The sequence below is a fragment of the Bos grunniens genome, chromosome 22, assembly GCF_055505025.1.
Source record: "Bos grunniens cultivar Pamir isolate PY7600 chromosome 22, Bosgru_T2T1.0, whole genome shotgun sequence".
Taxonomy (NCBI): Eukaryota; Metazoa; Chordata; class Mammalia; order Artiodactyla; family Bovidae; genus Bos; species Bos grunniens.
Window position 1 is genome coordinate 51,950,054 of NC_141186.1, and position 68,050 is coordinate 52,018,103.

At 52.4% G+C, this 68,050-nt stretch overlaps 6 protein-coding genes and 2 pseudogenes across 6 annotated transcripts; all 8 read right to left on the reverse strand.

Annotated features, from left to right (window-relative positions):
• Positions 1–7,264: 7,264 nt before the first annotated feature.
• Positions 7,265–11,386, reverse strand: LOC147348559 (cathelicidin-7). The gene is made up of 4 exons (XM_086368189.1): positions 9,003–11,386; positions 8,275–8,382; positions 8,051–8,122; positions 7,265–7,449 (listed from the first exon to the last, which is right to left on the reverse strand). The coding sequence occupies exons 1-4, from the start codon at positions 9,201–9,203 to the stop codon at positions 7,324–7,326; spliced, it is 507 nt and encodes a 168-aa protein (XP_086224315.1). The 5' UTR covers positions 9,204–11,386; the 3' UTR covers positions 7,265–7,323.
• Positions 11,387–12,104: 718 nt separating this feature from the next.
• LOC147348560 (cathelicidin-1) lies at positions 12,105–16,373 on the reverse strand. Its single transcript, XM_086368190.1, has 4 exons — positions 13,323–16,373; positions 13,102–13,209; positions 12,881–12,952; positions 12,105–12,296 (listed from the first exon to the last, which is right to left on the reverse strand). Exons 1-4 carry the CDS (start codon positions 13,518–13,520, stop codon positions 12,207–12,209), a joined length of 468 nt encoding a protein of 155 aa, XP_086224316.1. The 5' UTR covers positions 13,521–16,373; the 3' UTR covers positions 12,105–12,206.
• Positions 16,374–18,652: 2,279 nt separating this feature from the next.
• On the reverse strand, positions 18,653–20,849 carry LOC147348561 (cathelicidin-4-like). Its single transcript, XM_086368191.1, has 5 exons — positions 20,769–20,849; positions 19,847–20,338; positions 19,636–19,743; positions 19,427–19,498; positions 18,653–18,811 (listed from the first exon to the last, which is right to left on the reverse strand). The coding sequence occupies exons 1-5, from the start codon at positions 20,778–20,780 to the stop codon at positions 18,755–18,757; spliced, it is 741 nt and encodes a 246-aa protein (XP_086224317.1). The 5' UTR covers positions 20,781–20,849; the 3' UTR covers positions 18,653–18,754.
• Positions 20,850–25,384: 4,535 nt separating this feature from the next.
• Positions 25,385–27,582, reverse strand: LOC147348562 (cathelicidin-4-like). Its single transcript, XM_086368192.1, has 5 exons — positions 27,502–27,582; positions 26,580–27,071; positions 26,369–26,476; positions 26,160–26,231; positions 25,385–25,543 (listed from the first exon to the last, which is right to left on the reverse strand). The coding sequence occupies exons 1-5, from the start codon at positions 27,511–27,513 to the stop codon at positions 25,487–25,489; spliced, it is 741 nt and encodes a 246-aa protein (XP_086224318.1). The 5' UTR covers positions 27,514–27,582; the 3' UTR covers positions 25,385–25,486.
• Positions 27,583–32,113: 4,531 nt separating this feature from the next.
• Positions 32,114–34,315, reverse strand: LOC147348563 (cathelicidin-4). Its single transcript, XM_086368193.1, has 5 exons — positions 34,235–34,315; positions 33,312–33,803; positions 33,101–33,208; positions 32,892–32,963; positions 32,114–32,276 (listed from the first exon to the last, which is right to left on the reverse strand). The coding sequence occupies exons 1-5, from the start codon at positions 34,244–34,246 to the stop codon at positions 32,220–32,222; spliced, it is 741 nt and encodes a 246-aa protein (XP_086224319.1). The 5' UTR covers positions 34,247–34,315; the 3' UTR covers positions 32,114–32,219.
• Positions 34,316–38,895: 4,580 nt separating this feature from the next.
• LOC147348564 (cathelicidin-4-like) lies at positions 38,896–41,011 on the reverse strand (annotated as a pseudogene).
• A 10,401-nt stretch (positions 41,012–51,412) lies between these two features.
• LOC147348565 (cathelicidin-3) lies at positions 51,413–53,578 on the reverse strand. Its single transcript, XM_086368888.1, has 4 exons — positions 53,350–53,578; positions 52,620–52,727; positions 52,388–52,459; positions 51,413–51,796 (listed from the first exon to the last, which is right to left on the reverse strand). The coding sequence occupies exons 1-4, from the start codon at positions 53,545–53,547 to the stop codon at positions 51,644–51,646; spliced, it is 531 nt and encodes a 176-aa protein (XP_086225014.1). The 5' UTR covers positions 53,548–53,578; the 3' UTR covers positions 51,413–51,643.
• An 8,558-nt stretch (positions 53,579–62,136) lies between these two features.
• Positions 62,137–64,773, reverse strand: LOC147348566 (cathelicidin-4-like; annotated as a pseudogene).
• Positions 64,774–68,050: the final 3,277 nt, after the last annotated feature.

The window sequence follows — 68,050 nt, forward strand, 5'->3', positions numbered from 1 at the left end:
CCCTGGAGAAGGGAAAGGAAAGGCTACCCACTCCAGGCCACCCATTCTGGCCTAGAGAATTCCATGGACTATATAGTCCATGGGGTTGCAAAGAGTCGGACACGACTGAGCAACTTTCACTTTAACTTAATGACTATCGTATGTATTCCAGTTGTCAGTTGACCCAATAATGACTGAGCGACTTCACTTTCACTTTTCACTTTCGTGCATTGGAGGAGGAAATGGCAACCCACTCCAGTGTTCTTGCCTGGAGAATTCCAGGGACGGGGGAGCCTGGTGGGCTGCCGTCTATGGGGTTACACAGAGTTGGACACGACTGAAGCGACTTAGCAACAGCAGCAGCAGCAGCAGCATTTTCCCTATAGTACAGGATTGTCTACAATCATATTATAATTAGTTATGTTTCCTTAGTTTCCATTAGTGTCTCTTTCATGAGATTGGCATTTCTGAAGAACAGAGTTCTTTTTTTAGAAAATCTTTCTCATGTTTAGAATATGTATAGAACATTCCTGACATTTTCTTATGATTAGGTTCAGATTATGTACCACAGTCAATTTTTTTTTTAAGATTTATTTATTTTATTTTTAGGCTGTGGTGGGTCTTTGTTGCTGCTTTTGTTGCTGCACATGGGCTTTCTCTAGTGGCCGCAAGCAGGGGCTACTCTTCATTGCAGTATGGCGGGCTTCTCATTGTGGCAGCTTCTCTGGTTGCAGAGCATGGCCTCTAGGCATGCAGGCTTCAGCAGTTGCAGTGCATGGGCTCAGCAGTTGCAGCTTGTGGGCTCTAGAACACAGGCTCAGTAGTTGTGACACACAGGCTTAGCTGCTCTGCGACATGTGGGATCTTCCTGGACCCGGGATTGAACCAGTGTCCCTTGCATCACAAGGTGGATTCTTAATCACTGGACCACCCGTTAGTCAATTTTTACTTATTACATATTTTGTTTGAATCAAGCAAAGAAAACAAAAAACAAAAACCTCACAGTAGAACCTATTATTCTATATATTATCCCAAAAAGGAATCTTCCAAGTAAACATCAGAGGCATCGTCAGCTTTGTAAGCATCTGCACTTATACTAAAATTATCTTCTAGGCCATAACCAGTTACACGGACACATAAGCTACAACAATTTGTTTCCAACAAGAGAACAATCTTCATGACAAATATGGGGACATTCTTTCTGACTTTTTCTATGAAAAGAAAGAGTAGATTGATAGAGGAGTCCCTCAGTCTGGATGTCTCTAATACAGAAGATAGTGGAGAATAATGGCTAACCAGAGCACATGTGAAGCCTCATTTGAATTTCCCCATTCATTATCTGTCCAACTTCACTGACTCTCTCAGGACAGAATGAAGGATGCTAAGACATGTTGCTCTAGAGGGTCTACTGAGCCCAATCAAGTCAGGACCCGCACTGATCCAAAGGAAGTACTCTCTGGAGCCATGAGAGTTCTGTCTGGGATCACAAATAGAAGAATGGGTTGGGAACAGGTGACTAAAGCTAATTCCAATCTCTTCCTTCTTTATTGCACATTTCTAAGAAATAGAACTGTTCACTTTATGAAAGAATGTATATGTATCCAGGACTTCCCTGGTGGTCCAGTGGTAAAGAATCCACTTGACAATGCAGGCGGCACAGGTCTGATCCTTGGTGGGAAGATTCCACATGCTGTGAGGCAACTAAGCCCATGTGCCACAACCACTGAGCCCGTGCTCTAGAGCCTGGGAGCTACAACTACTGAAGCCCTAACCCTAACCCGTGTGCCTATGCTCCACAATAAGAGAAACCACCTCGATGAGAAGTCCGTGCACCGCAACTAGGGAGTAGCCCCAACTCACTGCAACTAGAGAAAGCCCACGCAGCAGTGAAGACCTAGTGCACCCAAAAATAAATGAATATATATATATATATATATATATATCCATAATGTTCAGAGTAAAAGCCAAGCCCTGAGAGGGGCCCACTAGGTTCTACATTCTTTCATAACCTATCGGCTTTCTGACTCCATCCATACTCTACCTTTGTTCACTCCAGTCTGAGCTGCACTGACCTCTGTCCTGCTGCTGTGCACTGACAGGTTCCTATGTCTGGAACACCCTTCTCCCAGATATACTACTGGTACATCCCAAGAACACAGAGCTGGACTTAACATTTAATAGTTAATGAATACTTTTGAGTGAACGGGTGATAGGAGCAGAGTTAATTAAGAAAGACCTTGAAAGGTTAGACAGAAGACAGACACATGTTCTGTTCTCAACACTGTTGGAATCAAAGGCTCCTTCTCATAGTCTGTGTTTTGTAACATCTCATTTACTGTCTCGAAATGAGATTCATATTGAATAAAATGTCCCCACACACAGAATTTTTAAAAAATAGTGCCCTAACCCAAAATATAAAAGAGAAATAAAGGAAAGTAATTCACAATAAAATACTATGCTTTTTAATATGAATTTATTGGAAGGACTACATTAGGAGACACAGTGAAATAATCAGACACTTATAGCTATAGGCACTTCACAGTTACAAATGGAGACAGACATGGATGTGCCTTATTGATGATGCGTACCTTCTTCTGATGACAGACACAGGTGTGCTGTATGGGTAGGAATTCAAATACTACAGCCAGCAATGCCACTGATGATGTAATGTTTTCTTTTTTTTTTCCAGCTATGCCAAGCAGTGTGCGAGATCTTAGTTCCAAACCAGAGACCGAGTAAAGGCCATGGCAGTAAAAGTGCTGAGCCCTAAGCACTGAACCACCATGGAATTGCCATGCCTTTCATATTGATGAATACTTTGTGATAAAGTTCAAAACAATTTTCCCCTTGATTTACAATCTACTATGTGAAAACTACTTTACAATATTATCTAAAGGAGATTTATATTCTAGATTCAGAGCATTATAAATAGATCCATGGCCTGGAGAGAAAAAAACAGAAGAGGGATGAAGAATTGATACAGGCTTAAGAAACATTTTTTTAAAAAAGGAATGTGTGGATCTTGTCAAGATCCTGATTCAAATTCACAAAAGACTTTGAGATGATCAGGTAAATTTGAACACAGGCCAACTATTAGAAAATACTAAGACACTACTGATAATGTGGTTATATATATTTTTTAAAAATCCTTATTTGTTATAGCTACATTGTGATATATTTAGGAGTGATATATCACATTATTTGGGATTTGTTTTAAATAATTCAGCAATAAAAGAACAAAGATATACAGAGAAAAGGAAGAATAAATCAAATGTAGCAGAACAGTATAAAGCCTGAAATGGATCCAATATGATCCAAAGTTTCCATGTAAAAGATTAATTTATTAATAACTTGAGGTAATATACTTCTCAGAATCAATGAAATGCATGAGCATAGTGATAAAAACAAGTCCAAACTACACTGGCTAGCTGAATGCAAATTTAAATGGGTGAGTCTTCACTGAGACAGATGGAGAAACTAGGTGAGAAGCTAAATGGAGTGAAGTGGAGCCAATTTAAACTGATGAAAGCAGTTCCAAACAGATACAAGCAGAAAAGAATAGAACAAATCAGAACTATTTAATTCATAGCTATGCCAAATAGAGAAAAACCTTAAAAAAGCTTCTGACAGAAACTGATGTTTAACTCTGAAACTAGCAGTCTTAAGAGCTCAGGAATATCCAGAATAACTTTGTATCTACCAATGGAGGCAGTTTCAAGTTTTCAATAAATGAACAAAAATGTGATTTATGATATCAAATAACTTTGCAGTTGTTTAGTCACTAAGTCCAACCCTTTTGTGACCCTGTAGACCGTAGCACTTATAAACCACAAAACTGGTGACTTCCCTGGTGGTCCAGTGGTTAAGAATCCGCCTTGCAATGCAGGTTCAATCCCTGGTCAGGGAACTAAGATCTCACCTGCCCTGGAGCAACTAAGCCTGTGTGCTGCAACAAAAACTCAGCCCAGCTAAAGTAAGATAATAATAGTAAAAAGAATCAGTTAAATACACAGAACTGAAAGATCTAGTTACACTTTTAAGATTTTTTAACTTGCAGGACTCAGAGGGGCCTCTTTTAATATTTTCTTCTCCTCCTTGCTCTCTGTACTCTGATCACGCTGGCCTCCTTACTTTCCTATCTCTGCACTGATTGTTTCCATGCCCAGAAGAGTCTCCCACCACACCCACATATATACCTTCCTTACCTCTTTCAAGCTTCTGCTCACACATAGTTCCTCACAGAAGCCAACCCTGATCGCCCAACTCTGCCTCTACACCCTGGCACTCTGGATCCCCCTTATTCTGCTCTACTTATATATTTGTACATATTATACTTAATATAATGTCCTCCCTCCCTCATGATCCAGGTCAATCATAGGTTGGTCATATCTACACTTTTTATTGCAGAGGAAGAGGATGAATGGCTGGCTGGATGGGTGGGTGGAATGAAGGACAACCTAATCGTAGTATGTGGAATATATGGCATTTCAAGTCAATGAGAAAACAATGTCTCTTTAATAATTGGTGGGCACAAACTACAAACTACATGGCAGTTCAGCATATATTAAAATTGCAAACGTGGCTTCTAAAACCATTAGAATCTTCTTTACTTTGGTAGAAAAGAAAACGTAAGTACCAGCAGGCATTTGGTCGTGACAGATGCATCCTCCTCCCATCTCACATTCTCAGGTCACCATCGGGTCCTTCGTTTTCTCTCTACAGCACAACCCAACCCAGGAAGGTGCCTGGTGGCTAGGGAAGAGGGGCTGAAAAAGCCATTCTGCAGGAACCTCCAAAAGTAACATTAAATGTGGTAGACCAGACCCCCTTCAGACAAGACAGGGTAAGAACGCCCTCCAGACACAACAGCTCCTCTAGGAAGCATCCCCAAGAGCCCAGGAAGGCTCTGTCAGATGCAGAAATATCCCTTCTCCCAGAGCAGCGCTATCCAAGAGCAATATAGGATTTACGGTGCCAACCACATACGTAATTTTAAATTTCCTGGACTTCCCTGGCGGTCCCAGAGGTAAGACTCTGTGCTTCCACCGCAGGAGACACGGGTTCCATCCCTGGTCTGGGAACTAAGATTCCCGATTCCCGCATACCACACGGCACCACTGGGGACAAATAATTCCATAGCAGCCATCTCAAATAGTTTTTTAAAAGGTGAAATTAATTTTATGGGCTTCCCTGGTAGCTCAGAGGGTAAAGAATCTGCCTGCAATGTGGGAGACCTGGGTTCTATCCTTGGGTTGGGAAGATCCTGTGAAGAATGTAATGGCAACCCACTCCAGTATTTTTGCCTGGAGAAATCACGTGGACAGAGAAGCCTGGGGGACTAAATAGTCCATGGGGTCCCAAAGAGTCGGACAACACTGAGTGACTAACTTCACTTCTTCAACCCTACATATCTAAGATATTATCATTTCAACACATATGCAATGTTAAATGGTTATCAATAGGTTAGGTTCTCCTCCCCCGACCCCCGTTATCTCTTTGACATTAGATGTGTTTTGCACACCTACAGCACATTTCAAAAGACGTTAAAAAAACGGTTAAAGCGAAATGTAGTCTCAGCAAAATAATAACTGTGTCGGGAGCTTTCCCGGTGGCTCAGCTGTAAAGAACCTGCCTCCAATGCAGGAGTCACAGGTTTGACCCCTGAGTAGGGAAGATTCCCTGGAGAAGGAAATGGTAACCCACTCCAGTACTCTTGCTGGGAGATCTCATGGAGAAAGGAGCGTGATGGGGTATAGTCCATGGGGTCGAAAGAGTCGGACGCGACTTAGCGACTGAACAACCACCTTGTGTCTGATGAAAAACAAGTTCTAGACTTCTTCATTATTCAGTTAGATATTAATTAACAGGACGTAAGACTGTAGTTCTTCAGTAGCACTCGCCACAATTCAAGCGCTCAATTTTCGCCGCCAGCGGATTTGCCGCTGGAGTGGACGGCGCAGACAGGACCCCCGCGGCGGAAGGCGAGGCCAGGGACTCTGGGGAGGTAGCTATAAACCACAAGAACAGGGTACTGGACAACGAGGGAGGGAACGCCGCCCCACCCACAAGGAAGGCAAGCAGTTGGGAGAGGTGGTCGCATCCTCAGCGCGCCTCTCCACAACTCCTTAGGAAATCAGCCCCGCGACACCCAGGCCCACGTCAGGCCTGCGCCTGAGGTCCGAACACCCGGGGAGGTGGTGCGGTGGGGCGGTCGCTCTCTTCCTGCCCTAGTACTTGGCCAGCTGGTCCACCTCACAGTTCACGGGCAAGCCCAGGAACTGCTCCCGCGAGGTCCGCATCTGCTCCCGGCTGGGCTACGCGGCAGCATCAAAGTTACCAACAACCGCACCCAGCTGCTAAAAGATAGCGGGGGCCCTGCCCTACCAACGAACAACGCAAAGGCAAGGAAGTGAGTCTGCAGAAAGTGCGTCACGGCGCGGCGCGCAGCCTGCCGGGAAGCGTAGTTTGGGGCCAGAATGCGACTCTAGTGGAACGGATGAGGACTGTCCTTGCGCGTTGACCTGCTCAGTTGTGTTCCAGCACGTTTTTTTGTTTTTACCACCAGTACCCACAAGCAAAACATAGTATTGTTTCCACGCTTTTGGACATTATATAGGTAGCCTTATTACATATTTACTAGCTCATTTTGCACAATTTTTTTTGTTTTGTTTTGTTTTTCAATGATACACGGTAATCCGTTTATTTGTGTTCACTGCTGTTTGGTATCTATTGAAGAAACAGACCAACACTCCAATTGGATTATCATATATGTCTCCCTGCACACCCATGGAGAGTTTCTCTAAGTAGCGGTTCACAAACTTTTTGCTGTAATAATCCTTTCACACTCTTTAAATGTTTTTTCCAGTTTCATTTGAGATATAATTGACATACAGCACTACAAATTTCAAGTGTACGCATAACGAATTTACTTACCTATATTGTGAAATGAGTACCACAGTAAGTTTCCTTAACATCCGTCATCTCATAGAGATACAAAAAACAAATGAGGTCTTCTCCTTGTGATGAGAACACTTAGGCTCTACTCTCTTAACAACTTTCAAATATACCATACATCCGTGTTAGCTATGGTTGTCATTACATCCCTGTAACCGCATACCCTCCTGAAAGGAGACCTGCCTCACCCATCTGGGAGTTAATAGGAGTGATCTCTGTCTGTCTCTCTCTCTCACACACACACACATACACTCAAGAGGACTCTCAGAGTTAAGGACCTGGTCCTGGTAAGACTGAGAGGGAAGAGAAGTGAATTTGAATGTTGATGAAGTTGTTTTTAGAAGAATTTATTTTTCAGAGTTCAGAAATCTGAGCCAGGATAACCTGATCCTAAGGACTGTATCCCCTGAAGATATCTTTGATTCTCTCACCAATTCTCCTTGCTTTTTCGAGGATTTTCTGCTGACCTCTCCAGATTGAGTCCCTCAGCCGGCGGAATAGCCCCGCACTCTGAATCTGTGAACCAGGAGGAAATAGTTGCTTTGGGGTATTGGCTCAGCATTAAAACCAGACCCCTTGCCACTTGAACACTCCGATTCCTGGGCCACATCAGGAAGCTTGGAGCCCCAGTTTACCTCCTATATGATGTTTGGAGCCTGTGGTTAAATCAACACACCACAGATAGATAAGCAAACCAAAGTCCCTTAGGTGACAGGGGGCTTCCCAGGGTCACAAGCCCATCCCAACAAAGCTGGAAGGGAACCAGGAGTTGAGAGCTCATGATTTGAGTCAATGAGTTTCAAACTTCAGCATCGAAAGAAGCCCCTGGAGGCTTTGTGAAAATACAAAGGCTGCCCCCCATCCAGGAGTCTGATTCAGGATATCTGAGTGGGGCTGAGAATCTGCCTCTATGTCAGTTCCCAGTTGGGGACCCCAGTAGGGAACCACTGCTCTAAGGGACACAGAGCCAGGACTGGAGACCTGGGGCTCGGGGGAGGGAGAGGCCAGGGTAGGAGAACCTTTCTCTGCCCTGGATGGGGCAGTGGGTCATTGGGCCAAAGGAAATTCCACAACCCACCCCTCTAGCAGTCCTCACAGTACAAAAGGGGCCACTTACATTATTACAAGTGATGTCAAAATCACCCCTGATCCAGTACCGGGTGACTGTCCCCACACACTGTTTCACCAGCTGGAAAAGAAGGCTTGAAGTCAAACTAGAAACTCCAGGCAATATCTCCCAGCCACACCCCACCTCACCCCAGGGACTGCAATTCTTTCCCAGAAGCCCCCTGTTCAGCTCCCTGAGAAGCATTTTCCTGCTCCTTCAGCCCCCAGGCTCACCCCATTCTCCTTGAAGTCACACTGCTCTGGGGGCTGCGGGGTCGTCCTGGGGCACACGGTCTCCTTCACTGTGAAGCTCACAGGCTTTCGAGCTCCCGGGTGCTCCACCTGGTCAAGGATCAAAGTGGGGGGACTGGGCTCGGCTTATGTTTCCTTCTCTGATCTGTCTCCCTGCCCCCAACCCGGACGGCAGCCTCTCCAGCCCCCTGTGTGTCCGGCCCTGGGTTTGGTGCTGGGAGCACAGGGGAGGGGACAGAGCCCGTGCCCGGCCTCATGGACACACAGAGAGCAGGAGCGGCCCTCACAGCGGCGCTGATGGCAGCGCCTCACCTCAGAGGGGCTGAGGGAGGTCAGGGCCGCCTGCAGGGAGAGCCCTTGTCACTGGAACTTCCAGGCTGACGGAGCTCCCCCTGGCAGAGAGACACCAAGGTTCAGGGGGGACTTTAGCAGAGAAGTCACCTCAGTGACCCCCTCCATCCCTGGAGCTCCCAGAAGTCCAGGGAGCCTGAGCCAGGTGTGCAGGGTGCCTGTTCCCACAGCAGAGATGCTAAGACAGGAAGCCTGGTGCTGGGAGATGACCCAGGTCTGGGAGGGTTTCCTAGAAGAGGTGGGAACCCACGTAGTGGGAAAAGTGCCTTCCTGACAAGAGAACCAGCCTTAATGAAGAGGGCAACAGTGCCGAGGATGTCAGGAGACAAATCCCCTTCCCAGCCCCCTCCCCAACTCACATCCTGCTCGGGAGGCGGGTCTAGCTCCAGGAGGCGGTAGAGATTAGCTTCTGAGGACCTCTCATTGAACTGATCCACAGCACGAAGCACGGCCTCCCTGTAGCTGAGGTCCTGGGCGCTGGCCGAGGGCACCACTAGTCCCAGCAGCAGTAGCCACAGTGACGACCGTCCCAGGGAGAAGCTGGCCCTCTGGGTCTCCATGGTCCCTAAACTGCCTCCTCTCAGCCTGAGGGGCCCTCCTTTTATGCTCAGCCTGGGCCCTGATGCAAAGGCTCAACCAGGACTCTTCCTGACCCGCCCCATCCCTGCCTTCCTCCCAGGGTGTGAAGTGGACTTGCCTCAGCCCCTGCTGTTGCTTCATGGGATTGCTGGGTAGTAGGCAGGGAGGCCCCTGTGCAAGGTGAAGAAATGGTTTCTCCATCTCCCTGACAATGTCTTGGGCCCTGCTGTGGTCCATGGGAAGTGTCACAGGCAGGCTTGCCCAAGAGGATTGAGTATTCCAGGAGACGGAAGGGCCAGGCACTGTCTACATCTCCTCGGCTTCCCCTCTATGGTCTCTCAGGATTCAGGATAAAGAAGTGTATTGTGCACTCAACCTTCAGCTCTCAGTACTGCCTAGAACCCAATAGGGAGTCATTTAATGATGCTTGACAGTACTACTCACAACTTAAGACTTACACACACAGCTAGTCCCTAGGCAGACACAAAGCCCATACTATCTATTACTCTGTGCCCAGGCCTCAGAGAGTGAGTCCCATTTCTCCCCTCTCCTGGACTCCTCTTCATTCATTTTCTCAGTTTAATACCGTCTTGTCCTCAGACCCCACAAAACATGGTGTGTTGTCCTGGCCCCTCCCCAACAGAGCCTGAGGAAGTGTTACCTACACCACTTCCAGCAATTCTTTGCTGGCTTACATTCAAGCCCATCACAGGCTGAGCAGCCCTCCCTAGATCCAGAGGCCACACTCAAGCCTTGTCTTATCTCCACAGGTTCTGGGGACCCTCTGTCTTCCTGAACTTGCCCCTGACCAATTCTCCCTTGCTGTGCCCTCCTGGGTCCCCTCCTCCCTGGGGGCTTCTGCTGACTCTTCTCCAAGGACTCTCCTCTTAAGTCCTCCTCTTAGGAGGCAGGGCTGGCTGAGGATCATCCGGGCTGCTTCTCCTCCCACTCCTCACACATTCCTGGGGACAGCCCTTCTCAAGACACCAGTGCCCATCACACACATACGGTCTTTGCCTCTGGTTTCAAGACTCCCATAAAGAGCCTGGTTGTCCGCACTGGGCTGTTGGCTGGGTACTGCCACAGGAGCCCTGAGCTGGAAGCATGGGAGCCCCACCTGCTCCTTCTTCCTCCTGAGGACACTCCCCTGACCTCCCAGCACACCTGCCCTGGGCCTACCCTGTCTTCTCTCCTCTCAGGGAAGCCGCAACCTCCAGACTCCACCTTCCTCGAATACCAGCTTCTCCCTGACCACTGTCCACCCTCCATGCTATTTTTCTAAGGCTCCAACACACTGCCCATTTGACCATTTCACCTCCTGCCTCCCCAGCCTACAACCCCCCGCCCTGGCATCAGGGCCTAGACAGTTGCTATTCTTAGTTTTTCTTACCCCAGACTTGCGGGCCTTGGGTGTCAGGCTGTCCCATCACCCAAATCCCTCAGGCCACTCAGAGCCTCCTGCTCCTCCCCACATCTCTGCCCCTGATATCTCTCTGCTTGCACTGCTTTACCTCCTTGGGAAGCCTGCAGGGATCTGCAGGCACAGAAGGCACCTCCTCCTCTTTTCTGACATAGGACATCAATGTTCCGGACATCCCTTCTAATTTGACCCCCAAGTGACTCCATGTCCAGTCATCTGGACAAGTCACCAAGCAGAGTGGCCAGCGCTGGGGTGTGGAGGGAGTGCAACTGGGACAGATAATAAGCCAAAATATTAAAGGGGCCCAGAGGCCGTGAAGCAAATTCTAATCCAGTTTCCCTTGGGATGGCCACGTGACTGCCGTCCAGGGGTAGTTCATGGCCTCTGTGGGCCTCTGGGACTCGGGACAATTGTCTCGGACACCACGGAAGATGGCAGCTTGGATGGATGGTGGTGGTTACACACTCAGCCTTGGAGAGGAACGAGAGGTGGGCTTCTGGGCACCCTGGTTTCCTTGTCCAGGTTTGACCCTGCACTGTGGTCAAGTTGTATCCTTTTCCCAAATCAAAGGCTGAAAGCGACTTGATTACAATAGAGCATAATCAGCAATACACGTAGTGACAGGTTCTGGTAACCCTGAAATCCTCTCTTTGCTTTCCTGCCTCTGGGCCTTTCACTCTTACACACTTCAGACTGAAGCCCTCTTCCCCCGTCCTTCCCTGAGCCTTAGGAGGGTCCACTTCCGGGTCCTCAGGATGTACTTCCTGTGATGCGAAAGGTGAAAGCTTCCGGCTTTCCTGGTTTAGTCCTCACTGCCTGTCGGAACTGAGGTCTGCTCAGAAAAGACATCACAGTCGTCATCTTAGAGTGGTTGCCCCCGCCTCCACACCTGGTCTTTCAGAAATCCGCATGCACCTTTTCCCCAGCAAACTCAGGTATGAGCCCCGATCCTGCATCACCCCCTCCTCTGCTCCTCCCAGCCAGCGTCATGTCCATGAGACTCATGGGCATTGCACCTGCAGGCTGAGCCCTGAGACTCAACTGCGTCTCTCTGAGTGCTTCACAAGGTGAGAAGCATGGGCCCTCGTGGACTGTCAGCTCCATGCGAGCAGGAGCAGCATTCCCACCAGCACTGCACACACAGCAGGTCTCCTTAGGTCCTACTGGGTGTTGGAGGAGGAGGGCAGAGTGGGGCGGGTGAAGTGTTCGGGAGGCGCCCAAGGATGGAGACGCTGTCCTGGAGCTCCTGAGGCTACTGCCTCCCGCGTGGAAGGAACAGGGCCCTCACCCTTCTCTGTGTTCACAGGAGTGATCTCACACACACATACACTCATGGACACACACACAGACACATAGACACACACACACACGGGTACACACACACACGAGACATGAAATAGTTCAAGATTCTTTCTTGATAACTGTGAGGAGAGGAGACAATGAAATTGAGACCTGGAGGATATCACGTCACAAGAATTTATTTTTCAGATCCAGTAGCTTGAGGCAGAGTAAGAAAACCCTTAGGACTCTTTACTGGCTTATGACAGAAATCTACAAGAGCTGATTATCTGCAAACCCTTATCACTACAATGCGACATAATCGGGCTGCCTGTGGTGGTGCCCATGGCTGCTTTGTAATCCTGATGCTCTGGTGCTGTGAAACAAGAAAAACACAGGTTGCTTGTTGGTACTGCATCACCATCAACCCAAGATCCCTCCCCACCTGGCCCTTCCTGTTTCAGGGTCACACCAGGATCCTCAGGCACAAGTTCACCTCTGGCTGTGATATTTGGAGCATGAGGTGGAATCCCCACACTCAGAAATAGATGAAGAGACTAAAGGAAGACAAGGGCTTCCCAGAGTCACAAGCCCATCCCAGCAAAGCTGGAAGAGAGCAGAGGTTGAGGGCTCGTGACTCTCAAAACTTTAGCACAGTCAGAATCCCTGGAAGTCCTGGGAAAAGACAAATGGTCAGACCCCACCCCAGAGTCCAACTCAGGTGGCCTGAGTGGGGCTGAGAATCTGCCTTTCTGACAAGTTCTCTGGGTGGGGACCCCAGGAGAGAACCACTGCTCTAAGGGACACACAGCCAGGACGGGAGATCTGGGGCTCGGGGAGGGAGGGGGCAGGGTAGGAGAGTCTTTCTCTGCCCTGGATGGGGCAGTGGGTCATTGGTCCAAAGGAAGTTCCACAACCCACCGCCACAGCAGTTCCCACAGTACAGAAGGGGCCACTTACATTATTACAGGTGATGTCGAAGTTACCCCTGACCTGGTCCAGGGTGACTGTCCCCTCACAGCGTTTCAGCAGCTGGAAGGGGAGGCTCAAGGTCAAAGTGGAACCACCCACCCCCAGGCCATAAGCTCCCAGCCTCACACCAGGGGCTGGGAACCTTGCTCGAAGCCCCCTGTTCAGCAATCTGGGAAGCAGCCTCCTGTGCCCCCAGCCCCCAGGCTCACCCCATTCTCCTTGAAGTCACACTGCTCGGGGGGCTGCTGGGTGGTCCTGGAGCACACGGTCTCCTTCACCCTGAAGCTCACCCGCTTCGGGCTGTCTGGGTCTTCATCCTGCTCGAGGATCAGAGTGGGGAGACTGGGCTTGGGCTCAGGCTTCCTTCTCTGCTCTGTGTCTCTGCTCCTCCACCCAGAGGGTCCCTTCCCCAGCCCCCTCCCTGACTTACATCCTGAGGAGGCTGGTCCAGCTCGAGAAGACGGTAAATGTTAGGTTCTGAGGATTGCTCATTGAGCTGATCCACAGCACGAAGCACGGCCTCCCTGTAGCTGAGGGCCTGGGCGCTGGCCGAGGGCAGCGCTAGTCCCAGCAGCAGCAGCCACAGTGACCACCGTCCCAGGGAGAGGCTGGCCCTCTGGGTCTCCATGGTGCCCAGTCTGCCTCCTCCCACCTGAGGGACCCTCCTTTTATGCTCAGCCTGGGCCTGATGCAAAGACTCAACCTGACCCGCCCCATCCCTGGCCTCCTCCCAGGTGCGAGGTGGACTTGACTCAGGCTTTGCTGTTGCTTCATTGGATTTCTGGGCAGTGGTCAGGGAGGCCCCTGTGCAAGGTGACGAAAGGGTTTCTCCATCTCCCTGACAATATCTCGGCCTCTCCTGGGGTCCGTGGGAAGTGTCACAGGCAGGGTTGCTCAAAGGGGTTGAGTCCTTGAGGAGAGGGAGGGACCAGGCACTGTCTACATCCCCTCTGAGTCCACACCATGGGCTCCTGAGGATCCGGGGTAAAGGAGTGTATTCAGCAGTCAGCCTCCACCTCTTGGCACTGCCTGGAACCCAGTAGAGGGTCACTTGACATTTGGTGAGTGGATGACAGTACTACATCTCAAGATGTACACACCAGCCAGTCCCTAGGTAGACACAGGGCCACACCATCGTCTCTGTGTCCAGCCCTCATACAGTGAGCTCCATTTGTCTCCTCTCCTGGATTCCTCTGCATTGCTCTTCTCAGTCTAAAAATGTCCTGGCCCCAGAACCTACCAAACCTGGCCTATTGCTTTGGCTGCCTCTCATCTGCCCTGAGAAATGGTCATCTGCACGCTTCTTTGCTCTATTTCACCCTCAGGCCATCGCAGGCTGGACAGCCCTCCCTAAGTACAGGGGCCGCACTAAAGCCTTATCTTTATCTTCACAGGCTGCAGAGTCCATCTGTCCTCCAAACACTGATTCTCCCCTGTCGCTTCTCTCCTGGGTCCCCTCCTCTGTGGGTTCTGCTGAGTCTCCTCCAGGGAGTCTCCTCTTAGGAGGCAGGGCTGGCTCGGGTGCATCCGGGCTGCTTCTCCTCTCAGTTCTCACATGTTCCAGGGGCTATCCCTTCCCTTTTCAAGACACGAGTTCTCGTGCACACATGGCTCTGGGTTCAAGACTCCCATGAACACCCTGGTTGTCCGCACTGAGCTGTTGGCTGGGTGCTGCCGCAGGACCCTGAGCTGGAAGCCTGGGAGCCCTACCTGCTCCTTCTTCCTGAGGACACTCCTAGACCTCGTACCACTCCTTCCCTGGTCCTACCCCGTCTTCTCTCCTCCAACGGGGAGCCAGAATGCCCAAAGTCCTCCTCTGTGTTCCTGGCTCTTCCCTGACCACTGTCCACCCTCCATACCATTGTCTAGGGGGCTTCTGCAAATCACTGATTTGGGTATTTCACCCACCTCCTTGAGCCAGGGGCATTAGGGTCTGGATGCTTGGGTCTCTTTATTGTCCTCACTCCCCACCATACAGGCCTCAGGTATTGGGTCCCAGGCCACCCCGATCACTCGGGCCCGTCGGAGCCTCCAGCTCATCTCCCAACTGTGCCTCTGGTCCCTCTGCTTGCCCTGGCCTTCCTCCTTGGAAAGGCATCCCTGATCTCTAAGAACACTCAGAATCTCCTCCTCTTGGCTCTCACAGCCCTGAGAAAGTTTCTTCTCATTTGACTCCATGTCCAGTCGTGTGGGTGAGACACCAGGCTTGAGGGCTGGTGCTGGGTGGTAGAGAGAGCACAGATGGGAGCTATAAGCAGCCAAAGTGTTAGAGGGGCTCAGGGACCATGAAGCTCATTCTAATAAGGCTTGCCTTGGGATAGCCATGTGACTGGAGGCCAGGGGTAGCTCTTGGCATGTGTTGACCTGTGGGACTCTGAGCAGTTGGCTGGGGCCCCTCGGAAGTGGCAGCTGGATGGAAGGTGCTGGTTACACATCAGCCTTGGAGAGAGAAGGACAGGTGGGCCTTGGTGCAACCTGGTTACACAGCCCAGGTCTTGCCCCAGTGGCCTCTTGGTCAAGCTGTATCCTTTTCCCAAGTCAAAGAAGGAAAGCGAGGTGATTACAATAGAAAATTACTAGCAATACACATGGTTACTGGCTATTAGGTAAGCCTGAAACCCTCCCTGTGCTATCTTGCCTCTGGGCCTTTGCATTGGCTCACACTTCAGACTGAAGTCCCCTCCCCCATCCTCCCTAATTCTGTGTAGGGTCCTCAATGTGGTCCTTGATGGCACCTCTCATGGTGAGGAGCATGTCTTCCATGCTCTGAGCAACCAGCTTTTCTGGCTTAGTCCTCACAGCCTGTTAGGGCTGAGGCCTACTCAGGAAAGACGGCACAGCCCTTGTCTCCAGCCGGCATGTCCCCACTCCGCATCTGAACCTTGAGACAGGCATGCACGTTTCACCCCAACAAACTCTAGTAGGAGCTCTGATCCTGCATTGCCCCCTCCTTTGCTCCTCCCAGCCATCTTTCCTGTCCATAAGACTCTGGGGCAAGGAGAACCAGAATCCAGTCCCAAACAGTGCCCCCAAACCTCTGGGAACACCCACCAGCTCTCTGTGTAGGTCAGTTGATGAGGAAAATGAGACCCACAGGTAAACCATTCAATCAAGGACCCCCCTCACTAGGAAATGGCAGACTCAGCAGGGTGACCCGAACCCTCCCTCAGGGAGGCGCTCTACCCTGGGACGAGCTTAAACCTCAGCCCAAAAGCCCTGGAACTGGCATTGCATCCCTGCTTTATGACTCACTGAGGAGGGAGCTGGGCTCTCATGTCCCTTCACAGGCAGTCACTTACACAGGCCAAGCGCAGAGGAGACAGAGTATCCCAGCTGTCTCCTGGGGAGGGGGAAGCTGTGAAGGCAGCTGTGAAGGGACCTGAGAGCCATTACCATCTACCTCCCACAGTCCCAACAGCTGAGGGTCCTCAGGGCAGCCGCCCACTGACAGGATTGAACAGGACACTAACAATACCTACTGCCCAGCGCCCCACCCAGAGACCAGCATCCCTCTGGCCCACCTCAACCAAAAGGGTCAAAACTGAACTGTCGTCTCCCCACACACACATTTCGTACCTACCCCCAGGCACCGAGCAGCCCGGGACTGTGCTGTCACAACCCACGCCCGCATGGTCCAGCCTGTCAGGGCACCAACCTGCCTTATTTTGTCTTCAGTACCTCATCCCAGGCAGCCCGACACTCTCTCAGCCTCTAGAGAGGCTCCTCCCCCCTCTCGGGGCCAGTGCCCTGGCCTGATGCTCAAAGCCATTAATGGAAGGACCTGATATTTGTTCTCTCAGGGAGTAAGAGGTCCAGGGATCGAAGAGCAGACACTCAGAAGCCAATCCCCTTAGAAGGCCTAAGTAGGCCTGCAGACCTCCCTGCCAGGGGCCACTTCAGCTCCCAGCTCTAGGATTCAGATGGAACCAATGTAAGCATCCACCCCTTTCTGCTATCAGTGGTTACCTGTACATGCTGGGAGCCTCCTCCGCAGCAAGGAACGTCAGGTAAATGCCCATGTAGAATATGAAAGGACGAGACTGGCCCGAGGCTACAGGTGGGAGGCCATGGGAGCAAGATGGGCAATCATGGGGAACGACTGAAAACAGAAGTGACCTGCACAGATGTCATGTCATCCTGATGAGTGGTCCCTCTCTCCGGTGGGGCTGGGATGTGCCAGCGGTGATGGGCCTAATGTGGACCATCTGCCAGTTTCCATGGTGTAAACATTTTTTCCATGGCTGATTTCAAGCTACCAAGAATGTAACAGCCAGCTCAAAAAACAAAACAAAACTGACCATTTCACACTTGGCTCTACCAAGCCTGGATCCTCGGGCACAGACACAACACAGCTCTGAGTTCCCTCAGTACGGCTTCCCCCCACAGCATATGACGATGTAGAGAAGACGCACAGGGATCGACTAACCTGTCTGCAATCAACACACCTGCTCACCAAGAGGAGACAAGCCTGACAGGTAACAAAGTAAATGCTCTGTGAGATCCTACCCTATGTCCCTCTCAGACAGGGGAATATGTCTTGGTTCACAGTGGCCCAGAAGGGGACTGAAGGCAAGCCTTTAATCGAAGGAGTTTGTTTGCAAGGTAATTCCAGAAAAAGCCAGCAAAAGTGTAGACAGAGGAGTCAGGGCAGGATGAGTGAGAAGAAGACATGTCAATAAACAGGCAGTAAAGTGGATGACAGGAGCTCAACCCAGCTGGGGACCTCAGGCAGAGGTGTGATACGTCTGGAGGTGGGCCCCCGAGGGAGTGAGGAAGAGGAGATGTTTTTACCCCAAGTTCTCACTTTTCACTTTCATGCATTGGAGAAGGAAATGGCAACCCACTCCAGTGTTCTTGCCTGGAAAATCCCAGGGAGGGGAGCCTGGTGGGCTTCCGTCTATGGGGTCACACCGAGTCGGGCACGACTGCCGTGACTTAGCAGCAGCAGCCCCCAATTGTTAATTGAAGGTGTTCCCTGATACAAACTCCATAGTGCTTCCTGTCTGCCTCAGAGCAAAGGTCAGCTAGAGAATGGGGAGTGGGCAGGACACGGACAGTGTCTGAAACACACAGGCAAATAGACATTGAATCTCTGTGTCACTCTGTCTCTCATGCCCTCGTGGAGAAATCTTCACCCCGATGAGCAGGATACTTCTTTTTAGTGGTACACATTTTTATACTACGTGATCACTAAACACAAACCCACCCCTGACATCTGAGACCCAGCTGAAGAAACAGTATTGAGTCTAAATGCCACAGAAAAGCCATGAGGGATGGGCTATTTCAGAATTCAGATTGTCGAGGGCAAGAGGTACGTCCTGGGCGTTGCACCTGCAGGCTCATCCCTGAGACTGAACTTTGTCTCTGTGAGTGTTTAACAAGGTGAGCAGCCTGGCCCCTCGTGGACTGTCAGCTCCACGTGAGCAGGAACAGCAGCCCCACCAGCTCTGCACCCACGGCAGGTCTCCTTACGTCCTACTGGGTGTTGGAGGAGGAGGGCAGGGGTGGGTGAAGGGCTCGGGAGGGACCCGAGGGTGGGGAGGCAGTTCCTGAGCTCCTGGGGCTGCTGCCTGCCCCGTGCCCTCCTGGAAGGAACAGGGGCCTCAGGCTTCTCTGTGTTCACAGGAGTGATCTCACACACACACATGGACACATACACATAGATGCACACCATATGTGGGGGACCTCCCAGAGTTAGGGATATGGTCCTGATGAGTGGGAGAAGGGGAGACAAAAGTGAAATTAAAGCCTGGAGGAACCTGTTTTCACAAGAATTTATTTTCACTGTCCAGAAGCCCGAATCTGAACAAATCAGACACTTAAGACTCTTCCCCAGGCTCAGGATCTGACAGCTCTTCTCCATCAACCTCTGCGCCAAGGCCACCATGGCCATTTCCAGCGTAGGATGACACTCTGGAGCTATGAAAAAGGAAGCCACAAGCTTCTTTTGGGACTGACTCATGATTAACACTTGACACCCCCCCCCCCCACACACACACACACCACACCTCTACCTTCCTGGGCTGCCCAAGGAGCCTTGCAACCCCAGGTCACGCTCTGGCTGTGACCCTTGGAGCATGTGGTTGAATCTCCATACCACAGACAGAGAGGAAACTGAGGCCCACAGATGGCATGGGGCTTCCCAGGGTCACAAGCACATTCCAGCAAAGCTGGATGAGAGCAGAGGCTGAAAACCCATGACTGCAGTCAGTGTGTCATAAGCTGAGCTCAGTCACAATTCCCTGGAGGGCTTGTGAAAATCCAAATGGCTGGGCCCCACTCCAGTGTCAGATTCAGGAAGTCTGAGTGGGTCCTGAGAATCCATCTCATGTCAGTTCCCAGATGGGAACCCCAGTAGAGAACCACTGCTCGAAGGGAGGCAGCCCCAGGGCTGGAGACCTGGGGCTTAGGGAAGGAGGGGCCAGGGTAGGAGGGCCTCTGTCTGCCCTGGATGGGACAGCGGGTCATTGGTACAGAGGATGTTCCACACACTATCTTCCCTAGAACCCCCCCAGTCCAGAAGGGACCACTCACCTCATTACAGTTTAGGTCAAACTGGTCATTGGATGGGTCCAGGGTGACTGTCCCCACACACTGTTTCACCCGCTGGAAGGAGAGGCTCAAGGTCAAACTGGAATCCCCTTGGCCATAACCTCCCAGCCTCACCCCAGAGACAGGAAACCTTCCCAGAAGCTCCCTGTTCAGCTCCCTGGGAAACATTGACCCCAAGCGCCCAGCCTCACCCCTTTCTCCTTGAAGTCACACTGCTCCGCGGGCTGCTGAATCGTCCTGGGGCACACAGTCTCCTTCACCGTGAAGCTCACAGGCTTTCGAGTGCCCAGATCTTCATTCTGGTGACGGATTAAAGTGCGGGGGAAACTGGGTTCAGGCTCATTTTTCCTTCTCTGATCTGTCTCCCTGCCCCTCACCTAGACAGTCCCCTCCCCAACTCACATCCTTGGGAGGTGGGTCTAGCTCCAGGAGGCGGTAGAGATTAGCTTCTGAGGACAGCTCATTGAGCTGATCCACAGCACGAAGCACGGCCTCCCTGTAGCTGAGGGCTTGGGCGCTGGCCGAGGGCACCACTAGTCCCAGCAGCAGTAGCCACAGTGACCACCGCCCCAGTGAGAGGCTGGCCCTCTGGGTCTGCATGGTCCCCATTCTGCCTCCTCCCAGGTGAAGGACCCTCCTTTTATGCTCAGCCTGGGCCCTGATGCAAAGGCTCAACCAGGAGTCTTCCTGACTAGCCCCATCCCTGCCCTCCTCCCAGGGCCTGAGGTGGACTTGCCTCAGCCCCTGCTGTTGCTTCATGGGTTTTGGGGCAGTTTGAAGAGAGGCCCCTGTGCAAGGTGAAGAAATGGTTTCTCCATCTCCCTGACAACTTCTTGGTCTCTTCTGGACACCCTGGGGAGTGTCACCAGCAGGTTTGCTCAAAATGGTTGAGTCCTTAGGAGAGGTAGGGAGTCAGAAATCTGTCTTACGCCTGCACACCTGACAACAGTTTGAAGGACTTTGCATGCGTGCGTGCTAAGTCACTTCAGCGTGTCCAACTCTTTGTGACCCCATGGATTGGAGTCCACCAGGCTCCTCTGTCCATGGGATTCTCCAGGCAAGAATACTGGAGTGTGTGGCCATGCCCTTCTCCAGGGGATCTTCCCCATCCAGGGATCAAACCCATACGTCTTACATCTCCTAAACCGGCAGGTGAGTTCTTTACCACTAGCTTCACATGGGAAGCCCTTAAAGGAGTATATTCAACAATAAATCTCCTGCTCAAGGCTCTTGGCCAGTAGGCACTCAGCAACTTTCATGAATGATTGACAGTATCATCATGTCTAGAGCCTAACTCCCCGCCGCCCCCTCACCAAGCCAGTACCGAGGCAGGCATCAAGGCCACACCATCCTGTCCTATGGGCTCAGTTCTCAGCCAGTCAGGAGCTCGGCTCCATCTGTCCCCTCTTCTGGACTCTTCTGATTACTTTCTCAGTCATATATTTCCTATGGCCAGATGCCTGGGCTGTTACCCTGGCACCTCCCCAGCTAAGTATGAGGAAGTGTCATCTGTATCACGACCACAGTTCTTTGTTCTCTCTCACAGTGAAGGCAACCACAGGATGGACAGTCCTCACCAAATAACTAGGTTAGGTTAATGCCTTCTCTTTACGCAGTTTCTAGAGAGTATGTTCCTAGCTCTCCCTGACCACTGTCCGCCCTCCACACCATTGTCTAGGGATCCTGCAAACCACTGATTTGACCGTTTCACCTGCTGCCTTGAGTCAAGGGCAACAAGGTTTGCAGCTTGATGCTCGGTGTTGTCCTCTCCCACTGCCTGCAGGCCTCGGGTGTCAGGCTCCCCTGTCCATCCCAAACACTCAGGCACCTCAGAGCCACATGCTCGTCTCCCATCTCCTCCCCTGACCCCTCTGCTTGCCCTGACCTTCTTCCTTAGGAAGCCTTCACTGATGTCCAAGGAGATTCAGCATCTCATTTATCTTGGGTCCCGCAGCCTTCAGGAAGGTTAAAGCTTTTCTTTACGCAGTTTCTAGAGAGTATGTTCCTGGCTCTCCCCTGACCACTGTCCACCCTCCATACCATTGTCTAGGGGGCTTCTGCAAATCACTGATTTGGGTATTTCACCCACCTCCTTGAGCCAGGGGCATTAGGGTCTGGATGCTTGGGTCTCTTTACTGTCCTCACTCCCCACCCTACAGGCCTCAGGTATTGGGTCCCAGGCCACCCCGATCACTCGGGCCCGTCGGAGCCTCCAGCTCATCTCCCAACTGTGCCTCTGGTCCCTCTGCTTGCCCTGGCCTTCCTCCTTGGAAAGGCATCCCTGATCTCTAAGAACACTCAGAATCTCCTCCTCTTGGCTCTCACAGCCCTGAGAAAGTTTCTTCTCATTTGACTCCATGTCCAGTCGTGTGGGTGAGACACCAGGCTTGAGGGCTGGTGCTGGGTGGTAGAGAGAGCACAGATGGGAGCCATAAGCAGCCAAGTGTTAGAGGGGCTCAGGGACCATGAAGCTCATTCGAATAAGGCTTGCCTTGGGATAGCCATGTGACTGGAGGCCAGGGGTAGCTCTTGGCATGTGTTGACCTGTGGGACTCTGGGCAGTTGGCTGGGGCCCCTCGGAAGTGGCAGCTGGATGGAAGGTGCTGGTTACACATCAGCCTTGGAGAGAGAAGGACAGGTGGGCCTTGGTGCAACCTGGTTACACAGCCCAGGTCTTGCCCCAGTGGCCTCTTGGTCAAGCTGTATCCTTTTCCCAAGTCAAAGAAGGAAAGCGAGGTGATTACAATAGAAAATTACTAGCAATACACATGGTTACTGGCTATTAGGTAAGCCTGAAACCCTCCCTGTGCTATCTTGCCTCTGGGCCTTTGCATTGGCTCACACTTCAGACTGAAGTCCCCTCCCCCATCCTCCCTAATTCTGTGTAGGGTCCTCAGTGTGGTCCTTGATGGCACCTCTCATGGTGAGGAGCATGTCTTCCATGCCCTGAGCAACCAGCTTTTCTGGCTTAGTCCTCACAGCCTGTTAGGGCTGAGGTCTACTCAGGAAAGACAGCACAGCCCTTGTCTCCAGCCGGCATGTCCCCACTCCGCATCTGAACCTTGAGACAGGCGTGCACGTTTCACCCCAACAAACTCTAGTAGGAGCCCTGATCCTGCATTGCCCCCTCCTTTGCTCCTCCCAGCCATCTTTCCTGTCCATGAGACTCTGGGGCAAGGAGAACCAGAATCCAGTCCCAAACAGTGCCCCCAGACCTCTGGGAACACCCACCAGCTCTCTGTGTAGGTCAGTTGATGAGGAAAATGAGACCCACAGGTAAACCATTCAATCAAGGACCCCCCTCACTAGGAAATGGCAGACTCAGCAGGGTGACCCGAACCCTCCCTCAGGGAGGCGCTCTACCCTGGGACGAGCTTAAACCTCAGCCCAAAAGCCCTGGAACTGGCATTGCATCCCTGCTTTAGGACTCACTGAGGAGGGAGCTGGGCTCTCATGTCCCTTCACAGGCAGTCACTTACACAGGCCAAGCGCAGAGGAGACAGAGTATCCCAGGATCTCCTGGGGAGGGGGAAGCTGTGAAGGCAGCTGTGAAGGGACCTGAGAGCCATTACCATCTACCTCCCACAGTCCCAACAGCTGAGGGTCCTCAGGGCAGCCGCCCACTGACAGGATTGAACAGGACACTAACAATACCTACTGCCCAGCGCCCCACCCAGAGACCAGCATCCCTCTGGCCCACCTCAACCAAAAGGGTCAAAACTGAACTGTCGTCTCCCCCCACACACATTTCGTACCTACCCCCAGGCACCGAGCAGCCCGGGACTGTGCTGTCACAACCCACGCCCGCATGGTCCAGCCTGTCAGGGCACCAACCTGCCTTATTTTGTCTTCAGTACCTCATCCCAGGCAGCCCGACACTCTCTCAGCCTCTAGAGAGGCTCCTCCCCCCTCTCGGGGCCAGTGCCCTGGCCTGATGCTCAAAGCCATTAATGGAAGGACCTGATATTTGTTCTCTCAGGGAGTAAGAGGTCCAGGGATCGAAGAGCAGACACTCAGAAGCCAATCCCCTTAGAAGGCCTAAGTAGGCCTGCAGACCTCCCTGCCAGGGGCCACTTCAGCTCCCAGCTCTAGGATTCAGATGGAACCAATGTAAGCATCCACCCCTTTCTGCTATCAGTGGTTACCTGTACATGCTGGGAGCCTCCTCCGCAGCAAGGAACGTCAGGTAAATGCCCATGTAGAATATGAAAGGACGAGACTGGCCCGAGGCTACAGGTGGGAGGCCATGGGAGCAAGATGGGCAATCATGGGGAACGACTGAAAACAGAAGTGACCTGCACAGATGTCATGTCATCCTGATGAGTGGTCCCTCTCTCCGGTGGGGCTGGGATGTGCCAGCGGTGATGGGCCTAATGTGGACCATCTGCCAGTTTCCATGGTGTAAACATTTTTTCCATGGCTGATTTCAAGCTACCAAGAATGTAACAGCCAGCTCAAAAAACAAAACAAAACTGACCATTTCACACTTGGCTCTACCAAGCCTGGATCCTCGGGCACAGACACAACACAGCTCTGAGTTCCCTCAGTACGGCTTCCCCCCACAGCATATGATGATGTAGAGAAGACGCACAGGGATCGACTAACCTGTCTGCAATCAACACACCTGCTCACCAAGAGGAGACAAGCCTGACAGGTAACAAAGTAAATGCTCTGTGAGATCCTACCCTATGTCCCTCTCAGACAAGGGAATATGTCTTGGTTCACAGTGGCCCAGAAGGGGACTGAAGGCAAGCCTTTAATCGAAGGAGTTTGTTTGCAAGGTAATTCCAGAAAAAGCCAGCAAAAGTGTAGACAGAGGAGTCAGGGCAGGATGAGTGAGAAGAAGACGTGTCAATAAACAGGCAGTAAAGTGGATGACAGGAGCTCAACCCAGCTGGGGACCTCAGGCAGAGGTGTGATACGTCTGGAGGTGGGCCCCCGAGGGAGTGAGGAAGAGGAGATGTTTTTACCCCAAGTTCTCACTTTTCACTTTCATGCATTGGAGAAGGAAATGGCAACCCACTCCAGTGTTCTTGCCTGGAAAAATCCCAGGGAGGGGAGCCTGGTGGGCTTCCGTCTATGGGGTCACACCGAGTCGGGCACGACTGCCGTGACTTAGCAGCAGCAGCCCCCAATTGTTAATTGAAGGTGTTCCCTGATACAAACTCCATAGTGCTTCCTGTCTGCCTCAGAGCAAAGGTCAGCTAGAGAATGGGGAGTGGGCAGGACACGGACAGTGTCTGAAACACACAGGCAAATAGACATTGAATCTCTGTGTCACTCTGTCTCTCACGCCCTCGTGGAGAAATCTTCACCCCGATGAGCAGGATACTTCTTTTTAGTGGTACACATTTTTATACTACGTGATCACTAAACACAAACCCACCCCTGACATCTGAGACCCAGCTGAAGAAACAGTATTGAGTCTAAATGCCACAGAAAAGCCATGAGGGATGGGCTATTTCAGAATTCAGATTGTCGAGGGCAAGAGGTACGTCCTGGGCGTTGCACCTGCAGGCTTATCCCTGAGACTGAACTTCGTCTCTGTGAGTGTTTAACAAGGTGAGCAGCCTGGCCCCTCGTGGACTGTCAGCTCCACGTGAGCAGGAACAGCAGCCCCACCAGCTCTGCACCCATGGCAGGTCTCCTTACATCCTACTGGGTGTTGGAGGAGGAGGGCAGGGGTGGGTGAAGGGCTCGGGAGGGACCCGAGGGTGGGGAGGCAGTTCCTGAGCTCCTGGGGCTGCTGCCTGCCCCATGCCCTCCTGGAAGGAACAGGAGCCTCAGGCTTCTCTGTGTTCACAGGAGTGATCTCACACACACACATGGACACATACACATAGATGCACACCATATGTGGGGGACCTCCCAGAGTTAGGGATATGGTCCTGATGAGTGGGAGAAGGGGAGACAAAAGTGAAATTAAAGCCTGGAGGAACCTGTTTTCACAAGAATTTATTTTCACTGTCCAGAAGCCCGAATCTGAACAAATCAGACACTTAAGACTCTTCCCCAGGCTCAGGATCTGACAGCTCTTCTCCATCAACCTCTGCGCCAAGGCCACCATGGCCATTTCCAGCGTAGGATGACACTCTGGAGCTATGAAAAAGGAAGCCACAAGCTTCTTTTGGGACTGACTCATGATTAACACTTGACACCCCCCCCCCCACACACACACACACACCACACCTCTACCTTCCTGGGCTGCCCAAGGAGCCTTGCAACCCCAGGTCACGCTCTGGCTGTGACCCTTGGAGCATGTGGTTGAATCTCCATACCACAGACAGAGAGGAAACTGAGGCCCACAGATGGCATGGGGCTTCCCAGGGTCACAAGCACATTCCAGCAAAGCTGGATGAGAGCAGAGGCTGAAAACCCATGACTGCAGTCAGTGTGTCATAAGCTGAGCTCAGTCACAATTCCCTGGAGGGCTTGTGAAAATCCAAATGGCTGGGCCCCACTCCAGTGTCAGATTCAGGAAGTCTGAGTGGGTCCTGAGAATCCATCTCATGTCAGTTCCCAGATGGGAACCCCAGTAGAGAACCACTGCTCGAAGGGAGGCAGCCCCAGGGCTGGAGACCTGGGGCTTAGGGAAGGAGGGGCCAGGGTAGGAGGGCCTCTGTCTGCCCTGGATGGGACAGCGGGTCATTGGTACAGAGGATGTTCCACACACTATCTTCCCTAGAACCCCCCCAGTCCAGAAGGGACCACTCACCTCATTACAGTTTAGGTCAAACTGGTCATTGGATGGGTCCAGGGTGACTGTCCCCACACACTGTTTCACCCGCTGGAAGGAGAGGCTCAAGGTCAAACTGGAATCCCCTTGGCCATAACCTCCCAGCCTCACCCCAGAGACAGGAAACCTTCCCAGAAGCTCCCTGTTCAGCTCCCTGGGAAACATTGACCCCAAGCGCCCAGCCTCACCCCTTTCTCCTTGAAGTCACACTGCTCCGCGGGCTGCTGAATCGTCCTGGGGCACACAGTCTCCTTCACCGTGAAGCTCACAGGCTTTCGAGTGCCCAGATCTTCATTCTGGTGACGGATTAAAGTGCGGGGGAAACTGGGTTCAGGCTCATTTTTCCTTCTCTGATCTGTCTCCCTGCCCCTCACCTAGACAGTCCCCTCCCCAACTCACATCCTTGGGAGGTGGGTCTAGCTCCAGGAGGCGGTAGAGATTAGCTTCTGAGGACAGCTCATTGAGCTGATCCACAGCACGAAGCACGGCCTCCCTGTAGCTGAGGGCTTGGGCGCTGGCCGAGGGCACCACTAGTCCCAGCAGCAGTAGCCACAGTGACCACCGCCCCAGTGAGAGGCTGGCCCTCTGGGTCTGCATGGTCCCCATTCTGCCTCCTCCCAGGTGAAGGACCCTCCTTTTATGCTCAGCCTGGGCCCTGATGCAAAGGCTCAACCAGGAGTCTTCCTGACTAGCCCCATCCCTGCCCTCCTCCCAGGGCCTGAGGTGGACTTGCCTCAGCCCCTGCTGTTGCTTCATGGGTTTTGGGGCAGTTTGAAGAGAGGCCCCTGTGCAAGGTGAAGAAATGGTTTCTCCATCTCCCTGACAACTTCTTGGTCTCTTCTGGACACCCTGGGGAGTGTCACCAGCAGGTTTGCTCAAAATGGTTGAGTCCTTAGGAGAGGTAGGGAGTCAGAAATCTGTCTTACGCCTGCACACCTGACAACAGTTTGAAGGACTTTGCATGCGTGCGTGCTAAGTCACTTCAGCGTGTCCAACTCTTTGTGACCCCATGGATTGGAGTCCACCAGGCTCCTCTGTCCATGGGATTCTCCAGGCAAGAATACTGGAGTGTGTGGCCATGCCCTTCTCCAGGGGATCTTCCCCATCCAGGGATCAAACCCATACGTCTTACATCTCCTAAACCGGCAGGTGAGTTCTTTACCACTAGCTTCACATGGGAAGCCCTTAAAGGAGTATATTCAACAATAAATCTCCTGCTCAAGGCTCTTGGCCAGTAGGCACTCAGCAACTTTCATGAATGATTGACAGTATCATCATGTCTAGAGCCTAACTCCCCGCCGCCCCCTCACCAAGCCAGTACCGAGGCAGGCATCAAGGCCACACCATCCTGTCCTATGGGCTCAGTTCTCAGCCAGTCAGGAGCTCGGCTCCATCTGTCCCCTCTTCTGGACTCTTCTGATTACTTTCTCAGTCATATATTTCCTATGGCCAGATGCCTGGGCTGTTACCCTGGCACCTCCCCAGCTAAGTATGAGGAAGTGTCATCTGTATCACGACCACAGTTCTTTGTTCTCTCTCACAGTGAAGGCAACCACAGGATGGACAGTCCTCACCAAATAACTAGGTTAGGTTAATGCCTTCTCTTTACGCAGTTTCTAGAGAGTATGTTCCTAGCTCTCCCTGACCACTGTCCGCCCTCCACACCATTGTCTAGGGATCCTGCAAACCACTGATTTGACCGTTTCACCTGCTGCCTTGAGTCAAGGGCAACAAGGTTTGCAGCTTGATGCTCGGTGTTGTCCTCTCCCACTGCCTGCAGGCCTCGGGTGTCAGGCTCCCCTGTCCATCCCAAACACTCAGGCACCTCAGAGCCACATGCTCGTCTCCCATCTCCTCCCCTGACCCCTCTGCTTGCCCTGACCTTCTTCCTTAGGAAGCCTTCACTGATGTCCAAGGAGATTCAGCACCTCATTTATCTTGGGTCCCGCAGCCTTCAGGAAGGTTAAAGCTTTTCTTTACGCAGTTTCTAGAGAGTATGTTCCTGGCTCTCCCCTGACCACTGTCCACCCTCCATACCATTGTCTAGGGGGCTTCTGCAAATCACTGATTTGGGTATTTCACCCACCTCCTTGAGCCAGGGGCATTAGGGTCTGGATGCTTGGGTCTCTTTACTGTCCTCACTCCCCACCCTACAGGCCTCAGGTATTGGGTCCCAGGCCACCCCGATCACTCGGGCCCGTCGGAGCCTCCAGCTCATCTCCCAACTGTGCCTCTGGTCCCTCTGCTTGCCCTGGCCTTCCTCCTTGGAAAGGCATCCCTGATCTCTAAGAACACTCAGAATCTCCTCCTCTTGGCTCTCACAGCCCTGAGAAAGTTTCTTCTCATTTGACTCCATGTCCAGTCGTGTGGGTGAGACACCAGGCTTGAGGGCTGGTGCTGGGTGGTAGAGAGAGCACAGATGGGAGCCATAAGCAGCCAAGTGTTAGAGGGGCTCAGGGACCATGAAGCTCATTCGAATAAGGCTTGCCTTGGGATAGCCATGTGACTGGAGGCCAGGGGTAGCTCTTGGCATGTGTTGACCTGTGGGACTCTGGGCAGTTGGCTGGGGCCCCTCGGAAGTGGCAGCTGGATGGAAGGTGCTGGTTACACATCAGCCTTGGAGAGAGAAGGACAGGTGGGCCTTGGTGCAACCTGGTTACACAGCCCAGGTCTTGCCCCAGTGGCCTCTTGGTCAAGCTGTATCCTTTTCCCAAGTCAAAGAAGGAAAGCGAGGTGATTACAATAGAAAATTACTAGCAATACACATGGTTACTGGCTATTAGGTAAGCCTGAAACCCTCCCTGTGCTATCTTGCCTCTGGGCCTTTGCATTGGCTCACACTTCAGACTGAAGTCCCCTCCCCCATCCTCCCTAATTCTGTGTAGGGTCCTCAGTGTGGTCCTTGATGGCACCTCTCATGGTGAGGAGCATGTCTTCCATGCCCTGAGCAACCAGCTTTTCTGGCTTAGTCCTCACAGCCTGTTAGGGCTGAGGTCTACTCAGGAAAGACAGCACAGCCCTTGTCTCCAGCCGGCATGTCCCCACTCCGCATCTGAACCTTGAGACAGGCGTGCACGTTTCACCCCAACAAACTCTAGTAGGAGCCCTGATCCTGCATTGCCCCCTCCTTTGCTCCTCCCAGCCATCTTTCCTGTCCATGAGACTCTGGGGCAAGGAGAACCAGAATCCAGTCCCAAACAGTGCCCCCAGACCTCTGGGAACACCCACCAGCTCTCTGTGTAGGTCAGTTGATGAGGAAAATGAGACCCACAGGTAAACCATTCAATCAAGGACCCCCCTCACTAGGAAATGGCAGACTCAGCAGGGTGACCCGAACCCTCCCTCAGGGAGGCGCTCTACCCTGGGACGAGCTTAAACCTCAGCCCAAAAGCCCTGGAACTGGCATTGCATCCCTGCTTTAGGACTCACTGAGGAGGGAGCTGGGCTCTCATGTCCCTTCACAGGCAGTCACTTACACAGGCCAAGCGCAGAGGAGACAGAGTATCCCAGGATCTCCTGGGGAGGGGGAAGCTGTGAAGGCAGCTGTGAAGGGACCTGAGAGCCATTACCATCTACCTCCCACAGTCCCAACAGCTGAGGGTCCTCAGGGCAGCCGCCCACTGACAGGATTGAACAGGACACTAACAATACCTACTGCCCAGCGCCCCACCCAGAGACCAGCATCCCTCTGGCCCACCTCAACCAAAAGGGTCAAAACTGAACTGTCGTCTCCCCACACACACATTTCGTACCTACCCCCAGGCACCGAGCAGCCCGGGACTGTGCTGTCACAACCCACGCCCGCATGGTCCAGCCTGTCAGGGCACCAACCTGCCTTATTTTGTCTTCAGTACCTCATCCCAGGCAGCCCGACACTCTCTCAGCCTCTAGAGAGGCTCCTCCCCCCTCTCGGGGCCAGTGCCCTGGCCTGATGCTCAAAGCCATTAATGGAAGGACCTGATATTTGTTCTCTCAGGGAGTAAGAGGTCCAGGGATCGAAGAGCAGACACTCAGAAGCCAATCCCCTTAGAAGGCCTAAGTAGGCCTGCAGACCTCCCTGCCAGGGGCCACTTCAGCTCCCAGCTCTAGGATTCAGATGGAACCAATGTAAGCATCCACCCCTTTCTGCTATCAGTGGTTACCTGTACATGCTGGGAGCCTCCTCCGCAGCAAGGAACGTCAGGTAAATGCCCATGTAGAATATGAAAGGACGAGACTGGCCCGAGGCTACAGGTGGGAGGCCATGGGAGCAAGATGGGCAATCATGGGGAACGACTGAAAACAGAAGTGACCTGCACAGATGTCATGTCATCCTGATGAGTGGTCCCTCTCTCCGGTGGGGCTGGGATGTGCCAGCGGTGATGGGCCTAATGTGGACCATCTGCCAGTTTCCATGGTGTAAACATTTTTTCCATGGCTGATTTCAAGCTACCAAGAATGTAACAGCCAGCTCAAAAAACAAAACAAAACTGACCATTTCACACTTGGCTCTACCAAGCCTGGATCCTCGGGCACAGACACAACACAGCTCTGAGTTCCCTCAGTACGGCTTCCCCCCACAGCATATGACGATGTAGAGAAGACGCACAGGGATCGACTAACCTGTCTGCAATCAACACACCTGCTCACCAAGAGGAGACAAGCCTGACAGGTAACAAAGTAAATGCTCTGTGAGATCCTACCCTATGTCCCTCTCAGACAAGGGAATATGTCTTGGTTCACAGTGGCCCAGAAGGGGACTGAAGGCAAGCCTTTAATCGAAGGAGTTTGTTTGCAAGGTAATTCCAGAAAAAGCCAGCAAAAGTGTAGACAGAGGAGTCAGGGCAGGATGAGTGAGAAGAAGACGTGTCAATAAACAGGCAGTAAAGTGGATGACAGGAGCTCAACCCAGCTGGGGACCTCAGGCAGAGGTGTGATACGTCTGGAGGTGGGCCCCCGAGGGAGTGAGGAAGAGGAGATGTTTTTACCCCAAGTTCTCACTTTTCACTTTCATGCATTGGAGAAGGAAATGGCAACCCACTCCAGTGTTCTTGCCTGGAAAAATCCCAGGGAGGGGAGCCTGGTGGGCTTCCGTCTATGGGGTCACACCGAGTCGGGCACGACTGCCGTGACTTAGCAGCAGCAGCCCCCAATTGTTAATTGAAGGTGTTCCCTGATACAAACTCCATAGTGCTTCCTGTCTGCCTCAGAGCACAGGTCAGCTAGAGAATGGGGAGTGGGCAGGACACGGACAGTGTCTGAAACACACAGGCAAATAGACATTGAATCTCTGTGTCACTCTGTCTCTCACGCCCTCGTGGAGAAATCTTCACCCCGATGAGCAGGATACTTCTTTTTAGTGGTACACATTTTTATACTACGTGATCACTAAACACAAACCCACCCCTGACATCTGAGACCCAGCTGAAGAAACAGTATTGAGTCTAAATGCCACAGAAAAGCCATGAGGGATGGGCTATTTCAGAATTCAGATTGTCGAGGGCAAGAGGTACGTCCTGGGCGTTGCACCTGCAGGCTTATCCCTGAGACTGAACTTCGTCTCTGTGAGTGTTTAACAAGGTGAGCAGCCTGGCCCCTCGTGGACTGTCAGCTCCACGTGAGCAGGAACAGCAGCCCCACCAGCTCTGCACCCACGGCAGGTCTCCTTACATCCTACTGGGTGTTGGAGGAGGAGGGCAGGGGTGGGTGAAGGGCTCGGGAGGGACCCGAGGGTGGGGAGGCAGTTCCTGAGCTCCTGGGGCTGCTGCCTGCCCCATGCCCTCCTGGAAGGAACAGGAGCCTCAGGCTTCTCTGTGTTCACAGGAGTGATCTCACACACACACATGGACACATACACATAGATGCACACCATATGTGGGGGACCTCCCAGAGTTAGGGATATGGTCCTGATGAGTGGGAGAAGGGGAGACAAAAGTGAAATTAAAGCCTGGAGGAACCTGTTTTCACAAGAATTTATTTTCACTGTCCAGAAGCCCGAATCTGAACAAATCAGACACTTAAGACTCTTCCCCAGGCTCAGGATCTGACAGCTCTTCTCCATCAACCTCTGCGCCAAGGCCACCATGGCCATTTCCAGGGTAGGATGACACTCTGGAGCTATGAAAAAGGAAGCCACAAGCTTCTTTTGGGACTGACTCATGATTAACACTTGACACCCCCCCCCCACACACACACACACACCACACCTCTACCTTCCTGGGCTGCCCAAGGAGCCTTGCAACCCCAGGTCACGCTCTGGCTGTGACCCTTGGAGCATGTGGTTGAATCTCCATACCACAGACAGAGAGGAAACTGAGGCCCACAGATGGCATGGGGCTTCCCAGGGTCACAAGCACATTCCAGCAAAGCTGGATGAGAGCAGAGGCTGAAAACCCATGACTGCAGTCAGTGTGTCATAAGCTGAGCTCAGTCACAATTCCCTGGAGGGCTTGTGAAAATCCAAATGGCTGGGCCCCACTCCAGTGTCAGATTCAGGAAGTCTGAGTGGGTCCTGAGAATCCATCTCATGTCAGTTCCCAGATGGGAACCCCAGTAGAGAACCACTGCTCGAAGGGAGGCAGCCCCAGGGCTGGAGACCTGGGGCTTAGGGAAGGAGGGGCCAGGGTAGGAGGGCCTCTGTCTGCCCTGGATGGGACAGCGGGTCATTGGTACAGAGGATGTTCCACACACTATCTTCCCTAGAACCCCCCCAGTCCAGAAGGGACCACTCACCTCATTACAGTTTAGGTCAAACTGGTCATTGGATGGGTCCAGGGTGACTGTCCCCACACACTGTTTCACCCGCTGGAAGGAGAGGCTCAAGGTCAAACTGGAATCCCCTTGGCCATAACCTCCCAGCCTCACCCCAGAGACAGGAAACCTTCCCAGAAGCTCCCTGTTCAGCTCCCTGGGAAACATTGACCCCAAGCGCCCAGCCTCACCCCTTTCTCCTTGAAGTCACACTGCTCCGCGGGCTGCTGAATCGTCCTGGGGCACACAGTCTCCTTCACCGTGAAGCTCACAGGCTTTCGAGTGCCCAGATCTTCATTCTGGTGACGGATTGAAGTGCGGGGGAAACTGGGTTCAGGCTCATTTTTCCTTCTCTGATCTGTCTCCCTGCCCCTCACCTAGACAGTCCCCTCCCCAACTCACATCCTTGGGAGGTGGGTCTAGCTCCAGGAGGCGGTAGAGATTAGCTTCTGAGGACAGCTCATTGAGCTGATCCACAGCACGAAGCACGGCCTCCCTGTAGCTGAGGGCTTGGGCGCTGGCCGAGGGCACCACTAGTCCCAGCAGCAGTAGCCACAGTGACCACCGCCCCAGTGAGAGGCTGGCCCTCTGGGTCTGCATGGTCCCCATTCTGCCTCCTCCCAGGTGAAGGACCCTCCTTTTATGCTCAGCCTGGGCCCTGATGCAAAGGCTCAACCAGGAGTCTTCCTGACTAGCCCCATCCCTGCCCTCCTCCCAGGGCCTGAGGTGGACTTGCCTCAGCCCCTGCTGTTGCTTCATGGGTTTTGGGGCAGTTTGAAGAGAGGCCCCTGTGCAAGGTGAAGAAATGGTTTCTCCATCTCCCTGACAACTTCTTGGTCTCTTCTGGACACCCTGGGGAGTGTCACCAGCAGGTTTGCTCAAAATGGTTGAGTCCTTAGGAGAGGGAGGGAGTCAGAAATCTGTCTTACACCTGCACACCTGACAACAGTTTGAAGGACTTTGCATGCGTGCGTGCTAAGTCACTTCAGCGTGTCCAACTCTTTGTGACCCCATGGATTGGAGTCCACCAGGCTCCTCTGTCCATGGGATTCTCCAGGCAAGAATACTGGAGTGTGTGGCCATGCCCTTCTCCAGGGGATCTTCCCCATCCAGGGATCAAACCCATACGTCTTACATCTCCTAAACCGGCAGGTGAGTTCTTTACCACTAGCTTCACATGGGAAGCCCTTAAAGGAGTATATTCAACAATAAATCTCCTGCTCAAGGCTCTTGGCCAGTAGGCACTCAGCAACTTTCATGAATGATTGACAGTATCATCATGTCTAGAGCCTAACTCCCCGCCGCCCCCCCCACCAAGCCAGTACCGAGGCAGGCATCAAGGCCACACCATCCTGTCCTATGGGCTCAGTTCTCAGCCAGTCAGGAGCTCGGCTCCATCTGTCCCCTCTTCTGGACTCTTCTGATTACTTTCTCAGTCATATATTTCCTATGGCCAGATGCCTGGGCTGTTACCCTGGCACCTCCCCAGCTAAGTATGAGGAAGTGTCATCTGTATCACGACCACAGTTCTTTGTTCTCTCTCACAGTAAAGGCAACCACAGGATGGACAGTCCTCACCAAATAACTAGGTTAGGTTAATGCCTTCTCTTTACGCAGTTTCTAGAGAGTATGTTCCTAGCTCTCCCTGACCACTGTCCGCCCTCCACACCATTGTCTAGGGATCCTGCAAACCACTGATTTGACCGTTTCACCTGCTGCCTTGAGTCAAGGGCAACAAGGTTTGCAGCTTGATGCTCGGTGTTGTCCTCTCCCACTGCCTGCAGGCCTCGGGTGTCAGGCTCCCCTGTCCATCCCAAACACTCAGGCACCTCAGAGCCACATGCTCGTCTCCCATCTCCTCCCCTGACCCCTCTGCTTGCCCTGACCTTCTTCCTTAGGAAGCCTTCACTGATGTCCAAGGAGATTCAGCACCTCATTTATCTTGGGTCCCGCAGCCTTCAGGAAGGTTAAAGCTTTTCTTTACTCAGTTTCTAGAGAGTATGTTCCTGGCTCTCCCCTGACCACTGTCCACCCTCCATACCATTGTCTAGGGGGCTTCTGCAAATCACTGATTTCGGTATTTCACCCACCTCCTTGAGCCAGGGACATTAGGGTCTGGATGCTTGGGTCTCTTTATTGTCCTCACTCCCCACCCTACAGGCCTCAGGTACTGGGTCCCAGGCCACCACGATCACTCGGGCCCGTCGGAGCCTCCAGCTCATCTCCCAGCTGTGCCCTGGTCCCTCTGCTTGCCCTGGCCTTCCTCCTTGGAAAGGCATCCCTGATCTCTAAGAACACTCAGAATCTCCTCCTCTTGGCTCTCACAGCCCTGAGAAAGTTTCTTCTCATTTGACTCCATGTCCAGTCGTGTGGGTGAGACACCAGGCTTGAGGGCTGGTGCTGGGTGGTAGAGAGAGCACAGATGGGAGCCATAAGCAGCCAAGTGTTAGAGGGGCTCAGGGACCATGAAGCTCATTCGAATAAGGCTTGCCTTGGGATAGCCATGTGACTGGAGGCCAGGGGTAGCTCTTGGCATGTGTTGACCTGTGGGACTCTGGGCAGTTGGCTGGGGCCCCTCGGAAGTGGCAGCTGGATGGAAGGTGCTGGTTACACATCAGCCTTGGAGAGAGAAGGACAGGTGGGCCTTGGTGCAACCTGGTTACACAGCCCAGGTCTTGCCCCAGTGGCCTCTTGGTCAAGCTGTATCCTTTTCCCAAGTCAAAGAAGGAAAGCGAGGTGATTACAATAGAAAATTACTAGCAATACACATGGTTACTGGCTATTAGGTAAGCCTGAAACCCTCCCTGTGCTATCTTGCCTCTGGGCCTTTGCATTGGCTCACACTTCAGACTGAAGTCCCCTCCCCCATCCTCCCTAATTCTGTGTAGGGTCCTCAGTGTGGTCCTTGATGGCACCTCTCATGGTGAGGAGCATGTCTTCCATGCCCTGAGCAACCAGCTTTTCTGGCTTAGTCCTCACAGCCTGTTAGGGCTGAGGTCTTCTCAGGAAAGACGGCACAGCCCTTGTCTCCAGCCGGCATGTCCCCACTCCGCATCTGAACCTTGAGACACCCGCGTGCACATTTCACCCCAACAAACTCTAGTAGGAGCCCTGATCCTGCATTGCCCCCTCCTTTGCTCCTCCCAGCCATCTTTCCTGTCCATGAGACTCTGGGGCAAGGAGAACCAGAATCCAGTCCCAAACAGTGCCCCCAGACCTCTGGGAACACCCACCAGCTCTCTGTGTAGGTCAGTTGATGAGGAAAATGAGACCCACAGGTAAACCATTCAATCAAGGACCCCCCTCACTAGGAAATGGCAGACTCAGCAGGGTGACCCGAACCCTCCCTCAGGGAGGCGCTCTACCCTGGGACGAGCTTAAACCTCAGCCCAAAAGCCCTGGAACTGGCATTGCATCCCTGCTTTAGGACTCACTGAGGAGGGAGCTGGGCTCTCATGTCCCTTCACAGGCAGTCACTTACACAGGCCAAGCGCAGAGGAGACAGAGTATCCCAGCTGTCTCCTGGGGAGGGGGAAGCTGTGAAGGCAGCTGTGAAGGGACCTGAGAGCCATTACCATCTACCTCCCACAGTCCCAACAGCTGAGGGTCCTCAGGGCAGCCGCCCACTGACAGGATTGAACAGGACACTAACAATACCTACTGCCCAGCGCCCCACCCAGAGACCAGCATCCCTCTGGCCCACCTCAACCAAAAGGGTCAAAACTGAACTGTCGTCTCCCCACACACACATTTCGTACCTACCCCCAGGCACCGAGCAGCCCGGGACTGTGCTGTCACAACCCACGCCCGCATGGTCCAGCCTGTCAGGGCACCAACCTGCCTTATTTTGTCTTCAGTACCTCATCCCAGGCAGCCCGACACTCTCTCAGCCTCTAGAGAGGCTCCTCCCCCCTCTCGGGGCCACTGCCCTGGCCTGATGCTCAAAGCCATTAATGGAAGGACCTGATATTTGTTCTCTCAGGGAGTAAGAGGTCCAGGGATCGAAGAGCAGACACTCAGAAGCCAATCCCCTTAGAAGGCGCTAAGTAGGCCTGCAGACCTCCCTGCCAGGGACCACTTCAGCTCCCAGCTCTAGGATTCAGATGGAACCAATGTAAGCATCCACCCCTTTCTGCTATCAGTGGTTACCTGTACATGCTGGGAGCCTCCTCCGCAGCAAGGAATGTCAGGTAAATGCCCATGTAGAATATGAAAGGACGAGACTGGCCCGAGGCTACAGGTGGGAGGCCATGGGAGCAAGATGGGCAATCATGGGGAACGACTGAAAACAGAAGTGACCTGCACAGATGTCATGTCATCCTGATGAGTGGTCCCTCTCTCCGGTGGGGCTGGGATGTGCCAGCGGTGATGGGCCTAATGTGGACCATCTGCCAGTTTCCATGGTGTAAACATTTTTTCCATGGCTGATTTCAAGCTACCAAGAATGTAACAGCCAGCTCAAAAAACAAAACAAAACTGACCATTTCACACTTGGCTCTACCAAGCCTGGATCCTCGGGCACAGACACAACACAGCTCTGAGTTCCCTCAGTACGGCTTCCCCCCACAGCATATGACGATGTAGAGAAGACGCACAGGGATCGACTAACCTGTCTGCAATCAACACACCTGCTCACCAAGAGGAGACAAGCCTGACAGGTAACAAAGTAAATGCTCTGTGAGATCCTACCCTATGTCCCTCTCAGACAAGGGAATATGTCTTGGTTCACAGTGGCCCAGAAGGGGACTGAAGGCAAGCCTTTAATCGAAGGAGTTTGTTTGCAAGGTAATTCCAGAAAAAGCCAGCAAAAGTGTAGACAGAGGAGTCAGGGCAGGATGAGTGAGAAGAAGACGTGTCAATAAACAGGCAGTAAAGTGGATGACAGGAGCTCAACCCAGCTGGGGACCTCAGGCAGAGGTGTGATACGTCTGGAGGTGGGCCCCCGAGGGAGTGAGGAAGAGGAGATGTTTTTACCCCAAGTTCTCACTTTTCACTTTCATGCATTGGAGAAGGAAATGGCAACCCACTCCAGTGTTCTTGCCTGGAAAATCCCAGGGAGGGGAGCCTGGTGGGCTTCCGTCTATGGGGTCACACCGAGTCGGGCACGACTGCCGTGACTTAGCAGCAGCAGCCCCCAATTGTTAATTGAAGGTGTTCCCTGATACAAACTCCATAGTGCTTCCTGTCTGCCTCAGAGCAAAGGTCAGCTAGAGAATGGGGAGTGGGCAGGACACGGACAGTGTCTGAAACACACAGGCAAATAGACATGGAATCTCTGTGTCACTCTGTCTCTCACGCCCTCGTGGAGAAATCTTCACCCTGATGAGCAGGATACTTCTTTTTAATGGTACACATTTTTATACTACGTGATCGCTAAGCACAAACCCACCCCTGACATCTGAGACCCAGCTGAAGAAACAGTATTGAGTCTAAATGCCACAGAAAAGCCATGAGGGATGGGCTATTTCAGAATTCAGATTGTCGAGGGCAAGAGGTACGTCCTGGGCGTTGCACCTGCAGGCTTATCCCTGAGACTGAACTTCATCTCTGTGAGTGTTTAACAAGGTGATTCTCCTGGCCCCTTGTGGACTGTCAGCTCCACATGAGCAGGAGCAGCAGCCCCACCAGCTCTGCACCCACGGCAGGTCTCCTTCCATCCTACTGGGTGTTGGAGGGGGAGGGCAGGGGTGGGTGAAGGGCTTGGGAGGGACCCGAGGGTGAGGACGCTGTCCTGGAGCTCCTGGGGCTGCTGCCTGCCTTGTGCCCTTCTGGAAGGAACAGGAGCCTCACGCTTCTCTGTGTTCACACATACATACACACACACACATAGACAAACACACAGACACACACAGAAACATAGACACACACACACAGAGGCACACACACACAGAGTAGCCCTCTGAGAGTTAAGGACTCAGTCTCAATAAGTGGGAAGAGGTGAGAAAGTAGAAATTGAAGCCTGGAGGAAGTTGTTTTCACAAGAATTTATTTTTCACCATCCAGCAGTCTAAGCCAAAACAAATCAGAACATTAGGACTCTTCTGTGGACTCAGGATTCACCAAAATTCTTTAATGGGTGTGATGGCAGCCAATCCTTCACCATTTTCAAGGACACCTTGGAATGAGAGACGTCAACAGGAATGGACGTGGACTTGGCATTGGTCTTGGCCACAGCGCTAAACTTGACCTTGGCCTTCACAATGATTATCACAGGGGTTTTGGCCATGGACTTGGCCCTGGCCCTGGCCTTGGCAGTGGTAATGGCAATGGCTTTGGCCATGGCCTTTCCCTTGGGAAACGTTGATGCTGGGGATGAAGTCTCCTGACACTCTGAAGCTGTAAACCATGACAAAACAGATTTGTTGTGGGACTGGGCAAGGGTCAAGACAAGATCCCTCACTTCACACCTGAACAGCCCTCTAACTGGGACACCACGAGTGTTGGGCCCTGTTCACCCTCGGGCTGTTATCTTTGAAGCATATGATTGAATCCCTATATACAGAGACTTGTGGAGAAACTGACGTCCACAGACAACATGGGGCTTCGCAGGGCCACAAGCCCATCCTAGCAAAGCTGGATTAGAGCAGGGGATGAAAGATCATTACTTACTTGAGTCAATGCCTCTCAACTTCAGCCCAGTCAGAATTCCCTAGAGGCCTTGTGAAAATACAGTGGCTAGATGCCACCCCAGAGTCTGATTCAGAAGCTCAGTGGGACCTGAGAACCTGTCTCATGTCAGTTCCGGGGTGGGGACCGCATTACAGAAACACTGCTCTAAGGGATGCAGAGCCAGGGCTGGAGACCTGGGGCTCAGGGGAGGGAGGGGCCCGGGTAGGAGGGCCTTTCTCTGCCCCGGATGGGGCAGCGGGTCATTGGTCCTAAGCATGTTCCACAACCCACCTTGTTAGCATCTGCACAACACAGAAAGGGACACTCACCTCATTACAGTTTAGACCAAACGGGTCATCAGACCGGTACAGGCTGAGTGTCCCCACACACTGTTTCACCAGCTGGAAGGGTACCTCAAGGTCAAACTGGAACCCCCAGGCCATAATCTCCCAGGCTCACCTCACCCTCTAGATGCTGGAAACCTTCCCGATTTCCCTGTCCAGCTCGCACTGAGAAGCATTGATCCCAGCCCTCAGTCTCAGTCCCCAGGCTCACCCCATTTTCCTTGAAGTCACACTGCTCTGGGGGCTGCAGGTTCGACCTGGGACACACGGTCTCCTTCACCCTGAAGTTCACAGGCTTTCGAGCTCCCCGGTCCTCCAATGGTCAACAATCAAAGTGGGGAAACTAGGTTCACTCATGTTTCCTTCTCTGATCTGTCTCCCTGCCCCCAACCCAGACGGCAGCCTCTCCAGCCCACTGTGTGTCCGGCCCTGGGCTTGGTGCTGGGAGCACAGGGGAGGGGACAGAGGCCATGCCTGGCCTCACGGGCACACAGAGAGCAGAAGCGGCCCTCACAGCAGCGCTGATGGCAGCGCCTCCCCTCAGAGGGGCTGAGGGAGGTCAGGGCCGCCTGCAAGGAGAGCCATTGTCACTGGAGCCTCCAGGCTGACACAGCTCCCCCTGGCAGAGAGACACCGAGGTTCAGGGGGGACACTAGCAGAGAAGTCACCTCACAGAGCCTGTGACCCCCTCCATCCCTGGAGCTCCCAGAAGTCCAGGGAACCTGAGCCAGGTGTGCAGGGCGCCTGTTCCCACAGCAGAGATGCTAAGACAGGAAGCCTGGTGCTGGGAGATGACCCAGGTCTGGGAAGGTTTCCTGGAAGAGGTGGGAACCCACCTAGAGGGAAAAGTGCCTTCCTGACAGGAGGTACAGCCAGAGTGAAGGGGCGACAGTGTGGCCAAAGCAGGCAGGAGAAAGGCTTGTCCCCGGTCCCCTCCCCAACTCACGTCCTAGGGAGGCGGGTCTAGCTCCAGGAGGTGGTAGAGATGAGCTTCTGAGGACCGCTCATTGAGCTGATCCACAGCACGAAGCACGGCCTCCCTGTAGCTGAGGGCCTGGGCGCTGGCCGAGGGCAGCACTAGTCCCAGCAGCAGCAGCCACAGCGACCAGCACCCCAGGGAGAGGCTGGCCCTCTGGGTCTCCATGGTCCCCAGTCAGCCTCCTCCCAGCCCACGGAACATGCTCAGTCTGGACCTGATACAAAGGATAAACCAGGAGTCTTTCTGACCTGCCCCATCCTTGCCCTCTTCCCAGGGTGTGAGCTGGTCTTGCCACAGTCCTTGCTGTTGCCTCATTGGTTTTCTGGGCAGTGGGCAGGGAGGCCCCTGTGCAAGGTGAAGAAATGGTTTCTCCAGCTCTCTTAATACCTCGGCCTCTCTGGGGCACATGGGAAGTGTCACAGTAAGGCTTGCTCAGGTGGGCTGTGCCCTCCAAGAGGGAAGGAGTACACAGTGTCTACATCCCCTCTGACCTCCCTCCACTCCTGCCCAGCTCCTGCCCCCATCTCCTTTCGTCTCAGTGAAGCCACAAGCCCCAGAGGTCAACTTCTTTGTGTTCCAGGCTCTTCCCTAACTACTGTCCACCCTCACACCATCATCTAGGGCTCCTGCCAGCCACTGATGTGGCCACTGACCAGCTGCCTTGAGGCAGGGGCACCACGGTCTGGATATTGATCCTCATCATTGTCCACACCCGAGCCCTGTGGTTCTCAGGTGTCAGGGTGCCCCATCCACCCCAACCACAAGCCACTCAGAGCCTCCTGCTCTCCTCCCATCTCTGCACCTGATGCCTCTGTTTGACCTGTCTTCCAACTTGAGAAGCCTTCCCTGACCTCAACCACACAAGGAAACTTCTCTTGGCTCGCAGAGACTTGAGGACATCCCTTCTGATTTGACCTCAGTGACTCCCTGCTCACTGCTCTGATTGGACACCGAGGGGGAAGCGGGGCCCACTGGGAGGACAAGAGAGCACAGCTGGGAGAAAGAATGTGCCCAAGGGACAGAGGAGTCCTGAGACCATGAAGCCCATTCGAATCCATCACCAGCAGGGAAGCACCATGTGCCCATGAGGCCCGTGGTGGCTCGTGGACTCAGTTGCCCTGTGGGACCCTTGGGGGCTTGGCCAGCCCACCTTGGAAGGTGGCTGCCTGGATGGACGGTGCTGGTTGCCCACTCAGTCTTGGAGAAGGAAAGAGAGTTGGGCTTTGTGAAACCTGGTTACACAGCCCAGATATTGCCCCAGAGCCACCTTGGTCAAGCTGTATCCTTTTCCCAAGTAAAAGGAGGAAAGGGAGATGATTGCAATAGAAAATAGCGAGCAATACACATGCTTACAGGGTGACTGGTAATCCTGACACCCACCCTATGCTTTCCTGCCTCTTTGCCTTTGCCTTTGCTCAGACTTCAGACAAGTCCCCTTGTCCATCCTCTCTGGATGCAGTGTCGTGTCCTCTGCCAGGTTCAGGCTGTGCCTCCTGTGATGCCAAGTGTGAGCCTTCCATGCCTCCAGGATTCTGCTTTAGTCTTCACAGCCTATCAGAACAGAGCTCTTCTCAGGAAAGACACCACACCCTTGTCCCCAGCCAGTTCAGTTCAGTTCAGTCACTCAGTCGTGTCCAACTCTTTGCGACCCCATGAATCGCAGCATGCCAGGCCTCCCTGTCCATCACCAACTCCCGGAGTTTACTCAGACTCACGTCCATCGAGTCAGTGATGCCATCCAGCCATCTCATCCTCTGTCGTCCCCTTCTCCTCCTGCCCCCAATCCCTCCCAGCATCAGAGTCTTTTCCAATGAGTCAACTCTTCAAATGAGGTGGCCAAAGTACTGGAGTTTCAGCTTCAGCATCATTCCTTCCAAAGAAATCCCAGGGCTGATCTCCTTCAGAATGGACTGGTTGGATCTCCTTGCAGTCCAAGGGACTCTCAAGAGTCCTCTCCAACACCACAGTTCAAAAGCATCAATTTTCCCCCCAACTCCACATCCAGTCTTTGGGAAATCCACATACACTTTTCACCCCCAACAAACTCAGGTAGGAGCCCTGACCCTGCATCACCCCCTCCTTTCCTCCTCTCAGCCACCCTCTGGTCCCTGAGAGTCTGGGGCAATCAGAATGGAAACCCAGTTCTAAAGAGGGCCCCAGATCTCTGGGAACACCCACCAGCTCTCTGTGTAGATCAGTTGTTAAGGAAAATGAGACCCCACAGGCAAATCTTTCAATCAAGGACAACGCCCCTCACTAGGAAATGGCAGACCCAGTGGGGGATCCAATCCCTCCACTGACCCAGCATGCTGTGCACCTCTCGGGGACCAGTGGAGGGCAATTTGGCCCTCCTTCCTGCCCTCTGCAGGAAACAGGGAAGGTTCCAATGACTGTGAGGGTGGACTTGGGTGAGGGCTGAGCATCAGGACACTCTCTGTGCTCAGGGTCTACTTCCTCCTTCCCACTGACCACTTCAGGTGAAGCAAAGAGATGGGGAGGCTAAGTCCTCCTGGAAACTCCTCAGCTAGGCTGGGGTTTCCCAGGCATGGGGTTTGATGAAGCAGATCAGCTGGCAGGAGGGCAGCACCATCCCACCCCCAGGTACTAGGGGGAGGCGGGGGACATAAAACCAACAGAGGCTGCACCAGCCACACCATAGCCAGAGTACTTGGAGGGCATCGAGGTGACTGCTCAGAGTCAGCCTTGAGCCCAGTGATTCCAAGGGCCTCAGCTGAGCCAAGCTCGGGCTCCAAATCTCACCACCACCAAGCACAGCAAACATCCTATCAGCTCCTCTCTGCTGGATCTGGGACCGTGTGACAAGGTGACCTGGGCCCAGGTGGGGGCTGAGCCGGAAGGTGCCTGAGTTTTGCAGAAGAGAACCAGGCTCAGACTGTGGGGCATGGGTACCATGAGTGGGTTTTTACTGGGGACATGGGTGTAGAGAGGGCAGCTGGGGCCCAGGCCAGACCTGTCAGCAGAGAGACTGAGGGGATGTTCTCTTCCCAGACAGGACCCTGGATGCCTTGGGTACATCAGGAAAGCAAATCCTCTTTCATTCTTCTACCAGGACAAAGACTTGCAAACCCTCAGGATCTCAGAGTCAGCCTCCTGGAGATCACGACCTTCCAGCAGGAAGTGAGCTGAGCCCATCCAGACATCAACTTCTGGGAGGATGGAGGAAGACAGGGCCCTTTACACGAAGCCCACACATTCCTCCTTCTTTCCTGGGTGCCTCTGTGTTCCCTCCCAACTGACTGGCATGCCCTAGTGGAGGTCTTCCATCTGTCCATGGGTGCCCTGGGAAGGTAGAAACAGCCCTTCCAGGAACAAAAGACCTATGTATAGAAAACTATAAAACACTGGTAAAAGAAATCAAAGATCACACTAATAGGTAGAGAAATACACCATGTTCATGGATCAGAAGAATCAATATAGTGAAAATTAGTATATTACCCAAAGCAATCTATAGGTTCAATACAATCCCTATCAAGATACCAGCGGTACTTTTCAGAAAACTAGAACAAATAATTTCAAAATTTGTATGGAAATACAAAAAACCTCGAATAGCCAAAGCTATCTTGAGAAAGAAGAATGGAACTGAAGGAATCAAACTGCCTGACTTCAGGCTATACTACAAAGCTACAGTCATCAAGACAGTATAGTCCTGGCACAAAGACAGAAACATAGATCAATGGAACAAAATAGAAAGCCCAAAGATAAATCTACGCACCTACAGATACCTCATCTTTGACAAAAGAGGCAAGAATATACAGTGGGGAAAAGACAATCTCTTTAACAAGTGGTGCTGGGAAAACTGGTCAACTACGTGTAAAAGAATGAAACTAGAACACTTTCTAACACCATACACAAAAATAAAAAAATGGATTCAAGATCTAAATGTAAGACCAGAAACTATAAAACTCCTAGAGGAAAACATAGGCAAAACACTCTCTGACATAAATCATAGCAGGATCCTCTATGACTCACCTCCCAGCATAATGGAAATAAAAGCAAAAATAAACAAATGGGACCTAATTAAAAGCGTTTGCACAACGAAGAAAACTATAAGTAAGGTGAAAAGACAGCCTTCAGAATGGGATAAAATAATAGCAAATGAAGCAACTGACAAAGAATTAATCTCAAAAATATACAAGCAACTCCTGCAGCTCAATTCCAGAAAAATAAGTGACCCAATCAAAAAATGGGCCAAAGAACTAAACAGACATTTCTCCAAAGAAGACATACAGATGGCTAACAAACACATGAAAAAATGCTCAATATCACTCATTATCAGAGAACTGCAAATCAAAACCACAATGAGGTACCATCTCACACCAGTCAGAATGGCTGCTATCAAAAAGTCTACAAACAGTGAATGCTGGAGAGGGTGCAGAGAAAAAGAAACCCTCTTACACTGTTGGTGGGAATGCAAACTAGGACAGCCACTATGGAGAATGGTGTGGAGATTACGTAAAAAAACTGGAAGTAGAACTGCCATACGACCCAGCAATCCCACTTCTGGGCATATACACCAAGGAAACCAGAATTGAAAGAGACACGTGTACCCCAATGTTCATTGCAGCACTGTTTACAATAGCCAGAACACGGAAGCAACCTAGCAGTCCATCGGCAGATGGATGGATAAGAAAGCTGTGGTACATATACAAAGGAATATTACTCAGCTATTAAAAAGAATGCATTTGAATCGGGTCTAATGAGGTGGATGAAACTGGAGCCTATTATACAGAGTGAAGTAAGTCAGAAAGAAAAACACCAATACAGTATATTAACGCATATGTATGGAATTTAGCCCACTAAGCGCGGGCGGCTGCGACCGGCGCACTAAGTACGGCCGAGAGGAGCTACCCCACGTCCGAGGTCAGGAGCAGAAGCCAGGAGGACCCCATGCCCGACGGGCGGCGGCCAAGAGGAGTTACCCCACGTCCGAGGTCAGGGGCAGCGGCCGAGAGTGCCAGGCTGCGACGGTGCAGGAACGGCGGAGAAGACTACTCACGTCCGAGGTCAGGGGCGGCAGCCGAGAGGAGCTACCCCGCGTCCGAGGTCAGGGGTGGCGGCCGGGAGGAGCTACCCCATGCTCGGATGCCCGAGGCCAGGGGCAGCGGCCGGGAGAAGCAACCCCACACCCGAGGCCAGGGGCGGCGGCGGGGAGGACCAACCCCACCTCCAAGGAGCGGTGGCTGTGCGGGCTCAGGAGGGCCGAGAGGAGCTGTCCCACGCTGAAGATCAGGAAGGGTGGTGGTGAGGAGATACCCCTCGTCTAAGGTAAGGAGCAGCGGCTGTGCTTTGCTGGAGCAGTCGTGAAGAGATACACCACGCCCAAGGTAAGAGAAACCCAAGTAAGATGGTAGGTGTTGCAAGAGGGCATCAGAGGGCAGACACACTGAAACCATACTTACAGAAAACTAGTCAATCTAATCACACTAGGACCACAGCCTTGTCTAACTCAATGAAACTAAGACATGCCCGTGGGTCAACCCAAGACGGATGGGTCATGGTGGAGAGATCTGACAGAATGTGGTCCACTGAAGAAGGGAGTGGCAAACCACTTCAGTATTCTTGCCTTGAGAACCCCATGAACAGTATGAAAAGGCAAAATGATAGGATACTGAAAGAGGAACTCCCCAGGTCAGTAGGTGCCCAATATGCTACTGGAGATCAGTGGAAATAACTCCAGAAAGAATGAAGGGATGGAGCCAAAGCAAAAACAATACCCAGCTGTGGATGTGACTGGTGATAGAAACAAGGTCCGATGCTGTAAAGAGCAATATTGCATAGGAACCTGGAATGTTAGGTCCATGAATCAAGGCAAATTGAAGTGGTCAAACAAGAGATGGCAAGAGTGAATGTCGACATTCTAGGAATCAGTGAACTAAAATGGACTGGAATGGGTGAATTTAACACAGATGACCATTATATCTACTACTGCAGGCAGGAATCCCTCAGAAGAAATGGAGTAGCCATCATGGTCAACAAAAGAGTCCGAAATGCAGTACTTGGATGCAATCTCAAAAACGACAGAATGATCTCTGTTCGTTTCCAAGGCAAACCATTCAATATCACGGTAATGCAAGTCTATGCCCCAACCAGTAACACTGAAGAAGCTGAAGTTGAACAGTTCTATGAAGACCTACAAGACCTTTTAGAACTAACACCCAAAAAAGATGTCCTTTTCATTATAGGGGACTGGAATGCAAAAGTAGGAAGTCAAGAAACACCTGGAGTAACAGGCAAATTTGGTCTTGGAATATGGAATGAAGCAGGGCAAAGACTGATAGAGTTTTGCCAAGAAAATGCACTGGTCATAACAAACACCCTCTTCCAACAACACAAGAGAAGACTCTACACATGGACATCACCAGATGGTCAACACCGAAATCAGATTGATTATATTCTTTGCAGCCAAAGATGGAGAAACTCTATACAGTCAGCAAAAACAAGACCAGGAGCTGACTGTGGCTCAGACCATGAACTCCTTATTGCCAAATTCAGACTTAAATTGAAGAAAGTGGGGAAAACCACTAGACCATTCAGGTATGACCTTAATCAAATCCGTTATGATTATACAGTGGAAGTGAGAAATAGATTTAAGGGCCTAGATCTGATAGATAGAGTGCCTGATGAACTATGGACTGAGGTTCGTGACATTGTACAGGAGACAGGGATCAAGACCATGCCATGGGAAAGAAATGCAAAAAAGCAAAATGGCTGTCTGGGGAGGCCTTACAAATAGGTGTGAAAAGAAGAGAAGCGAAGGGCAAAGGAGAAAAGGAAAGATATAAACATCTGAATGCAGAGTTCCAAAGAATAGCAAGAAGAGATAAGAAAGGCTTCTTCAGCGATCAATGCAAAGAAATAGAGGAAAACAACAGAATGGGAAAGACTAGAGATCTCTTAAAGAAAATCAGAGATACCAAGGGAACATTTCATGCAAAGATGGGCTCGATAAAGGACAGAAATGATATGGACCTAACAGAAGCAGAAGATATTAAGAAGAGGCGGCAAGAATACGCAGAAGAACTGTACAAAAAAGATCTTCAAGACCAAGATAATCACGATGATGTGATCACTGACCTAGAGCCAGACATCCTGGAATGTGAAGTCAAGTGGGCCTTAGAAAGCATCACTACGAACAAAGCTAGTGGAGGTGATGGAATTCCAGTTGAGCTATTCCAAATCCTGAAAGATGATGCTGTGAAAGTGCTGCACTCAATATGCCAGCAAATTTGGAAAACTCAACAGTGGCCACAAGACTGGAAAAGGTCAGTTTTCATTCCAATCCCAAAGAAAGGCAATGCCAAAGAATGCTCAAGCTACCGCACAATTGCACTCATCTCACACGCTAGTAAAGTAATGCTCAAAATTCTCCAAGCCAGGCTTCAGCAACATGTGAACCATGAACTTCCTGATGTTCAAGCTGGTTTTAGAAAAGGCAGAGGAACCAGAGATCAAATTGCCAACATCCGCTGGATCATGGAAAAAGCAAGAGAGTTCCAGAAAAACATCTATTTCTGCTTTATTGACTATGCCAAAGCCTGTGACTGTGTGGATCACAATAAACTGTGGAAAATTCTTCAAGAGATGGGAATACCAGACCACCTGACCTGCCTCTTGAGAAATCTGTATGCAGGTCAGGAAGCAACAGTGAGAACTGGACATGGAACAACAGACTGGTTCCAAATAGGAAAAGGAGTACATCAAGGCTGTATATCGTCACCCTGTTTATTTAACTTATATGCAGAGTACATCATGAGAAACTCTGGGCTGGAAGAAGCAGAAGCTGGAATCAAGATTGCCGGGAGAAATATCAATAACCTCAGATATGCAGATGACACCACCCTTATGGCAGAAAGTGAAGAGGAACTCAAAAGCCTCTTGATGAAAGTGAAAGTGGAGAGTGAATAAGTTGGCTTAAAGCTCAACATTCAGAAAATGAAGATCATGGCATCCGGTCCCATCACTTCATGGGAAATAGATGGGGAAACAGTGGAAACAGTGGATGACTTTATTTTGGGGGGCTCCAAAATCACTGCAGATGGTGACTGCAGCCATGAAATTAAAAGACGCTTACTCCTTGGAAGGAAAGTTATGACCAATCTAGATAGCATATTCAAAAGCAGAGACATTACTTTGCCAACAAAGGTCTGTCTAGTCAAGGCTATGGTTTTTCCCGTGGTCAGGTATGGATGTGAGAGGTGGACTGTGAAGAAGGCTGAGTGCCGAAGAATTGATGCTTTTGAACTGCGGTGTTGGAGAAGACTCTTGAGAGTCCCTTGGCCTGCAAGGAGATCCAACCAGTCCATTCTGAAGGAGATCAGCCCTGGGATTTCTTTGGAAGGAATGATGCTGAAGCTGCAACTCCAGTACTTTGGCCACCTCATTTGAAGAGTTGACTCATTGGAAAAGACCCTGATGCTGGGAGGGATTGGGGGCAGGAGGAGAAGGGGACGACAGAGGATGAGATGGCTGGATGGCATCACTGACTCGATGGACGTGAGTCTGGGTGAACTCCGGCAGTTGGTGATGGACAGGGAGGCCTGGCATGCTGCGATTCATGGGGTCACAAAGAGTCGGACACGACTGAGTGACTGAACTAACTGACTGATGGAATTTAGAAAGATGGTAACAATGACCCTATATGCGAGACAGTGAAAGAGACACAGATGTAAAGAACAGACTTTTGGACTCTGTGGGAGAAGGCAAGGGTGGGTTGATTTGAGAGAATAGCATTGAAACATGTGTATTATCATATGTGAAATAGATCGCCAGTCCAGGTTCGATGCGTGAGAAGGGTGCTCAGGGCTGGTGCACTGGGATGACCCTGAGGGATGGGATGGGAAGCGAGGTGGGAGGGAGGTTCAGGATGGAGAACACCTGTATACCCATGGCTGATTCATGTCAATGTATGGCAAAAACCACCACAATATCGTAAAGTAATTGGCCTCCAATAAAAATAAATAAATAAAGAAAAACAAACAAACAGCCTTTCCAGTGGCTTTTCCCAAGTTTTGACATCTAGTGTGTGCTTTGGAAAATAAAGACATTGCTACTCAGTTTCATCAACAACGGCGGACTCCAGTTACGTGTTCTGGTACCAAATCTCTTCCCTGCAGCTCTCGTTGTCTCAGCAGCACAGACAGGACCAGGCGGCACGGAGCTTGGGAGGCATCAACACACTGGCAGGAACGTCCACCGTTTTGAGGCTACCAGGAGTTTGACGAGCAGCTAAAAAAAATTCCTGACCATTTTACAGTTGGCTCTGTCAAGCCTGTATCACTGACACAGACAAAACAGAGCCCTGAGTTGCCCTGTAGGGTTTCCTCTCACAGTGAGAAGCGATGTAGAGTGACGCATGAACTTTCCTGAAATCAGCCCCGCCTACTCACCAAGAGGAAGCAAACCTGACAGGTAACAAAGCATACCCTCTGTGAGATCCTGCCCTCTGTACCTCTGAGAGAAAGGAATCTGTGTCTTGACCCAGAAACAGACCTAAGACAAGTGTTAGCAGAAGTAGTTTGTTTGGGAGGCAATTCCAGAAAGGTCCAGCAGGGATGTAGAGACGGGAGACAGGGCAGGACCTGAGTCCGAAGAGTACGTTCAATGAAGAGGTCACTGAAGTGCACAGAACCTCAGACAGAGGTGTGATATGTCTGGGAGTGGGCTACCGCAAGGACTAAGGAAGAGGAGGTGTTTTTCCATCAAGTCCGCTCAATGGTTAGTTGAAGCTGCTCCCTGGATTCAAACTCCCCAGTGCTTCCAGTCTGCCCCAGGGCAAAGGTCAGCTCGAGAGTGGGGAGTGAGCAGGACACAAAGAGTGTCTGAAACACACAGGCAAGTAGACATGTGACCTGTTTGTCATTCTGTGCCTCTCACCCTCATGCAGAGCTCTTCACCCCAGTGAGCAGGATGTGTCTATTTAATGGTGCAAATTTTTATACCGTGTGATCCTTAAGCACAAACCCACTGCTGAAATCTGGGACCAGGTAAGGAAACACAGATGTGTCTCAATGCCATAGGAAAAGGCAAAAGGAGTGGGCTTTTCCAGAATTAAATTTGTCAAGAGCAGGTGGGACATTCTGGACATTGAACTTTCCAGCTCAGCCCTGAGACTGAACTGTGACTCTGTGAGTGTTTAACAAGGTGAGAAGCCTGGCCCCTCATGGACTGTCAGCTCCATGAGAGCTGGAGCAGCATTCCCACCAGCACTCCACACACAGCAGGTCTCCGTACATCCTACTGGGTGTTAGAGGAGGTGTTAGAGGGTGGGTGAAGGGCTCGCGAGGAACCCGAGGGTGGAGACGCCGTCCTGGAGCTCCTGGGGCTGCTGCCTCCCTTGTGCCCTCCTGGAAGGAACAGGGGCTTCATGCTTCTCTGTGTTCACAGGAGTGATCTCACACACACACAGATACACACATGTGCATAGACACACACGCATACACAGACACACACACACACACACACACAAAGGAGGCCTCTCAGGCTTAAGGACTCGGTCTCAGTAAGTGTTAAGAGGTGAGAAAATTGAAATTGAAGGTGGGGGAAAGTTGTCTTCACCAGAATTTATTTTTCACCGTCCAAAAGTCTAAGCCAAACAAATCAGACCCTTAGGACCCTTCTGTGGACTCAGGATTCATCAAAATTCTTTAATGGGTGTGATGTCAACCAATTCTTCACTGTTTTCCGGGAAACCTTGGAATGGGAGATGTCAGCAGGAATGGATATGGGCTCGGCGCTGGTCTTGGCCGTAGTGCTAACCTTGATGTTGGCGTTCCCAATGATTTTCACAATGGCCTTGGAATTGGCCTTGGCCCAGGCCGTGGGAATGGCAGTGGCCTTGGAATTGGCCTTGGCCCAGGCCGTGGGAATGGCAATGGCCTTGGCCTTGGCCTTGGCAAACGTGGTGGCCGGGGACGAATTCTCCTGACACTCTGAAGCTGTAAACCATGACAAAACAGATTTGTTGTGGGACTGGGCAAGGGTCAAGACAAGATCCCTCACTTCACACCTGAACAGCCCTCTAACTGGGACACCACGAGTGTTGGGCCCTGTTCACCCTCTGGCTGTTATCGTTGAAGCATATGATTGAACCCCTATATACAGAGACCTAGGGAGAAACAGGTCCACAGACAACATAGGGCTTCCAAGGTTCACAAGCCCATCCTAGCGAAGCTGGATTAGAGCAGCAGATTAGAGATCATTACTGAGTCGATTCCTCTCAACTTCAGCCCAGTCAGAATCCCCTGTAGGACTTGTGAAAATAGAAATGGCTGGACTCCACCCCAGAGTCGGATTCAGGAGCTCTCAGATCTGAGAATCTGTCTCATGTCAGTTCCGGGGTGGGGACCGCATTACAGAAACACTGCTCTAAGGGATGCAGAGCCAGGGCTGGAGACCTGGGACTGGGGAAGGAGGGGTCCAGGTAGAAGGGCCTTTCTCTACCCTGGATGAGGCAGCGGGTCAGCAGTCCAAAGCATGCTCCACACTCTACCCCCTAGAACCCTCCAAAACCAGAAGGGGCCACTCACCTCATTACAGTTTAAGTCAAATAGGTCATCGGACTGGTCCAGGGTGATTGTCCCCACACACTGTTTCACCAGCTGGAAGGAAAGTTCAAGGTCAAACTGGAACCCCCAGGCCATAACTTTCCAGGCTAACCCTACTTCACACCCCAGGGGCTGGAAATCTTCCCTGAAGGCCCCTGCTCAGCTCCCTGAGAAGCATTGATCCCAGCCCTCAGCTTCCAGACCCCAGGCTCACCCCATTCTCCTTGAAGTCACACTGCTCCGGGGGCTGCGGGCTCGTCCTGGGGCACACAGTCTCCTTCACTGTGAAGCTTGCAGGCTTTCGAGCTCCCCGGTCCTCTACCTAGTCAACGATCAAAGTGGGGAGACTGAGCTCAGGCTCATGTTTCCTTCTCTGATCTGTCTCCTTGCCCCCCACCCGGATGGCAGCCTCTCCAGCCCCCTGTGTGTCCTGCCCTGGGCTTGGTGCCGGCAGCACAGGGGAGGGGACAGAGCCCATGCCCAGCCTCACGGGCACACAGAAAGCAGGAGCGGCCCTCACAGCAGCGCTGATGGCAGCGCCTCCCCTCAGAGGGGCTGTGGGAGGTCAGGGCCGCCTGCAGGGAGAGCACTTGTCACTGGAGCCTCCAGGCTGACAGAGCTCCCCCTGGCAGAGAGACATCAAGGTTCAGGTGGGACATGAGCAGGGAAGTCACTCACAGAGCCTGTGACCCCTCCATCCCTGGAGTTCCCAGAAGTTCAGGGAGCCAGGTGTGCAGGGCGCCTGTTCCCACAGCAGAGATGCTAAGGCAGGAAGCCTGATGCTGGGAGAGCCCCAGATCTGGGAAGGTCTCCTGGAAGAGGTGGGAGCCCACCTAGAGGGAAAAGTGCCTTCCTGACAGGAGGTACAGCCTGAGTGAAAGGAGTGACACTGTGGCCAAAGCAGGCAGGAGAAGGGCCTGTCCCCGGCCCCCTCCACAACTCACGTCCTTGGGAGGCGGGTCTAGCTCCAGGAGGCGGTAGAGATTAGCTTCTGAGGACCGCTCATTGATGCGATCCACAGCACGAAGCACGGCCTCCCTGTAGCTGAGGGCCTGGGCGCTGGCCGAGGGCAGCACTAGTCCCAGCAGCAGCAGCCACAGCGACCAGCGCCCCAGAGAGAGGCTGGCCCTCTGGGTCTCCATGGTCCCCAGTCTGCCTCCTTCCACCTGAGAAATGCTTCTTTTATGCTCAACCTGGGCCTGATGCAAAGGTTCAACAAGGAACCTTCCCCATCCCTGCCCTCTTCCTAGGGTGTGAGCTGGTCTTGCCACAGTCCTTGCTGTTGCCTCATTGGTTTTCTGGGCAGTGGGCAGGGAGGCCCCTGTGCAAGGTGAAGAAATGGTTTCTCCAGCTCTCTTAATACCTCGGCCTCTCTGGGGCACATGGAAAGTGTCACAGTAAGGCTTGCTCAGGTGGGTTGTGCCCTCCAAGAGGGAAGGAGTACACAGTGTCTACAAGCCCTCTGACCTCCCTCCACTCCTGCCCAGCTCCTGCCCCCATCTCCTTTCGTCTCAGTGAAGCCACAAGCCCCAGAGGTCAACTTCTTTGTGTTCCAGGCTCTTCCCTAACTACTGTCCACCCTCACACCATCATCTAGGGCTCCTGCCAGCCACTGATGTGGCCACTGACCAGCTGCCTTGAGGCAGGGGCACCACGGTCTGGATATTGATCCTCATCATTGTCCACACCCGAGCCCTGTGGTTCTCAGGTGTCAGGGTGCCCCATCCACCCCAACCACAAGCCACTCAGAGCCTCCTGCTCTCCTCCCATCTCTGCACCTGATGCCTCTGTTTGACCTGTCTTCCAACTTGAGAAGCCTTCCCTGACCTCAACCACACAAGGAAACTTCTCTTGGCTCGCAGAGACTTGAGGACATCCCTTCTGATTTGACCTCAGTGACTCCCTGCTCACTGCTCTGATTGGACACCGAGGGGGAAGCGGGGCCCACTGGGAGGACAAGAGAGCACAGCTGGGAGAAAGAATGTGCCCAAGGGACAGAGGAGTCCTGAGACCATGAAGCCCATTTGAATCCATCACCAGCAGGGAAGCACCATGTGCCCATGAGGCCCGTGGTGGCTCGTGGACTCAGTTGCCCTGTGGGACCCTTGAGGGCTTGGCCAGCCCGCCTTGGAAGGTGGCAGCCTGGATGGACGGTGCTGGTTGCCCACTCAGTCTTGGAGAAGGAAAGAGAGTTGGGCTTTGTGAAACCTGGTTACACAGCCCAGATATTGCCCCAGAGCCACCTTGGTCAAGCTGTATCCTTTTCCCAAGTAAAAGGAGGAAAGGGAGATGATTGCAATAGAAAATAGCGAGCAATACACATGCTTACAGGGTGACTGGTAATCCTGACACCCACCCTATGCTTTCCTGCCTCTGCGCCCTTGCCTTTGCTCAGACTTCAGACTGAAGTCCCCTTGTCCATCCTCTCTGGATGCAGTGTCGTGTCCTCTGCCAGGTTCAGGCTGTGCCTCCAGGATCCTGCTTTAGTCCTGTGATGCCAAGTGTGAGCCTTCCATGCCTCCAGGATCCTGCTTTAGTCCTCACAGCCTGTCAGAACAGAGCTCTTCTCAGGAAAGACACCACGCCCTTGTCCCCAGACAGGTTGCCCCCAAGTCCACATCCGGTCTTTAGGAAATCCACATACACTTTTCACCCCAAACAAACTCGTAGGAGTCCTGATCCTGCATCACCCCCTCCTTTTCTCTTCCAGCTACCCTTCTGGTCCCTGAGAGTCTGGGGCAATCGGAACAGAAACCCTGTTCTAAACAGGGCCCCAGATCTCTGGGAACACCCACCAGCTCTCTGTGTAGATCAGTTGTCAAGGAAAATGAGACCCACAGGCAAATCTTTCAATCAAGGACAACGCCCCTCACTAGGAAATGGCAGACCCAGTGGGGGACCCAATCCCTCCACTGACCCAGCACGCTGTGCACCTCTCGGCAACCAGTGGAGGGCAATTTGGTCCTCCCTCCTGCCCTCTGCAAGAAACAGGGAAGGACAGTTGAGCATCAGGACCCTCTCTCTGCTCAAGGTCTACTTCCTCCTTCCCACTGACCACTTCAGGTGAAGCAAAGAGATGGGGAGGCTAAGTCCTCCTGGAAACTCCTCAGCTAGGCTGGGGTTTCCCAGGCATGGGGTTTGATGAAGCAGATCAGCTGGCAGGAGGGCAGCACCATCCCACCCCCAGGTACTAGGGGGAGGCGGGGGACATAAAACCAACAGAGGCTGCACCAGCCACACCATAGCCAGAGTACTTGGAGGGCATCGAGGTGACTGCTCAGAGTCAGCCTTGAGCCCAGTGATTCCAAGGGCCTCAGCTGAGCCAAGCTCGGGCTCCAAATCTCACCACCACCAAGCACAGCAAACATCCTATCAGCTCCTCTCCGCTGGATCTGGGACCGTGTGACAAGGTGACCTGGGCCCAGGTGGGGGCTGAGCGGGAAGGTGCCTGAGCTTTGCGGAAGAGAACCAAGCTCAGGGCCAGCCCCAGGCAGTGAACAGACTGTGGGGCATGGGTACCATTCCTGTGAGTAGGTTTTTACTGGGGACATGGGTGTAGAGAGGGCAGCTGGGGCCCAGGCCAGACCTGTCAGCAGAGAGACTGAGGGGATGTTCTCTCCCCAGACAGGACCCTGGATGCCTTGGATACATCAGAAAAGCAAATTCTCTTTCATTCTTCCACCAGGACAAAGACTAGCAAACCCTTAGGATCTCAGGGTTAGCCTCCTGGAGACCACGACCTTCCAGCAGGAAGTGAGCTGAGCCCATCCAGACATGAACTTCTAGGAGGATGGAGGAAGACAGGGCCCTTCACAAGAAGCCCACACACTCCTCCCCGGGTGCCTCTGTGTTCCCTTCCCACTGACTGGCTTGTCCTAGTGGACGTCTTCCATCTGTCCATGAGTGCCCTGGGAAGGTAGAAACACTTCCAGCAGCTCCTCCGAGCTTTTGCCATCTACTACAGATGGTGACTGAAGCCATGAAATTAAAAGACGCTTATTCCTTGGAAGGAGAGTTATGTCCAACCAAGATAGCATATTCAAAAGCAGAGACATCACTTTGCCAACAAAGGTCCGTCTAGTCAAGGCTATGGTTTTTCCTGTGGTCATGTATGGATGTGAGAGTTGGACTGTGAAGAAGGCTGAGTGCCGAAGAATTGATGCTTTTGAACTGTGGTGTTGGAGAAGACTCTTGAGAGTCCCTTGGCCTGCAAGGAGATCCAACCAGTCCATTCTGAAGGAGATCAGCCCTGGGATTTCTTTGGAAGGAATGATGCTGATGCTGAAACTCCAGTATTTTGGCCACCTCATGGGAAGAGTTGACTCATTGGAAAAGACTCTGATGCTGGGAGGGACTGGGGGCAGGAGGAGAAGGGGACGACAGAGGATGAGATGGCTGGATGGCATCACTGACTCAATGGACGTGAGTCTGAGTGAACTCTGGGAGTTGGTGATGGACAGGGAGGTCTGGTGTGCTGTGATTCATGGGGTCGCAAAGAGTCGGACGTGACTGAGCGACTGAACAGAAATGAACTGATGCACTGAAAGACAGGAGGGACCAACTCCTGGGGAGAATGAGGGACTGGAAATCAGAATGCAATCTCTTCTGATTCTATTTATCATTATCCACCTTTCTCCTGATCCCAGGTTCAACCTCAACAGATCCAGGTGGCACTTGCTTTTCTGATTTCCAAAAAACAATTTGGAAGCCAGCAAAAATTAAACCAGAAAAAAAGAAAGAAAAAGAAAGGACTTCCCTAGTGATACAATGGTAAAGAATCCTTCCATCAAAGCAGGAGACACAGGTTTGATCCCTGGTCCAGGGAGATCCCACATGCGATGGGACAACTAAGCCTGTGGCCCCAACTCCTGATCCTGTTTTCTAGAGCCCACGACCCAAAACTACTGAGCCCACGTGCTGCAACTAGTGGAGCCTGCATGCCTAGAGCCGGTGCTCTGCGACACGATAAGCCACCGCAATGAGGAGTCTGCATACCACAACCAGAGTTTAGCCCCCATTCGTTGCAACTAGACAGAGCTGTAGGCCTTCACTGCAAAGCGGTAAGAGACCTGGCACAGACAAAATAAATAAATAAATAGTTAAATTTTTTTAAATGAAAGAAAGAGAAAAAACAGAACAATTTGGGAGAATGGCATTGAAACATGTATAATATCATATATGAAACGAGTTGCCAGTCCAGGTTCGATGCAGGATACAGGATGCTTGGGGCTGGTGCACTGGGATGACCCAGAGGGATGGTATGAGGAGGGAGGTGGGAGGGGGGTTCAGGATGGGGAACACATGTACACCCATGGCAGATTCATGTTGATATATGGCAAAACCAATACAATATTGTAAAGTAATTAGTGAAGTGAAAGTGAAGTCACTCAATCGTGTCCGACTCTTTGCGACCCCATGGACTGTAGCCTACCATGCTCCTCCATCCGTGGGATTCTCCAGGCAAGAATACTGGAGTGGGTTGCCATTTCCTTCTCCAGGAGATCTTCCCAACCTAGGGATCGAACCCGGGTCTCCCTCATTGCAAGCAGATGCTTTACCATCTGAGCCCCGAGGGAAGCTCATAAGTAATTAGCCTCCAATTAAAATAAATAAATTTATATTAAAAAAAAAAAACAGAACAAAGTAATTTGGAGATTTTAAAAGCACTTTTCAGACCGCTCACCACAAGCAAAGAACCACTGTTCATGCCTCCAACAGCAAACTGCCCCCCGAGGGGGAACCTCTTTTCAGATACTGACCTTGATTAAAAACATCACACAAGGGAGAAGCTGGGGGCAGGAGGGATTGTGGACTGGATGGGGATGGAGACTGGGAGGACTGATGAGTGGCAGGGATGGGGTGGGCTAGAACTGTGTTTGGTGAGAGCCATGCTGTGTTGGTGTGAAACCCAAGCTCTGCAGTGGGCACAGAACAGATCCCCCGACTGTCCCTGAAGCTGCTGAAGCAGGGGGCTCCCTCCACAGCTCCTTGCCACCATGGTCACCTGTTTGCCCATGGGTGAGCTCATCGAAGTGAGCTTTCCTCCAGTGGCACCAGTTTCCTTCCAGTGAGTGAGGTGCCTGGGGTCCATCCTTTCACCAGTGCAACAGCCCTAACATGAATCTCTGGGACGGTCATGAGGAGAATGCTGTGAGGGGAGAGTGGGGCCCATTGTGTCCTGCCCCCCGACTGGCCTCCCACAGCCATGTTGTCTATGGAACCTGGAGACCTGAGTCCAAGAAAGGGACCTGTGTGTGCGGTCCTTCAGGGCACAAAGGGCTCCTGTGAATCCGCCTCCTCTAAGCTCACAGCACTCTTTTGTAAAAAATATAATTAATACTGCTGTGTGTCATACATGGGCTTCCCAGGTGGCTCAGTAGTAAAGAATCCACCTGACAAGCAGAAGATTCAGGTTTGATCCCTGGGTCAGGAAGATCCCCTGGAGGAGGAAATGGCAACCCACTCCAGTATCCCTACCTGGAGAATCCCATGGACAGAGGAACCTTGTGGACTACAGTCCATGGGGTCCTGAAAGAGTCAGACATGACATACTGAGTAAACAGGAGCAGCAGTGTTGGCTACCTTAGAGTTTTTATTAATTTTTTGCGGGTCTTCATTGCTGAGCACGGGCTTTCTCTAGTTGTGGCGGGGTGGGGAGGGTGGCGCCACTCTCTAGTTGCGGTGTGCAGGCTTCTGATCTCAGTGGCTCTTCCTGTTGCAGACCACAGGCTTTAGGGCAGGCTGCTCAGTGGTTGCGGTATCCGGACTTAGCTGCTCTGGGGCATGTGGAATCTTCCCGGACCAGAAACCGAACTGGTGTCCCCTGCATTGGCAAGCACATTGTTAACCACTGGACCACCAGGGAAGTCCTCACAGCACTCTTGTCAGGAGGCAGGGCAGGGCTTACCACCATCAGACCAGGGAGGAAACGGAGGCCGTGGGTGGGGTGGCGGTGTGGCCTTGGGAGGGAGGTCTTGGCTGGTGCTGATGTCAGCACTCAGCTCCGGCTCTTGAGTAAATTTTTCCCGGTCCGATATGAGGCCTCCTACTTCTCTCTCAGATGACGCCCAGGCCGCCTCTGCCTGGCCCCCATCACCACCCTGGTCAGCCCTGCATCGCTCCTGCAGCCCACAGCTTCAAGCGGCCTGGAGATTCGGCTTTTTGACTTGCAGCACCATGAGCATTGACAGGCTGCTCTGGGGGTCCCTTTCTGCGCTGTGCCAACTCCCACTCTCTTTCTTCCCTTCCTGAGCTGTCCCCTGTCCTCTGGATGCTCAAGACTACGGGCAAAGACAACACATAAAAGCTGGGTAAGTATGTGCTGTGGCCAGGACAGTGGGTAGGGATTGAAAGTGGGTCGACACACGGTTTGCAAAAAAGAAACCACAGACAGAATTAAAGTTTTAAAGATGGGACCGGGGGACTCAAGATCTCGAGGATCAAGAACCCCACTAACCGATTCGATATCACTTTTATTGAGCTCTTGGTATGCAGAAGCTCTTGGTTTTTTAGATAACGTAAGTTTCCCATGGTCCCAGTCACATCCCCAGTTAATGATTTTCTTTGGAACGTCTATGTTATTTTCTGTACAAAGGGCTCCAGGTGGCTGGAAGCAAAGATCCCTGCAGGAACATCAGAGAACCCATCAGTGCGTTCGCAAGCATCGTTCTAACTTGTGGTGACCCGATATTCCTAAATCCTCACCTTTCACTTTCCCGCTGCTCATGCAGGACTCACTGACCTCGGCTAATCAGCCCAGGTACTCTGGTTATTTTTAACTATATTTCTTGTTGTGTTCTCAAGGCTTCAAAAAGACAATTGGATGTTTTCCCCACAAGGATGGAGTGAAATCAGTTGCTCTGAGAATGACTTCCAGGGTCTCCTTTAAATGATGTGGGAAGTGTAGAGACACCACTGGCCAGGGCCAGCTGCATAACTTGCAAGATGAAAATACATGTCCCTTGAATCAAAAATTATTAAGAAATTCAAGCTCTCATAAGTCAGAGAGATTAGGAGAAAGGAATAGCCTCCACTGGCCATTGCTGCCTTTGAAGATGGAGAAAGATGAGCAAAGGCCTGGTTACAGCCTCTAGGAACTGAGACCAACCCCAGCCAACAGCACGCAAGGGATTCATGGTCTTGATCCTACAAGCACAAAGAACCAAATTCTGCCATCAACCCGAACGAGCTTGAAAGCAGTTCTCCCCTAGAAGTTATTGAAAGGAATCCAGCCTTATCAGCATCTTGACTGGCCCTGTGAACAGAAGGCAGAGACACCCATCATAGCTCCTAGCATCTGACCTACAGAGCTGAGCCACCAGGGTGAAATTTATCTTCACATGCCTAAGAGGAAATGCATGTTGGCTCAAGGAAACCTCTCAGAGCAATGATGACATCACAGAATGGAATGAGGTTGGGAAGAGGAGCAGTCACCAAACTCAACCATAAAGACAGCGGGGAAGGACTGCTCCTGTTGCAAGATGCTGCTCAGTTTCATCAGCAACAGCGGACTCCAGGTACCACCTCTTTTTCCTGCAGTCTTCACTGCCTCAGCAGCACAGGCAGGAGCAGGGTGGCACAGAGCTTGGTAGGCATCAACCTGTCAGCAGGAACAGCCACCAACTTCAAGCTACCCAGAGTTTAACAACTAGCTCAAAAAAAGAAATCCTGACCATTTAACCTGTAGCTCTGGCAAGCCTGAATGCTCAGGCACAGACACAGCACAGCCCTGAGTTTCTCTGTGGCATTCATCCCAGAATGCTGGATGAAGTAGAGTGATGTAGAGTGAGAAGCATGAGGTTCCTCTAGCCTACCTGAAATCAGCCCCACCTGCTCACCAAGAGGAGCCAAGCCTGACAGGTAGCAGAGTAAATGCCCTGTGAGATCCTACCCTCTGCCCCTCTCAGAGAAGGCAATCTGTGTCTTGGTTCAGGTTGGCTCTGAGGCAGACCTAAGACAAGTGTTTCGTGGAAGTATTGTGTTGGCCAAAAAGTTGTTCAGGATTTCAGGTAAGATATTACTTTTTGGCTAACACAGTGTTTTGTCTGGGAGATGATTCCAGAAAGCACCAGCAGGAGTGTAGAGAGGGGAGACAGGGCAGGACCTGAGTCAAAGAGGATGTGTTTCAAGGAAGAGGTTACAAAAATGGGAGACGGGGGCTCAACCCAGCTGTGGACATCAAGGAGTGGTGTGACATGTCTGGAAACGGGCCACCCAAGGCTTGAGGAAGAGAAGGTATTTTTCCACCAAGTTCCCACAATGGTTGAATGAAGTTGCTTCCTGGATCCAACAGCCCCCCAGCCCCAAACCAGTGCTTACAGTCTTCCCCAGAGCAAAGATTGGCTAGAGAATAAGGAGTGGGCGGGGCACGGACAGTGTCTGAAACACCCAGGCAAACAGTGATGTGACCTGTGCGTCACTCTGTGTGTGTCTCTCACCCTCATGCAGAGCTCTTCACCCCAAAGAGCAGGATGCTTGTATTTAATGGTGCAAATGTTTGTGTCATGTGATCCCTAAACACAAGCCCACTGCTTCAGTTGGGACCCAGCTGAAGAAATGGTAGTGTGTCTCAAAACCACAGGAAAAGCCAGGAGGGACAGGCTATTCCAGAATTAAGATTGTCAAGGGCAAGAGGAACATTTTGGGCCTTGTACTTGCATGCTCAAGCCTGAGACTGAACTGTGACTCTGTGAGTGTTTAACAAGGTGAGCAGCCTGGCCCCTCGTGGACTGTCAGCTCCATGCGAGCAGGAACAGCAGCCCCACCAGCTCTGCACACACAGCAGGTCTCCGTACGTCATACTGGGTGTTGGAGGAGGAGGGCAGAGTGGGTGAAGGTCTCGAGAGGGACCCGAGGCTGGGGACGCTGTCCTGGAGCTCCTGGGGCTGCTGCCTTCCCCGTGCCCTCCTAGAAGGAATAGGGGCCTCACGCTTCTCTGTGTTCACAGGGGTGATCACACACACATACATAGACACACATAGATACACACACAAATAGACACACACATACACATAGCCACACACACACACACACACACACAGAGGAGGCCTCTCAGAGTTAAGGACTCAGTCTCAGTTCAGTTCAGTTCAGTCGCTCAGTCGTGTCCGACTCTTGTGCGACCCCATAGACCGCAGCCCACCAGGCCCCCCCGTCCCTGGGATTCTCCAGGCAAGAACACTGGAGTGGGTTGCCATTTCCTTCTCCAATGCGTGAAAGTGAATTTGCTTAGTCGTATCCAACACTTAGCGACCCCATGGACTGCAGCCTACCAGGCTCCTCCGTCCATGGGATTTTCCAAGCAAGAGTACTGGAGTGGGGTGCCATTGCGGGAAAAAGGGAAATAATAGAAATTGAAGCCTGGAGGAAGTTGTTTTCACAAGAATTTATTTTTCACCGTCCAGAAGTCTGATCCAGAACAAATCATATCTTTAAAATGCTTCCCTCAGGCTCGGAATTCACCAAAAGCCATTAATAGGTATGATAGCCAGTCCTTCACCGTTTTCCGGGGAATCTTGGTGGGAACCATGGCCGTGGCCTTGGCCTTGGTCTGTGAGGAGGCCGAGGTTTGGGAGGCTGAGGTCGGTTAGCCCTGACACTCTGAAGCTGTGAACCACAATGGAAGAGATTACCTGTGAGACTGGGCAAGGGTCAAGAGAAGACCACTCTCTCCCCACATGAACAACCCCCAAACTGAGCCACCAAAGGAACTTTGGCCCCAGATCATCCTCTGGCAGTGATCTTTGGAGCATGTGATTGAATCCCTAAACCCACAACATATGGGGAAACTGATCCCAGAGATGACAAGGGGCTTCCAAGGGTCACAAGCCCATCCGGGCAAAGATAGAGTGGAGCATGGCCTCGAGACCACGGCCCAGGTCAGGCTGCCACAATTTCAGCACTGTCAGAACCCCTGGAGGCCTTGTGAAAGTGCAAATGCCGGGGCCCACCCCAAAGTCTGATTCAGGAGTCTCGGTGGGGCTGAGAATCTGCCTTACTGTGAGTTCCTGGGTGGGGACCCCGTTAGACAGCCACTTCTCTAAAGGATGCAGAGCCAGGGCTGGAGACCTAGGGATTGGGGAGGGTGGGCCCAGATAGGAGGGCCTTTTCTCTACCCTAGACGGAGCAGCGGGTCATTGGTCCAAAGGATGTTTCTCAACCCACCCTGTTAGCATATGCCCAACCCAGAAGGGGCCACTCGCCTCATTACAGTTTATGTCAAACTGGTCATCGGACCGGTCCAGGCTGACTGTCCCCAAACACTGTTTCACCAGCTGGAAGGGGAGCTCAAGGTCAAACTGGAAACCCCGGGCCATAATCTCCCAGGCTCAGCCCACCTCACCTGCCAGGGGCTGGAAACATTCCCTGAAGTTCCCTGTTCAGTTCGCGCTGAGAAGCATTGATCCCAGCCCTCAGTCTCAACCCCCAAGGTCACCCCATTCTCCTTGAAGTCACACTGCTCCGGGGGCTGCAGGCTCGGCCTGAGGCACACAGTTTCCTTCACCCTGAAGCTCACAGGCTTTCGAGCTCCCCAGTCCTCCACCTGGTCGAGGATCAAAGTGGGGAGACTGGGCTCAGGCTCATGTTTCCTTCTCTGATCTGTCTCCCTGCCCCCAACCCGGACGGCAGCCTCTCTAGCCCCCTGTGTGTCAGGCTCTGGGCTTGGTGCTGGGAGCACAGGGGAGGGGACAGAGCCCGTGTCCAGCCTCACGGGCACACAGAAAGCAGGAGCGGCCCTCACAGCAGCGCTGATGGCAGCGCCTCCCCTCACAGGGGCTGAGGGAGGTCAGGGCCGCCTGCAGGGAGAGCCCTTGTCACTGGAGCCTCCAGGCTGACAGAGGCCTCCCTGGCAGAGAGACACCGAGGTGCAGAGGGGACATTAGCAGAGAAGTCACTTCACAGAGCCTGTGACCCCCCCATCCCTGGAGCTCCCAGAAGTCCAGGGAGCCTGAGCCAGGTGTGCAGGGCACCTGTTCCCACAGCAGAGATGCTAAGGCAGGAAGCCTGGTGCTGGGAGGGCCCCAGGTCTGGGAGGGTTTCCTGGAAGAGGTGGGAACCCACCCAGAGGGAAAAGTGCTCTCCTGACAGGAGGACCAGCCTGAGCGAAGGGGCGACAGTGTGGCCAAAGCTGGGGGGAGATGGCTCCATCTCCCTGGGAGATGGATCCCAGAGAGATCCTTGGGAGGCGGGTCTAGCTCCAGGAGGCGGTAGAGATTAGCTTCTGAGGACCGCTAATTGATGTGATCCACAGCACGAAGCACGGCCTCCCTGTAGCTGGGGGCCTGGGCGCTGGCCGAGGGCAGCACTAGTCCCAGCAGCAGTAGCCACAGTGACCACCGCCCCAGGGAGAGGCTGGCCCTCTGGGTCTCCATGGTCCCCAGTCTGCCTCCTCCCAGACTGCAGGATCTGCCTTTATGGCCTGGGCCTAATGCAAAGGCTCTACCAGGAGTCTTCCTGACTAGCCCCATCCCTGCCCTCCTCCCAGGGTATGAGATTGACTTGCCTCAGCTCCTCCTGTTGCTTCATGAGATTGCTGGCCAGTGGGAAGGGAGGCCCCTGTGCAAGGTGAAAAAAGGGTTTCTCCATCTCCCTGACAACTTCTTGGCCTCTCCTGGACCCCACAGGGAGTGTCACTGGCAGGCTTGCTCAAGAAGATTGAGTCCTCCAGGAGAGGGAGGGACCAGGCGCTGTCTACATCCCCTCTACCTCCACACCATGGGCTCCTCAGGATTCAGGATAAAGGGGGGTATTTGCTATTCGATCTTCTCCTTTAGGCACTGCCTGGCACCCAATAGGCACTTAGTTAAAGTTTGATGAGTGGATGACAGGACCAACCCCTTCTAGCCCCTCACCCACCCACCCTGTCCTAGGCAGCCATCTGGGCCAAACCATCCTCTTCTCTCCACAAACCTCAGACAGTCAGGGGCTCAGCTCCACCTGCTCCCTCTCCTAGTCTTCTCCTCTGCCTTCCTCAGACTAAGATGTCACATCCAAAGACCCCAGCAGTTGTGGCCTTTTGCTACACTCAACCTATTTGTCTTCACAGGTGCTAGGGAAACACTCTGTCCTCTTGAACTTGCCCCTGAACAATTCTCCCCTGTCCCTGCCCTCCTGGATCCCCTCCTCCTCCCTGGGGGCTCCTGCTGAGTCTCCTCCAAGGACTCTCCTCTTAGGAGGCAGGGCTGGCTCAGGAGCATCCAGGCTGCTCCTCCTCCCCGTCGTCACATGTTTCTGGGGACCACACTTCTCAAGACAACAGTGCCCATCACACACATACTGGACTGTGCCTCTGGGTTCAAGACTCCGATGAACGCCCTGGTGGTCCGCACTGGGCTGTTAGCTGGGTGCTGCTGCAGGAGCCCTGAGCTGGAAGCCTGGGGGTCCCACCTGCTCCTTCTTCCTCCTGAGGACACTGTCCTGACTTCCCGCCACCCCTGTCCTGGGCCGACCCCCATCTCCTCTCCTCTCAGTGACGCCACAACCTCCAGACTCCATGTTTCTTGATTTTCAGGCTCTCCCCAGACCACTGTCCACCCTTCACACCATTTCTAGATGCCAAGGCAGAGTGCCGATTTGACCACTTCACCCTCCGCCTTCAGAGCACACAGATCCCCGCCTGACAGCAGGGTCTGGATCTCCCGGAGCTCCTCAGTGTCCACACCCCGGCCCTGCGGGGCAGGTCTCAAGCTGCCTTGACCACTCCAACCACAAGCCATCTCAGAGCCTCCTGCTTGGCCCCTATCTCTGCAGCTGGTGCCTCTGCTTGCCCTGACATGCCACCTTGCAAAATTTTCCCTGACCTTAACCAAAAGTGGTACCTCCTTCTCTTGACTCCCAAAGCCTTCAGGACATCCCTTCTTCTGTTTTGCTTTTTTAGTAAAATGTGCTTTTTATTTATTTAGTTAGTTCTGGCTGTACCGTGTCTTCGTTGCCGCCCACCAGCTAGTCTGGTTGCATAGACCAAGGGCTACTCTCTAGTTGCGGTGCACAGGCTTCTTGTTATGGTGGCTTCTCTTGTTGCGGAGCACAGGCTCTAGAGAGTGAGGTCTCAGTAGCTGTGGCCCAGGGGCTTACTTGCCTGGTGTGGGATCTTCCTGGACCATGGATCCAACCCACATCCCCTGCATTGGCAGGCAGATTCTTACCCACAGGACCACCAGGGAAGTCCAGGACATCCCTTCTGATTTGACCTCCAGGATTCCTTGCCCAGTGCTCTGGTTGAACACCAGGTGGGGAGGGGGACACTGGGAGGAAAAGAGAGCACAGCTGGGGGAAATATTATGCCCAAGGGACAGAGGAGTGCTGAAGCCAAGAACATTCCAATCCATCAATGCCAGGGAAGCACCATGTGGCCGTGAGGCCCAGGGAGGTTGTGGACTCAGTTGCCCTGTGGGACCCTTGGAGCCTTGGCCAGGGCATCTTGGAAGGTGGCAGCCTGGATGGGAGATGCTGGTTGACCACTCAGCCTTGGAGAAGGAAAGAGAAGTGAGTTTTGTGCAACCTCATTACACCGCCCAGATATTGTCCCAGTGGCCTCTTGGTCAAGCTGTATCTTTTCCCCAAGTCAAATAATTAGCAACACAAATGGTTCCTGGGTGTTTGGTAACCTGGAAACCTCCCTGTGCTTTCCTGGTGGTGGTGGTCTATTCACTAAGTCATGTTTGACTCTTTGTGACCCCATGAACTGTAGCCCGCCAGGCTCCTCTGTCCATGGGATTTCTCAGGCAAGAATACTGGAGTGGGTTGCCATGTCCTCCTCTAGGGGATCATCTCAACCCAGGGATTGAACCTACGGCTTCTGGGTTTCCAGCATTGCAGGCAGATTCTTCACCGCTGAGTCACCAGGGAAGGCCTCCCCTATGCTTTCCTGCCTTTGCATGATTGCAGACTAGAATCTCCTTCCCCATCCTCCCTGGATCCTGTTAGGGGCCTCTGCCAGGCCCTCAGTCTGCACCTCCTGTGATGAGGAGCGAGCCTTCCACATCTGCAGCATCTGCCTTCTTTGATTTAGTCCTCACAGCTGCCTTGTCCTAGCGGAATCTTACGTCTGCTCATGGATGCCCTAGGAAGGGGGAGACAGCCCACCATCTGGAGACTTCACCCAGCCCGGGCCAGCTAGTATGCCCTTTGGGAATTAAAGACAGAAGGGATCAACTCTTAATAAGAGAGACAGACCAACTGGGGATCAAAACAGCATCTCACTGATTCCATTTTTTTCCAGCTTGGAATCTGTCACAGGTCCCTGGTCCAACTCAATAGTTACAGGTAAGCACCTGACTTTATTTCTTTTGTAAAGATATTCAGGAGATTGTAAAGTACCTTCCTGCCTAATCACCACCTGTAGAAAACCACCGATTCTGTCTCCAGCAACAACCTCCCTCCATAAGGATTTAAATCAACAGAAAAGGAAAGAGCTTGGGGAGCTGGAATTGCAGGTTACAGTGGGGTGGAGAGTGGGAGGGCTGATGGGTAGCAGGGACCAGGGAAGGGAGGGCTGGGGCTGCTGGGGGCTATGCTCTGTAAGTGTGACACCCTGGCTGTGAGTAGGAAACCAGAATGATACCCCGCCATTCCTTAAGTTGGGAACTCTCTCCGTTTTGCTGGGAGTTCCTGCCATGATGGTCACTAGTGTGCCCTTGGGCAATCTCA

What these genes read in the sequence shown, in the direction of transcription:
- LOC147348560 (XM_086368190.1), bottom strand. Translation starts at nt 13,520, where the DNA reads ATGGAGACCCAGAGGGCCAGCCTCTCCCTGGGACGGTGGTCACTGTGG. An exon ending in TGGACCAGCCTCCTCAGGAT is followed by an intron (nt 13,210 to 13,322) that starts GTAAGTCAGGGA and finishes ATCCTCGAGCAG; the next exon opens with GATGAAGACCCAGACAGCCC. An exon ending in TCGACATCACCTGTAATAAT is followed by an intron (nt 12,297 to 12,880) that starts GTAAGTGGCCCC and finishes CTTGTTTCACAG; the next exon opens with CACCAGAGCATCAGGATTAC.
- LOC147348562 (XM_086368192.1), bottom strand. An exon ending in TAGACCCACCTCCCAAGGAT is followed by an intron (nt 26,477 to 26,579) that starts GTGAGTTGGGGA and finishes ATCCGTCACCAG; the next exon opens with AATGAAGATCTGGGCACTCG. An exon ending in GTGACTTCAAGGAGAAAGGG is followed by an intron (nt 26,232 to 26,368) that starts GTGAGGCTGGGC and finishes CTCTCCTTCCAG; the next exon opens with CGGGTGAAACAGTGTGTGGG.
- LOC147348565 (XM_086368888.1), bottom strand. Translation starts at nt 53,547, where the DNA reads ATGGAGACCCAGAGGGCCAGCCTCTCTCTGGGGCGCTGGTCGCTGTGG. An exon ending in GTGACTTCAAGGAGAATGGG is followed by an intron (nt 52,460 to 52,619) that starts GTGAGCCTGGGG and finishes CTTTCCTTCCAG; the next exon opens with CTGGTGAAACAGTGTGTGGG. An exon ending in TTGACTTAAACTGTAATGAG is followed by an intron (nt 51,797 to 52,387) that starts GTGAGTGGCCCC and finishes CATGGTTTACAG; the next exon opens with CTTCAGAGTGTCAGGAGAAT.
- LOC147348559 (XM_086368189.1), bottom strand. Translation starts at nt 9,203, where the DNA reads ATGGAGACCCAGAGGGCCAGCTTCTCCCTGGGACGGTCGTCACTGTGG. An exon ending in ACCCGCCTCCCGAGCAGGAT is followed by an intron (nt 8,383 to 9,002) that starts GTGAGTTGGGGA and finishes ATCCTTGACCAG; the next exon opens with GTGGAGCACCCGGGAGCTCG. An exon ending in TTGACATCACTTGTAATAAT is followed by an intron (nt 7,450 to 8,050) that starts GTAAGTGGCCCC and finishes CCTGGTTCACAG; the next exon opens with ATTCAGAGTGCGGGGCTATT.
- LOC147348563 (XM_086368193.1), bottom strand. An exon ending in GTGACTTCAAGGAGAAAGGG is followed by an intron (nt 32,964 to 33,100) that starts GTGAGGCTGGGC and finishes CTCTCCTTCCAG; the next exon opens with CGGGTGAAACAGTGTGTGGG. An exon ending in TTGACCTAAACTGTAATGAG is followed by an intron (nt 32,277 to 32,891) that starts GTGAGTGGTCCC and finishes CCTTTTTCATAG; the next exon opens with CTCCAGAGTGTCATCCTACC.
- LOC147348561 (XM_086368191.1), bottom strand. An exon ending in TAGACCCACCTCCCAAGGAT is followed by an intron (nt 19,744 to 19,846) that starts GTGAGTTGGGGA and finishes ATCCGTCACCAG; the next exon opens with AATGAAGATCTGGGCACTCG. An exon ending in GTGACTTCAAGGAGAAAGGG is followed by an intron (nt 19,499 to 19,635) that starts GTGAGGCTGGGC and finishes CTCTCCTTCCAG; the next exon opens with CGGGTGAAACAGTGTGTGGG.